This window comes from Quercus robur, chromosome 9 (assembly GCF_932294415.1).
Source record: "Quercus robur chromosome 9, dhQueRobu3.1, whole genome shotgun sequence".
NCBI classification, from domain to species: Eukaryota; Viridiplantae; Streptophyta; class Magnoliopsida; order Fagales; family Fagaceae; genus Quercus; species Quercus robur.
The window spans coordinates 45,283,816-45,355,904 of NC_065542.1; the positions used below are offsets into that span (position 1 = coordinate 45,283,816).

Below are 72,089 nucleotides of genomic sequence, written 5' to 3' on the forward strand. Positions count from 1 at the left end.
AAATGGCTTTGATCGATTGAATCCTAAAGAATCAAAAATTTTCTACAAAACCATTTGGAAAATAAATTTTTATGATATGGGATGCATGTTAATGACTCCAAAGGTTTTTGAAAATTCCTTCCCTTCAAAAAAATTTCTTTGTTACGCCAAAACAATTTCCATCACACACTTCTTACCTCACACCCCCAAAAAGTATTAAACAAATCAAGAAGTTAAATTTTGCATGGTCACAAAAATTAACATACAATCACATGTACAGAGTTTAACAAAGATTTTCTTGTGGTGTGTGCAACTAGTAAGTGTATAAATTATCCAAAAGGTGATATGTAGATGGAAAATAAACACAGTTTCTACATTATTAATCACATATGTTTGAAAGTGACTATCACTTAAAGAGTTACATCATATAACTCTCACATCTCCTAAAAAACACGCTTGCAACCATGCAATTTTTTTTTTTCCTTTTGCTTTTCTTTTTCTTTTGAAGCATATTTTTCTTGGATTTTCTTTTAGTTTTTTGCTTCTTTTGTTTATTTTGAAAGCAACATTTTAATTATCTTGTTGTATAAGTGCTACACCATATCGAGTAGGGCTTTTATAATTTGCACATAGGTTTTCATGATTGGCGAATAATAGTGATGAGATGGTTATTTATGTTTTTTTTCCTAGGACTTTTTAGTCCTTATAATCAAAAGAATGAGACTTCAAAATCAAGAGCATGTGTTTGAAAACCATAAACAACTCACACAATTTAAGCACTACATAGCACAAACTAGCAAAGTGCAGAAAAATAAAGCTCATCTAAGCTAAACAAGGTACATAGTCATGGAATGCAAATTTCATAGGCCAATTTTAATTACACAACTTGAAGATGTGTGATACAATTTTGTTTTTTTTTTTTGTTTTTTGTTTTTTGTTTTAAATTTTTTTATTAAAATAAAAACTTAAAAATATCAAAGGCAAACCTAGAATGAAATGCATGAATATAATGCAAATGCAAACCTTAATGAAAAAAATTTTTGGTCATGAGAGATTGAAAAAATTAGCACAAGGACCATGGATCTCATAGGTGACTAGAGACATGTGATTACACCAATGTGAGTACACCAATCACTCGACGGAAAGACTCAAACTTGCTTCTATCAAGTGGTTTGGTAAAGATGTCAGCATTCTGATGCTCAGTAGGAATGTAATAAAGAGCAATAACTTTCCTTTTCAACAAGATCCCTAATGAAGTGATATTTAATCTCTATATGTTTGGCCCTAGAGTGGTGTACCGAATTCTTAGAGATATCAATAGCACTAGAATTATTACAATAGATAACCATAGTTTCCTGTGATAAACCATAATCACCTAAAAGTTTCTTCATCCAAAGAAGTTGGGAACAACAACTCCCAGCAGCTATATATTTTGCTTTTGCAGATGATAGAGAGACATAATTTTGCTTTTTACTCATCCAAGCAACCAAGTTGGTTCCCATATAAAAATACCCACCAGTGGTGCTTTTCCTATCATCAGTATTTCCAGCCCAATCAGCATCTGAATAACTAGGAAAAGAGACATTAAACTCTTTGCTATAAAACAACCCAAAATCACAAGTACCACTAACACATTTGATTATTCTTTTTACAACATTTAAATGTGATACTTTTGGATTAGCTTGAAATCTCTCACAAACACCAACACTAAAAGCTATATCAGGATGACTAGCAGTCAAATACAATAGACACCCAATCATACTTCTATATAAAGTGATATCAACATGCTGACCTGATGGATCATTCCCACGTTTTGCATTGGTGGCCATTGGTATTTTATCATATGTAGCATTTTCAAGTCCAAATCTTTTGACAAGGTTTCTAGCATATTTAGCTTGGTTGATATATATTCCTGTGTTTGTGTACTTTATCTGCAATCCTAGAAAGTAGATAAGTTCACCTACCATGCTCATCTCGAACATTTTTTTTCATTTCATCTGCAAGAGATTTAGCAAGAATATCATTAGTAGAGCCAAAAACTATATCATCAACATAAAATTGAGCTACAACAAAATGATTCTTTTCATTTCGAATGAAAAGAGTAGTGTCAGCATTTCCTCTCTTGAATCCATTCTCTATGAGATAAGAAGTTAGTCTATCATACCTGATTATTCTTTTTACAACATTTAAATGTGATACTTTTGGATTAGCTTGAAATCTCTCACACACACCAACACTAAAAGCTATATCAGGACGACTAGCAGTCAGATACAATAGACACCCAATCATACTTCTATATAAAGTGATATCAACATGCTGACTTGATGGATCATTCCCAAGTTTTGCATTGGTGGCCATTGGTATTTTATCATATGTAGCCTTTTCAAGTCCAAATCTCTTGACAAGGTTTTTAGCATATTTAGCTTGGTTGATATATATTCCTATGTTTGTGTACTTTATCTGCAATCCTAGAAAGTAGATAAGTTCACCTACCATGCTCATCTCGAACATTTTTTTTATTTTATCTGCAAGAGATTTAGTAAGAATATCATTAGTAGAGCCAAAAACTATATCATCAACATAAAATTGAGCTACAACAAAATGATTCTTTTCATTTCGAATGAAAAGAGTAGTGTCAGCATTTCCTCTCTTGAATCCATTCTCTGTGAGATAAGAAGTCAGTCTATCATACCAAGCTCGAGGAGCTTGTTTAAGAACATACAGTGCTCTTTTCAATTTGTAGACATCATTAGGTCTATGAGGATCCACAAATCCTTGGGCTGCATTACATGAAATTCTTGTAGCATCCCATTCAAGAATGCGCTCTTTACTTCCATTTGATATAATTTGAAGTCCAAGTGACATGCAATGGCCAAAAGTATTCAGATAGACTTAAGCCTAGCTACAAGTACAAAAAGTCCCATCAAAACCAACTCCTTTCACTTGAGTGTATCCTTGTGCAACAAGTCTTGATTTATTCCTTATGACTGTTCCATGCTCATCAGACTTGTTCTTGAAGATCCATTTAGTACCAATCACACGGACTCCCTCAAGTCTAGGAACCAGTTCCCACACATCATTTTGAACAAATTGGTAGAGACTTCATGCATGGAGTTAATCCAATCAGCATCTTGCAGAGCTTCATCTACTTTCTTGGGTTCCACTTGAGAAAGGTAGCATAAGTGAGTAATGACATTCAAAGCTTTAGATCTCAGTCTCATGTTATCATTTAAACTTCCCAAGATGTTGGTGGGAGGGTGATTAAACTTAACCCTAGTAGATGGACTTTTCACCAAAGAAGTTGTTGTACTCTTTTGCTTAGATGGAGTACTTGGCTCATCTTGTTCTTATGGGTTTTCTTGAACTAGGGTTGTTGGTTCTAAAATGGTATCATTCAGAATTAACAGTTCTTCATCATTTGACTTTTCAACATACTCCTTAGGAAGAGTATCTTCAACTTCTACGGATTTTCCTTGAATACTTTGAGCCTCTTTAGTATAAGTTTTAGCACATTGTTCATTATTTATCACCACATTAGTAGATTCTATCATAGTTTTGGTTCTAAGATTGTACACCTTGTACGCTTTGCTTGACGTAGAATATCCAAGAAAGAGCCTTTTCTCACTTTTTGCATCAAACTTTTCTAGATTTTCCTGATCTCTAAGGATGTAACAATCATTGCCAAAAACTCTTAAATATTTCACCATCGGTTTCTTTCCTCTCTAGAGTTCATATGAGGTCTTCTTGGTATTGGGACGAAAGTACTGTAGACACCGCATTTTGTATCCCATACGACTCGGGCCCTCGTTCCCAAATGATACCAAAATTCCAAGGCCTAAGATTAGTTTAGGGCCTAATCAGATGTTAAATTGATTTGAGATATGTTAAAATAGAAAATATAACTTTTAATACCCATGGTTTATGTACGTAGGCACAAACCTACGTACACAGGCCACACGCTTGTGTACACAGGCACAAGTCTGCGTATGTAGCTAGGGTTTCAGAGAGATAAAAAAGGTAAGTTTTTTGCATTAAAGAGTAAGTTTTGGAATGAATCCTACATCGTCTAGGAGTCAATCTAAACCCCTATTTTTCAACTATAAAAAGCCTTATATGGTACATTTTCAAAACACACAAAAAATCCTAAGGGAAAACCTAAGATTCACTAGAAATAATTAATCAAAGAGGGAGTTTTTCACAAAACATTCTCAAGTCAGTTTGATTTGATTAGGACCTTTTCTGGCCTTGATCCTTTGAGTTTAAAATTACTAATCACGTTTCTATTGAAAGCTTCTTTTTTTTAGGTATTCTTATAAATTTTCTTTTTCCATCTCTGAGTTAATCATTTCTTTAATCTGTTTCTTTATTTAGTTTATGTTTAAATATGTTTGTTTATGTTAGTTTTAGGCTTTCTTTATGTTTGTGAAGATGTTTTGTTGTTAGAATTAGGGTTTTAGTTCATGCTCTGTTTTTTGCTTAGGTTTTTTTATTTTTTATTTATTTATTTTAAATATTTTTTTTATAGGTTAGGGTTTTGAACAACCCTGCATAAGTGTGCCATGAGCATGTGTACGCAGATCAAATCCTACATGCGTGGGATTTGGCTTGCGTACGCAGGCCTCTGCCTGTGTTCGCAGGTTGTTGCCCATAAACCTTAATTGTTTTGTTTCATCCTTTACTTCATATAATATGTTTCTGTTTTGGGTTTCATTTCACATGTTTTATGCTTCATAAGTTTCTGTTTACTTTGTTCACATGCTTGTTTGTCTTTAACATGTTTAGATTAGGATTTTCTTGTTTAAGATGCTATGTACATGAATTCACATGCTCATACATGATGCCATAGGTGCTGTGTTTTTGCAAGGTAAGTAAGGGTATGTCATGCATTGATATGAACATGCATTTTTGTGATGAACATGTTTGTGTGATGTTTGATCTTGAATATGGATGTTTATATGATTTTGTGATTGCCATGATACCTTGCTACCATGATCAAGTTGTTGCCTTTGTTTGAGATAAATGGTATGATTGGGTTTCACATGCTAGAGTTTTCTTTTATGTGCATATGGGTTTGACTCTCTTTTTGTTTAAGGGTAGATATGTATGTGTTTAGGGATAATGATGCCATGTTATATGCTTAGATATATGCTAGTGTGTGTGTGAGAATAGATACAAGTGTTGAAAATGTTTTTAATAAGGTTAAGATGTAAGACACAATGATTGGAGACCAACCTTAGGGCTGGGCGGTCTTGGGTGCCTAACACCTTCCCGAAACCATACCTATACTCTAAACCCATACTCTAATAGTAAGATCAATGGTCCTTCCTTAAAAGGACCCTATATTCATGATCCCTAGACCATATAACTAGGTGGTGACTTTGACACTTTCCGTTGTGTCCACAAGTACACTTTGTTCAAAGTATGGCATGCAGTGTTTACAGCTTCTCCCTAGAAAGACTTAGGCATACTTCTGTTATTCAACATGACTCTGGCCATCTTTTGAATTACTCTATTCTTTCTTTCCATAACCCTATTCTGTTAAGGTGTCTTGGGTGTAGAAAATTCTTACTTTGTTCCCTGATCATTGCAAAAGGACTTGAGTTTAGAGTTCTCAAACTTTCTTCCACGATCACTTCTGATCCAAACAATCAAAGTATTCTTCTCTACTTGCAACTTCTTGCACAAATGAATCATCTTGTCAGAAGCTTTAGATTTATCTTTCACGAGAACCATCCAAGTGTACCGTGTGAAATCATCCACTAGAATAAGGATGTACTTCATTTCACCTAAGCTTTGAACTCTGGCAGGACCCATAAGATCAACATGCAGCAACTCTAAGGGTCTAGATGTCCGAACTTCACTAATTGATGGATGCTTAACTTTCACTTGTTTACCAATCTAACATAGTCCACAAATACTTTTCTCTTTCTTTTCAAACTTTGGTCAACTGAGAATTGCTTCACACTTGGAGATTTTCTCTATTTGCTTATGGCTAGCATGTCCTAACCATTGACGCCATAGGTCCACCTGATTAATTTTTACACTATAACACTTATGATTTATGCTTGGTGTTATACTGTAACAATTATCAGCAGTCCTTATTCCAACACAAATGCAGTCACCACCATCATTAAGTATCTCATATTCATACTTCGTGAACAACACATTTAGCCCATTATCACAGATTTGACGGATACTCAATAAGTTTGCCTTTAATCCATCCACGTACCACACATCTTCGAACATGGGCAACCTTAGAATGTCTATTGTTCCAATACCTCGGATGACTAACTTGCTTCCATCTCCAAATGTGACGGTTCCAATCATTCCTTCAAAAAGTGTCTTGAACAACGCTTTATTACCTGTCATGTGCTTGGAACAACCACTATCCAAATACTAAAGACAAATATCCCTTTAAAGTAGTTAAAGCAGTATAACAAACATAATTATTGCAACAAGTATTTATCCCTAGATACTCAAGGATAGGATTAACTCATTTAAAAAGCCACATAGTCCAAGAGGAAATAGATTCAATTCTCAACCTAATTGCATTCAAGTATAAAGACAAAAAATCCATGACAGCAAGGGTCAAAGATCAACTTTAGGTATAAAAATATAAAAACAAGAGCTAACCCACTTTGATTCCACTTGTTTGTTTGTTTAGACCCCTTAAAGTAGATTGTTTAACCTAACATATTAGCCAAGTGATTACTTAGGTTAATTATTTAGATCTTGGTCAAACAATAATAAATCATATCATGTAAAATAGTGGAAAGTAAATAACACCACAACATGATGATCCAGAAAAATCGATGAAACGAATCGTTTTATGGTATAAACATGGGGAAGATTTGACCTAGCAATACTCTAGGTAAAGCAAATTCACTATAAGAGAATCGAAGATACATTTTTTTTTAATTACTATATATATATAGGGCAAGACTTAGGTACAATACTTAGGTGTTAGGTGCTATTTTTTAGGTTCTCCTCTTAAGATTCTACCATGTAAATTTTTTCTCATGGGATTGAAGTGTATTTTTTAGTTAATTAGCTACATTGCTTAATCTTAAATGGGGAATCTAAGGAACAACACCTAAGTTTTGTCCATATATATAGATATAAATAAAACTGAAAGCTTTGACTTTTGGTTGACCTCTCCACAATTTTAAACATCAACATTATTTAAATAAATAAAAACAAAAATTCTGATAGGATTGAAAAAGAAAACAGAAAAAAAAGAGACTCACATTGAAAATAGGACTCAAATAAAAAAAAAGACCCATGTGAGAGAGAGAGAGAGAGAGAGAGAGAGAGAGAGAGAGAGAGAGTCCTATTAGGACTCTCTCCCCTCCTTTAAGTCCTAACAATTATCACCTCAAAACCTTAAACTTAACTTCACTTTAGGATTCAAAAAAAAGGAAAAAGAAGAGAGACTCACGTAACCAAAAAAAAAAAAAAAAGACTTAGGATTTAGAAAAAAAAAAAAAGAGAGAAGGACTCTTGTTAGGAGTCTCTTTTCCCTCCTCAAAACCTTAGCTGTTACCACCTCAAAACCCTAAGCTTAACTTTACTTTAGGATTAAAAAAAAAAAAAGAAAAAAAAAAGCGACTAACGTATAAAAAAAAAAAAAACTAAGAAATTTGATTCAACTTTCTTCTTTTATTAATGAATTTTATGTCGAATTTTTTTATATTGTTATTATTAATAAAATTTCAATTCAACATACGTGGATATTTGTTTATATTGTTATTAATGAATTTTTTCTTTTATGTTGAATTTTTTATTTGCTTTCATATGTGCCTGACATTTTCTTTCTATCTTATTCTTTTGTAATGTTTGGAATTGATTTTCTTTTGAGTGTTTGGGTTAATCTCCATATTTATATTGACATTGTTTTCGTGGGTTTGGTTTTTGGATTAAAATTTCTACTAATTTTTTTTAATTTTTTTAATTTTTTATATATTGTACATTGTAAATAAAGCATCTCTATTTTTTTTGGAGAAAAATCAAAACTGCAACCTATGTCTTCCAGCCTAGGGAACAATAAATTTTTAGTTGGTATGTTATATATAAATTTGTTGATTTTGGTTTGGTTTTGAAGTAGAATTTAGAGATTCTATAAATTTTGAAGTTTCAAGTCTTGAGGTTTTTGGTACTTGTATTTCAGTAGGTTGATCTTAATTCTTCACCTTAAATGTTTTTTATTTAGGTTTATGTGATTTTTTGTTTTCCCATTAACAGCTATGATTTTTGGCTGATTAATTATTTTTTTGGATTAATTTCAATTAATTATTTGTTTGGATTCAATATAAAAGATAATGGAATTAGGTATTATAATTTTGATATTGTTCCATGTTTTAAATTGTCTATATTGTATATTACTATGAGAAAGTCATATTGCAACTCAAATTTAAAACTTGGTGTGGCTTCACACACACACACACACACACACACACACACACACACACACACACACACCAAGTTTTATGCTGAAATGCTCCTCGTATAACTAATTTGCTTTTTGCTGATGACTCTTTGATTTTTTGTCAGGCTAGTAAAAATGAAGTGCAGGTTGTTTCAGATACTCTACAGCATTATGCTGATGCTTCTGGCCAATGCATTAACCTAGAGATGTCTTTTGCTTATTTTAGCAGCAATGTATCTGTGGAGCAAAAAGCATGGATTATTGATAAACTGAAGGTGAAGGCCGTGGAAAGGTTTGATTCTTATTTGGGGCTGCCTACTTTGATTGGACGGAGGAAATATGATTCTTTTACTTTCCTTAAGGAACGAGTTTGGAAAAAGATGCAAGGTTGGAAAGGGAAGTTGCTTTCTAGGGCGGGGAAAGAGATTCTGATAAAAGCAGTGGCTCAATCTATTCCCACCTATACGATGGGGGTGTTTCAATTGCCTGGAAAATTATGTGATGAGTTGGATGCTATGTGTGCTAGATTTTGGTGGGGCCAAGTTGGTGAAGAGAGGAAAATTCAATGGAAAAGCTGGAGCTTTTTAACACAGTCAAAGAAAGAGGGTGGGATGGGCTTTCGAGATATTAGATCCTTTAATTTAGCTATGCTAGCAAAGCAAGGATGGAGGTTGTTGCAAGATAAAAACTCTCTTTTGTATAATTGTTTTAAGGCAAAATATTTTCCGTGGTGTGAGTTCCTTGAGGCGAAGGATTGTCAAAATAGCTCTTACGTTTGGAAGAGCTTGCTGGCTGCCCAACCGGTTTTGAGGAGAGGGTGTTATTGGAGAGTGGGTAATGGTGCTTCTATCCATGTTCTAAAGGATTGTTGGTTACCTAATCAGCCAGCTAGAAAAATTTTGTTCCAACCCGAGGAGGATATTTTGGAGTGGAGGGTTTCAGACTTAATAGATTGGCAGACCCACCAGTGGGATAGAGAACGAATTCAGGCTTTATTCCATCAGTTTGATGCTGAAGCTATTCTTCAGGTTCCTTTGAGCAGGCGGGTTGTGCAAGATTCCTTGGTATGGTTGTTTACAAAGAAGGGTAGCTATAGTGTGAAGTTCGGGTACCATGTTGCTAAGCTATTGAAGATGGCAGAGAGTTCCTCAGGAGAGACTTCAATGCAAAGAGCAAGCACTTCCTTATGGTTACGGGTTTGGAAAGCAATGGTCCCCAATAAGGTAAAACTCTTTTCTTGGAGAGCATGTCAAAATATATTGCCTACACGGGATAACTTGGTTCGGAGAAGGGTGGTGGAGGATGCGAGTTGTTGCTTCTGTCATAGAGCTATAGAAACGGTATTGCATGTGCTTTGGGAGTGTGGGGCTGCACAGGATGTGTGGGCGAGTAGTGTTATCAGATTTCAAAAATTTGGGACTGAGCAAGTGGATTTTAGACAGCTAGTAGCTGGTCTCATGTCGAAGTTGTCATTGAAGGAATGGGATTTATTTTGGGTGATTTGTTGGCAAATTTGGCTACAGAGGAACACGGTGTTGCATGGGGGTGTTTTCCAACACCCATCACGGTCTCACCAACGTGCATCAGATTATTTGAAAGAGTTTGTTGAGGCTCAAGGCCAACTGAGTGTACCTGTATCAGTCCACATCCTTGCAAGTCAAGCATGGCAGCCACCAAAAGGAGAGTTCTTCAAGCTGAATTTTGATGGAGCCAGTTTTGATAATGGTGTGACTTCGGGATATGGTGCTATTATTCGCAATAGGAATGGTGAAGTTATGGCTGTTGTATCTGCCAAGGGAGGTGCTGTGAGGGATAGTGAAGAATTGGAGGTGATGGCTTGTCGCAAAGCTTTGGAATTTGCTATAGACGCTGGTTTTATGGAGGTGATACTAGAAGGTGATAATGCCCTGGTTATGAAGACAGTTTCACAGGCTCAACCAAACTTCTCTCGGCTTGGATTGATCTATGAAGATATTTGGTGCTTGGCTGCAGGTTTTAGATCCATTTCAACTAGCTGTGTTAGGCGTAGTGCCAATGGTGTTGCTCATGCTTTGGCAAAATTTGCTAGGTTATCTGATGATGATATCGTATGGATGGAGGAGGATCCTCCCCCTGCTGTGGATGCTCTGTATTTGGATTCTAGTCTTTTGATTTAATGAAAGTCATTTGGTTCCGGTTTCAAAAAAAAAACTTGGTGTGTCTTCCTCATATCATGGTCTTTGTTTATATATTTGCAGTTTATATTAGTTTTGAGTGTGAGTATATATAATCATTGTGAGTTTTGCTTTATTAATTTAAGAATTGTAAATTACTTTGTAGGTTTCGGTAACTATGCACTTGCAACTCAATAACGTTCAATGTTAGACAACACTTCTAAACTATGGAAAAGTTAGAAGTTAAATATTTCTTCATTTAAAAAGAAAAAAAAAAATACTAACTAGCAAAATGTCTATTTACTCATTTGTTGGATTTTTTTTTTCAAAGTTAGTAGTTTTTCCGTGCATCACACGAGTTAGCGACTAGTTATTATTATTAAATTGAGCATTAAAACACCATCACAAATAAGAGAAAATTTTTAACCAAATAATCATGAGCATAACATCAAACAAACACAAACTATATGCTAAGAACTTAAGGTTTGGGTTTTATTTAGGAAGAGGCCAAAAAAAAAAAAAAATTATATAATATGTTCTTTAAAATTTAACAATATATTAAATATAGGGGAGTTGGGTCGAGTTAGGCGGATTGGTAAATCTCATTATTCGAACCCAACCCGACCCACTGTAAAAAAAAATTCATGATCCACCAGTTGAGTCGGGTTGGTTTTAGTGAGTTGGTGGGTTCTCTCCACACCCTACCAGCAAGGCAGCTCATGAATTAACTAAATGGTTTGAAAGCTATGGATATTTTGATAGTTTTTGGTGTGGGTCACTGCCCTCCTATTGTTGTTAGTGTAGTTGAGAAGGAGGCTACCCTTATCAAGCTTTGTAATCTTTCTTTGCTTTCCTCTAATAAAAGTTTTCAGTTTATCAAAAAAAAAAGTACTATACATTTTTTTTTTTTGATGAAACACAAATTAACCATTAGAAACCCCAAAATCAAAATCAAATTCAAATTACACAATAGCAATCTTAGCTCCAGCTTCCTCAAGCTGCTTCTTGGCCTCTTTAGCCTCATCTTTAGAAACCCCTTCCTTAAACTTCTTAGGCAACCCTTCAATCAACTCCTTAGCCTCCTTCAAAGCCAAGCTCGTCAACGCCCTCACCGCCTTAATCCCTAAAATCCTCAAATTGTTGGGGACATCCTCGATAACCACGTCGAACTTGGTCTTCTCTTTGACAATGGCGAGTCCCGTGTCAGCTCCAACGAGGGCTAGAGAAACAAGCCACCACTGCCACCACGGCGTGGCAAGGTCACCACCACCGTGACCTTGCCACGTCAAGATCCACCCTAAGTAGGCCACCATTGCACATCGAGAGAAACAGGGAGTGGAGATAGAGAGATAGAGTGGGAGTGAGGGAGAAAGGATTGAAGGAGAGAGAGAATCACGGAAGGAGGAGAGAGGATTGAAAAACACAGAAAATAAAGAGAGAAAAAGTCAGATTGAATAAAAAACTATTATTTAATTTACAATTATGCTACCGTGCGATTCTACATTTTGAATTGTAGAATCGCATTGTAGCATAATTGCAATTTTTTTTACAATAATTAGGTTTTGCAAGACCATCTGTTGGGGAGTTTAGAGTTTAAATGTTAAATACTACCAATATATAGCATATGCTGTTCCCATTGTGAATGCTGATTTGGACAATAAAAAAGATACAGACTTTACCCCAAAAATATAAAAAAAACCGCGTAAGCCTTGAAGGCCGCAATAGACAAAATCTCATGGTTAGACCTTTTTATTCTAGTGTATTTCGTTAGGTTTAAATCGGGCAGCAAACAAGGCTGCCTATGAATTAGCAAAAGTCTTTCAGTAATTCTGTTTTTGGGTATTTTGGTCTAGCTCTTGGTCCTCCGAGTTCTGTTGATGTAATTTCAATGGAGGCTGAGGCTTAATTGTATTATGGATTCTGGTGTGCTGTTAAAGTTCATTGCTTTCATTTAAAAAAAAAAACCCAGATAAGCAATAATTTGGAGGAAAATATGTTGCAAATCCAACACATTCTGTAGAGAAGTCTCAATTTTTGACCCTCTCCACCTGGTGGCCACTCCAATCCATCTCCCCCCAAAATTCCCAAACCCACAAACCGCAAGAGAGGAGACCCATCTCTTCTAAATGGCGATAACACCCAATACAAGAAGAAATACAATCAGTACTTCTCTTAGTGCTTGCTTGTTCGAAAGTCCCTGTATCCTAATTCCCCTTCACCGCATTCATTTTCAATACACCAGGTACTGTACTTTTATCACTCTTTCTGTATGTTTATAAATGTTTAAGTGTTTAATGTCTATGTTTTGTCAGATGAGAATTGTAATAAACATACATATGAGAATATGTAATAAACCGAATTCAACTAGGAAAAGGATTTTAATTGAAATTGTAAAAGCAAATAAATCCTAATTCCTCTAGGAAAGAGAAAACAACATAAAATATTAAAATATTCTATTCTCCCTTAACCAATCTGCATTAATCCGACTGCCACTAGGAATCCAAAATCCTTATCAATATATATATAACCCTCTCACTATGTAATAGACATTGTAATAAGAGTTTGAAAGAGAGTTGCAGTAGTTATTAAGGGGTTGGGTTATTCTTTGCTAGAGAGAACAATGGTGAGGGAAAGAAAGTGCTCCCAATGTGGCCTCACTGGCCACAACTTTAAGAATTGCACCAGCTCTGTTATTAGCAATTCTGCCAATAATAACACTAACGCAGCTGCGTGCATCAAAATTTTTGGTGTTTATTTACAGAATAATGTTAATGGCAACGTCGAGAACAACAAGAGTAAAGTTGTTAGAGAGCCAAGCATTGCTGTTGATCAGAAACCGAAAGGTATATATTATGTCAAAAAACTGCTTTTAGTTTTAGTTTATAGAAAGTAAATCTTGTGTTTTCTTTCTTATGGAAGTAAAACCATTGTGTCAGTATTTTGTTTGCTGGAAAGAAGTTAGCATTGGACATACGAATTATTAATTAGCAGTTTTTAATGTAGTTAATTTGCTGTTTGTTTCAGGGAAGCGATGGACTGAGGAAGAGCACAAATTATTTCTAATTGGTCTAAACCAGCTTGGGAAACATGATTGGAAAGAAATTTCACAGAAGTTTGTGATCACCAAAACCCCAGCCCAGGTTGCTAGTCATGCACAGAAATATTTCTTGAGACAGGCTGAAACTAATAAGATGAAACGTAGACCGAGTGTGTTTGACTTGACTCTGCAGAATGAAGCGGAAATCTCTCCGTCTGCTCCTAAGGATTGCCAAGTTTCACAAACTAAGAAAAGTGATGCTGAAAGCAGCTCTGAATCTTTGGCATTGGACATTCCACCACTTGCTCAAATTCCAGCCTCTGTATGTGGTGTTCCAAGTTATTGTCAGATTCCTTCCATGGTAATTAATAATTTGATTTTTGCCACCTTTTTTAATTGTTGAATTCTATTTCATATGGTAGTAAAATAAAAATTATTTAAACTGATTTTAGGTCACAACATAGTGTGTATTTTATCTTTACTATTAGATTACTGGATAAGAACTATATCAACTATTACACTAAAAACCATTCATTGTTAGTGATCTTTAAAGCAACTTGTCAATGCAATGAACCTTTGAGGAATTAGACCATCATTTGCACACTGTTTACAAATTTAATATCTTGCAGTGCTTTTAAATAAAATAAAAATTCTTTATTCAATTTTTGGTGAGGGAAAGGGTTCTCCCGGAAATATGCTTGCTTAAATTGTGGTGAGTGGTAGCTGGCAAGATTATGGCGAAACTTTTTACTTAATAGTGCTTTAAAATGGTGCTATAATCGTATGATCTTCTATGCTGTGCTTCATTAGGACTAATGTCAGTTGATTGGAAATTTGCTACCTTACTTTATGCTCCATAGGCTGGTGGTGTCTGCGTTTTTAATAAATCACTGCAGAATTGATTAAAATTGGATTACAATTCTCTGAAGTTCCACAAATAGCATGTTGAATTATATGGTGAACTGGACTTATATATATATTATATATCCTTGATTCGAATCAAGATTGCAGCCTGAGATGTTTCTAATAGCTAGCCACATATGGCTTGTTACAAAGTAGATTTCTTTAAGCATGGAATTTTAATTTATTTCTTTTCAATCACCACTAAATGTAAATACTTCATCTCCTAGGATATACCTAGTATCAATTTCCTTCTGTTTCTTTGATCTCTTAAATTCTCTTTTTTATATGAATCTTTCGCCTAGCCAAAGCATCTAACCAGTTTCTTTTTATAATGATTTTGCTTGTCTTAACAGGTGGGAATGCCTGGCAGTGCACTGTTCATCCCAAACCCAATGGTGAATTTTGCCAGCCAAAGTTATTTGTGCTGGTTGCCTGGAACCCAGCAGAATTTTTGTACTTGTGCTTCTGATATTATCGATCCATCCAATATTCCTTCACCACCATCTTTCTGTCGCAATCTATCTGATTTAGGCAATAGGCTTTCATCAATTGCTAGAGATGTTGAAGAGCTTACAATAGGACAGCCACAGACCTCCCGAGGAATAAATGTATCAACTCAAACATCTGGAGCTATTGGAGTGACTTGAAAATTTTTGATGAGTTGAAGCTTGATTTTTGCATTTTGATTTATCAGTTAAAAGGCTATAAATTTTTCCCCCTTGCATATAAAATAGGGGGCTGAAGGCTTGAGTCAGAAAAAAGTTAGAAGGCAATTTATTCTTTACTATTTAGTGTACTTTGAGATATTTTACCCTATCTGGATTCTTATCTTTTTCCTTATAAGTAATTAATAAATCTGCGACAAATTCACCAAATTCTATCTATTTTTGGTTGTCAGTTTGCAATTGTAAGGACATTACAAATATGTTCCAACCTCTTTTTTTTTTTCGTCAATCTTAGTTATTGCATTATTCTCTCCCTAGTCCACCTCTCTAGTTCAACTTTGAGGCAACCACACGTTGATCACTAGGTTCCTAACAAATGAAATTAGAAAGATGACCTATGATTTTCAAGAATTGCGGCTAATGTTCAACAAAGTTTTTGAGAATTTCAAGGCTTTATGCAAATGAAGAAGGATGTTAAGAAAATGATTAAAAAAGAGTTACAATCTCTTGATTCAATAGAAATTAAAGAGAAAATTAAGTTTTAAAATATTTTTTCCAAATTTGATCAAGTTTGATTGTGGTAAAACTGTGCTTGATCTAAAATTGACTAAGATCTAACCACACGATTAGGAATAATTTGGGTCCATATCAAAGAAAATAAAATTCCTTTTAAAATAAATGACTACTCGTGAATTCAAATTGGAGTTAAACTAAGTGAGATATCTCGAAATTGTCAAAACACTCAATATACACTTATTAATTTTTATTAAATATTGGATGTAAATTTTACATTGGTTGTCTTTCAGTGCACACAATACATATTTGAAATCCAAAGCTTTATAAAGGGACATTTAAGGCTTTGCTCCATACAGAATCTCCACCTTAGTCTATTGAACCTAACTCTCTACCTAACAGCCCAACTCAGAACATGTCCACTATCAGGTCCATTTTTATTGCAAAAAGTCCCTTAAGGCACTTTAGTCTTTATCAAATGGATCATTCGTGAATAACAATAAAATTGTCCAAGGCCCAGCGTCCGAATACAAATCCTGGTTTAAGAGCGAATAAATATCATCAAGAATCTGTCAAAAGAACCGACTGTACTATATAACCTATCCTGTTAGAAAGGCTAATAGGAAGAAATTCAGAAATCAATTTCTGGATTATTGAGTTTAGGTATGAATATTGAGAAAGATTTTAAATTCTATTTAGATCGACCGGTTATGAGAATTGTTAAGACAAATATAACAATTAGAATACCTAGAACATTCCATTCCAAGAGGATTAGAAGAAGTGGACCTGAATGAAAATGTAGGCGTGAAATAAGATTTTCTAATTTCCTCTTGAGAAGAGAAAGAGATCAGAAGTCATTTGAAATTCCAACACGTGAGAGACTTTAAAGATAAAAGACAGACAAAAAACTTTGACTAACAGTATTCCAACACGTGAGAGACTATAGAGATCCAGCCCTTCTATCAGGGTATGGAAAATTGGTTACGGTGCTTAGTGTTAAATATTATTATTGATACACCATGTTGAATATGTTAGTATGGATGTAGAAGCGAAAGCATAAAGTATAAAATATAATAACACACGAGGGTTACGTGGTTCAGTCTAACGACTTACATCCACGGAGGAAACCCTAAAGGGCTACATCAATAATATATTAGAGTGTAGTACAAATCATGTATTACAATGAATCATAACACGTGTATATATAGTAGACTAAATCCTAGACTAATAGACTTCTAGTACAAGTAGGAGACTTGGCTTGTACACAAAGTAGAATTAGGCTTGAACCTAGGTTCCCAAGCTCCTGTTCCGTCCTCGGATCCTATACAATACACCCAGAATAATCAAATATAATGCGATAACCTAACTCAACTAATTGTCCCACAGAAAATAAATTGTAAGAAAGGTCAAAAACATTAAAGACTCCAAGAATTGAGAGGGTAGAGGTCGCACTTTCACCATATTCACAGATGACCTTAAAAATATCATCGCCAATGTCATTCATATGGTTAGTAATGCATTTTATTCCTCTTCTCTCTCAGCTTTATTTGGTATGTCTCCTTTCTCTTGGCTTATGGATTCCGTTTATTACAATCACATGACTCCTCACTCGTCCTTGTGTTGATGCAACTTTTAATGGTGACTTGACTATACCAGAGAGTTTTGACGGTAGTAGTAGGAAGCCAAAGTAGATGAACGCAGCAAAGAAAAACACTAAGGAAGACAAAGATTGCTCTTAAATATACCGTAAGAACGGAAAACCATGGCCACAAGAAGGTAGCTCTGATACCATGTCAAATATTAGCATTGATACACCATGTTGAATATGTTAGTATGGATGCGGAATCGAAAGTATATCCATGGAAGAAACCCTAAAGAGCTACATTAATAATATATTAGAGTGTATTACAAACCCTGTATTGCAATGAATTATAATGTGTGTATATATAGGGTCTGTTTGGATTGAGCTTATTGTTGCTGAAACTGAAAACTGAAAACTGAAAACTGAAAACACTGTAGCAAAATAATTTTTAAATGTGTAAATAGTACCGTGGGACCCATTTTTAATATTTTTTAATGCGTGAACAGTGTCAGCACAGTATGTGAACAGTGTATTTACTGTTCATAACAATAAAATTTGTCCCCCCAAAGTCAACAAATGCGGGCCAAAAAAAAAAAGAAAAAAAAAGGAGAAAACTTGACACTAGAAATGTGAACGCAGGATTCATCTGAATCCAAACGCCCTCATAGTAGACTAAATCCTAGACAAATAGACTTAGTACAAGTAGGAGACTTGACTTGCACACAAAGTAGAATTAGGCTTGGATCTATGCTAATGGACTAATATATCTCTAACACTTAGAAATATCGTAATTTCTCATCCTATATTCCTAAGGCTAAATGCGAGATACAATACTGAAAGAGAGATAAAAATTTCTACTAAAAAATGAAGGGTGTGTATACATGCTGCTTCAAATGCCATAATTGATGGGGAGTGACAACTTGAGCTATAGTGAGGCCAACACAGAGACTTCCTAAGTACAGCTACTGGTGCTGGTGGAATTCACCCAATCTTGTATGCATGCCATTTCATATTTCATTCCATTTGTCTATAAATGATCTACGCATTCATTTCCTTGCTAATCCAGGAGTTGTAAACACATAAAAGATACTACTAGATAACTTATACAAACACTATGAGGCTAGCATTAATATCTCACTGGTGGAACTCAAAAGTCCCACTCTAGAAAGCCTAGTACAAAACTTAATCAACCTAGAGAAACTTGATCTCTCTTTGGTAGACATATCTTCTCCAGTTCCAAATCAGTTGGCAAATATATCCTCCCTGACTGCTCTTGCCCTCCGTGATTGTAGGTTGGTTGGACAATTTCCAATAAGGATTTTGCAGCTACCAAACCTACAGTTTCTTGGGCTAGGGAACAACTTTGATCTCAAAGGTTATTTACCTCACTTGCATTTGAGCAGTCACCTTAAGCATTTGTCAGTGTGGCATATCGGATTTTCTGGTGAGATACCTGCCTCAATCGAAAACCTTGATTCCTTGGAGCATTTGGATCTTGGAGATTGTAAGTTCTCAGGGTTGATTCCCCCTTCACTAGGTAACCTTTCTAAGCTCACTATTCTATACCTTTCAGGAGATCAATTTAGAGAACAGATGCCTTATTTCTTCTCAAATCTCTACCAACTATTTGTGCTATCAATTTCCTCTTATAACATGAGTAGTGGGAGCTTGTCATGGCTTAATCAGCTCAACAAAATTATTCATTTGCGCCTTTCCAAAAACAATTTAAGAGAGATCCCACCATCTCTTGCCAATTTCACCCAACTCACTGATTTGGATTTAAGCTCTAATGATTTCACTAGTCGCATACCATTTTGGGTTTTCAATCTAACCAAATTAGTTTATCTGGATTTTTCATTAAATGAGTTGAGTGGTGCCATTTCAAGCTCAATCTCTCAACTTGAGAATCTGGAATCTTGATCTTTTTTCAAATAATTTAAGTGGCACGGTGGAGCTAGACATGCTACTTGGGCTTAAAAACTTAACAGCATTGTGTGTGTCATTGAACAAATTATCATTGCCCCCCCCCCAAAAAAATTCCAATTCTACTCTTCAAAAGTTCATGATGTTGGGGTTGGCTTCATGCAATCTGAGTGAGTTCCCGAACTTCTTACAAAATCAAGATAGATTGGGTTCCTTAGATTTAGCCTTCAACAATATTCATGGCCAGATACCCCAATGGTTTTGGAAAACAAGCACACAAAATCTGGTCTTTTTGGATCTCTCTCACAACTTTCTAACCGGCTCTCAAACTCTTGTTGTTCTTCCCCGGTCTGGTTTAGAATTTCTAGACATAAGCTCAAACAAGCTCCAAGGATCATTGCCAGTTCCACAATCCCCCATCTTCTTCTATTCAATCTCAAAAAATGAACTTACAGGAGAGATCTCACCATTGTTTTGCAATTTAATATTTCTTGAAGTTCTTGATTTGTCGGAGAACAACTTGAGTGGAAAAATTCCAAAATGTTTGGGAAACTTTAGCAATTCTCTCACCATATTGAATTTAAGAAGAAACAACTTGCATGGCATTATTCCTCACATGTGGAAAAGTGGGAACAAATTAAGGATGATTCACGTTGGTGACAACAAGTTGAGAGGGCAAGTCCCAAAATCAATAGTCAATTGTATGTTGCTCGAGATTCTTGATCTTGGAAACAACCAGATCAACGATAGTTTTCCCTTTTGGTTGGCAACCCTTCCTGAGTTGAAGATTCTCATATTGCGCTCTAATTATTTTCATGGTCCAATAGCAGCTCCTGAATTTAGTCTTGTGTTCCCTAAATTGCGCATCTTTGACATTTCTTGCAATAGTATCACTGGTAGTCTACCTTCAAAATTCTTCCAAAGTTGGAATGCCATGAAAATTGTTGATGACGGCCAGTTAGGTTACATGCAAGTAAAGACATTTGTTTTTCAGATGGGATCACTTGGTCATTTTTCTGATCATTATGACTATTCGATGATAATGACAAACAAGCACTTGAAAACAAAATATTATAAAATAATAGAAGGCTTGGAAATCATTGATTTCTCACACAACAGATTTGAAGGATTGATTCCAAAATCTATTGGAACTCTTAAGAGGCTTCGTGCATTAAACTTATCCAATAATATATTTATTGGTCATATACCATCATACTTGGGACACTTGGCACTACTTGAATCACTAGACCTTTCTCACAACAAACTCTCAAGAGAGATTTCTTAACAACTAGTACAACTCACTATCCTAGCATCTTTTGACATATCTTATAATAATTTCACAGGATCCATACCACGAGGAAACCAATTTGATACATTTCTAAATAGTTCATTTGAAGAGAATTTAGGATTGTGTGGGAACATGTTGTCAAGAAAATATGAAAGATCGCCTTTAACGTTCAAAGAGAATCTAGAGTACTCTAGATCTTCAATTGAAATTGATTGGACATTTGTTGTGATTGGATATGGAAGCGGTTTTATAATTGGACTAGTTATGGGCCACAAAATGAGCGCTAGGAAACTTGACTGGCTTGTGAACTCGTTTGGAATAAGGAAGCAGAAATGGCAAAGATAGAAGAGATGGGGACGTTGGAAATAAAATTTCGTGTCCACGTGCGTTCAAATATGTATCTGCTTCTCGCATTACTATATTTTTCTCTTTTTTATATTATCTTTTTTTAGAGGGGTGGGGACATGGGGCATATGAAAGCACTCCAAAATAGATACTCCCTCTGTCCCACTTTGTTTGTCCTCTATTCCATTTTGGGATGTCCCAAAATATTGTCCTGTTTCTAAAAATAAAAGTCATTAATTTACTAATGTTCCTATTATATCCCTATTAATTTACTAATTCAATTTTTTGATAAATTTATTTAAGGTTAGTTTTGGAAATTTATACATTTTTAAAAGGTAAACAAGATACTAAATGATGTTCCCTTAAAAAGTTTGACTTTTCAAATAGGACAAACAAAGTGGGACGGAGGGAGTATAAAACTTAGAGTAATTAAGTATTATCATATATGAATAAGATTCCTTCTTTTCTCTCCTTCTTTCTTTCTTTTTATTTTATTTTATTTTATTTTATTTTTTATTATATTTAAAATAGACACCATTGGATTTAATATTTATGGTGTTCGTTTCATGATATATATATTTTTTAATTATCAAATTAAGATATTAATTAATTTCATTTTTTTCTTTTGTACGTGGGATTTGAATCTAAGTCCCTTATTCAGCAATAAAAAAATTTACCAATGTAATCAACTTGAACTCACCCCTATAAGTGTTGCTTAACATGCTACGTGGTGGTTATCTCTTTATTGTTGATTGGACTGTTATGTCTTAGCACTGGCTTGAACTTACTATATTGCAAGTTGCATAAACTATTAACAAAAAATACAGCAATGAATAGATCCAAGAAGCTGTTTACTTAAAGAGATTTTTCCAAAGCCTAAGGGTGACATCTCTTGCAGATGAAGCCGTAAAAATGTATTGTGACAGTATGGTAGCCTTGGTTCATGCTAAAGATCCTAAGTATCATAGCAAAAGCAAACACATACAGACTCGTTATAATTACGTTTGTCTTGCTATTACACAAGGAGAGGTGATCCTCCAACATATCTCCAAGGGGTGTGCAGAAAACCCACCGACCCGCCAAACCTGACCCAACCCAACCCGACCCGCCGGGTTGGGTTGGTTTTTAAGGCTTGGTGGGTTGAGTTGGGTTACAAAAAAAAATTTTATAGCGGGTCGGGTTAGGTTTGGGTTATAAAATTACAAACCCGCCAAACCCGACCCGAGCCACCCATATTTAATATATATTTAAAATATATTTTATATTTAATAATTTTTTTTAAATTAATTGTAAGGCACTTATATATATATTTAAATATATATTATATATTTAATAATAATAAAAAACCAGCTGTAGAGCAGCATTTCCTCAGTTCCTTCTACTAATACTAATTTAATATATATATAATATATTATATAATTAATAAATTTTTTTAAATAACCAGTTCTTCTTATCCTATATAAAAGCCAATTAGTTCACACAAATCCTAATAAATTACTATTGTTATTTAGTGAATAGTATTGTTTGCCTTTAAGGAGTTACATTTATATTAATTTTTAGGTTTTTTTTAATATATTAATATTTATATTATTTTTCTACTCAATTTAATAATATTAATAATAAAAATTTGTCAAACCCATGGGTTCAACCCGACCCAACCCGACCCATGTGAGTTGGGTTGGGTTGGGTTGAATTTTTTTTGACTCACCATGGTGGGTGGGGACAAAAAATCCTCTCAACTCGACCCATGCACACCTCTAATATCTCCACTATCTGGATGGTGGTTCATCCACTTACTAAAGCCATTGCTGGAGATGCTTTTCAGGCTCATGTTAGGTGTTTGAGACTTTGTAGGATTTGATATGTTTTTGGATACCTTATGGACATTTATGTTTATTCATACTTTATGCAATAATGATGTTATTCATTTTGATTCATCTTGTGATGTGATTGATATTGCATATTGATCACACATTTTTTGAGATTATGTCACCAGGCTTAGATCGGTCTACTCACATAGACGATCACCCTAGCGCTTGAGTAGCGAGTAGGATGAGACATAGTGATCACTTTGTTTTTCTATAAATCAAGTAAGTGATCATCTTGACGCTTAGGGAGGCATGCAAGATAATATAATGAATGTCACCTTAGCTAGGCTAAGATGAGATTTATGGGAGTCGCACTTGAGGTGTATCCACAACTTCATGAAACCTGAATAAAGCCAAATGTGAGATCTTGGACAGGAACTTGATGTGTAACTGTGCTGGGAAACTCAAGTTGGTTGCCTTTGTGGCAATTGGACTAAGATTTGTACGGTATTTGAGTGTGGCAAGCCCAGATGAGTGGGAGCTCCACCATAGCATATAAATTATACTGTATATGCTATAACAGACCACTTAAGGGAGGGATTGGATAGATCCCTACTCTGTCACTATGTGAGCCCTAGTTGACCATTATATGGTCCATTCTGTGCCCTTTTCAACCTAGAACTATGTCATGAAGTGAATGGTTGATGTCACTACTTTAGCATGTCATCTCAGGGCCATGATATATACGGTCTCACGGATTATGTCTAGGAAAGCGGTCAAGTATGAATGAATTGACATAAGTGTTTGGAGAAGGCTATTTAGAACACACCATTTATTTTATGGCTCATAGCCTAGGCGATTATGAGGAATTTGTTTTTCAACATAATCATGAGCATATTATATGGTATAGGATCAAGTGTTGTTTTGAGTTTTGAACTCATGGGGGATTAAAGAAACTTGATCGGGTGTGATAAAATAATCTGGGGCATAGACAAGATATTATGAGTGATGTACTATGTTAGTTTAGATGGTGACTTAATATAGTACTCCTACCTTACACCTTCTTGTCAAGTCACACACTCCATTTTTCTGTATAAAGAGAGGATTGGACAAGAGATTGAGAGGAGCCAGTTCTGACTGTAGTACTTAGTGTGGACAAGTGGGAAATGTTAGAATTTGGCTGGTTTTGACCTAACCCATAAACCATGACCCATGGATCATCCATATAGGTTATCTGATAAGTAAGTTTAAATTTAAACTTAACAGATATTGATATGAGTTATCAATATTAGTAGTGGAGTAATTTAAATTTAACAGATGAGATCTTTTAGGGATCACATATATCTGATAGTAAGTGAATCTTTACTAGTATTTAAAATACTCCTACATCAGTTAGATGACAATGAGTGAACATATGTATAGTTTTTGAGTTTTCTCTCAAAATAAGCCATCTTTTTGAGACACCATCTACTGTTCCCTAGAATTTGGAGTGAGGAAATTAGGAGAGACTCTAGTAGCCTCTCCTACAACTTGGAGGTGTTCCACAAAGGAGATCGTGAGGAGTTCGTAAAGCAAACAAAGAACAAGATCCGGTAATTTAGTGATCTATTCCACCAAAGGTATGTGTCTATATGATCTCTAGTAAAGTATATAGTTTTTTTAACACTCTGCTTATTAGGACTAATGTCAGTTGATTGGAAATGTGCAACCTTACTTTACACTCCATAGGCCGGTGGTATCTGCGTTTTTTATAAATCACTGCAAAATTGATTAAAATTGGATTACAATTCTTTGAAGTTCCACAAATAGCATGTTGAATTACATGGTGAACTGGAATTATATATATCCTTGATTTGAATCATGATTGCAGCCTCAGATATTTCTAATAGCTAGCCACATATGGCTTGTTACAGAGTAGATTTCTTTAAGCATGGAATTTTAATTTATTTCTTTTCATTCACCACTAAATGTAAGTACTTCATCTCCTAGGATGTACATAGTATCAATTTCCTTCTGTTTCTTGATCTCTTAAATTTCCTTTTTTATATGAATCTTTCGTCTAGCCAAAGCGTCAAACCAGTTTCTTTTTATAATGATTTTGCTTGTCTTAACAGGTGGGAATGCCTGGCAGTGCATTGTTCATCCCAATCGCAATGGTGAATTTTGCCAGCCAAAGTTATTCGTGCTGGTTGCCTGGAACCCAGCAGACTTTTTGTACTCGTGCTTCTGATATTATTGATCCATCCGATATTCCTTCACTACCGTCTTTCCGTCGCAGTCTCTATCTGATTTAGGCAATAGGCTTTCATCAATTGCTAGAGATGTTGAAGAGCTTACAATAGGACAGCCTCAGACCTCCCGAGGAATAAATGTAACAACTCGAACATCTGGAGCTATTAGAGTGAAATGAAAAGTTTTGATGACTTGAAGCTTGATTTTTGCATTTTGATTTAGAGAATCTGTTGGAGTGTGAAAAGTGGGGGGTTTTTCTCTAAAAAATAGATATTACCAATCTATTGGAGATGCTCTTAGAAGACTATAATTTTTTCCCCCTTGCGTATAAAATAGGTGGGCTGAAGGGTTGAGTCAGAAAAAAGTTAAAAAGGCAATTTATTCTTTACTATTTACACTATCTGGGTTCTTATCTTTGTCCCTTAAAGTAATTAACAAACCTGTGGCAAAATCACCAATTTCTATCTATTTTTTATTATGTCACAGTTTGCAATTGTAAGATCATTGCTAATATGTTCCAACTTTTTTTTCTTTGGCGTCAATCTTAGTTATTGCATTATTCTCTCCTAGTCCACCTCTCTATTTCAACTTAGAGGCAACGACACGTTGATCGCTAGTTTCCAAACAAATGAAATTGGAGCTGTCATCTTGATAAGTGTAAAGATGAACTATGATAAGATTTGCAAGAATTGCGGCTAATGTTCAACAAAGTTTTTGAGAATTTCAAGGCTTTATGTAGATCTCACAAGGCTATGGAGGAAGGACCCTAAAACTTGAAGAAGGATGTTAAGAACATGATCGAAGAAGAGTTACAATCTCTTGATTCGATGGAAATTAGAAAGAAAATTAAGTTTTAAAATATTTTTTTCCAAATTTGATCAAGTTTGATCATGGTAAAACTGAGCTTGATCTAAAATTGACTAAGATCTAACCACACGATTGGAAATAATTTGAGTTCATATCAAAGATAATAAAATTCCCTTTAAAATGACTGTTCGTGGATCTAAATTGGAGTTAAATTAAGTGAGATATCTCGAAATCGCCAAAACGTCTAACATATAGTTAGTAATTTTTACTAGATGTTGGAGGTAAATTTTATATTGGTTATCTTTCAATGCACACAATACTTATATGAAATCCAAACCTTTATAAAGGGGCACTTAAAGCTTTGCTTCATACAAAATTTCTACCTTAGTCTACACAACCCAACTCTCAACCTAACAGCCTAGTCTTGCTACCAGCCCACCGTATATTAGGCTTGGACACCGTCTGAGAGCCCATGAGAGTAGCCCAACACTATCCTCACAAAATTTGCAACATTTGTCAGACCGCAATCCAATGCCACCCCAACACTTATATAGCATGATCCAACAACGCAACACAAGCCCAATATCACATCGCCCTCACTTGTATAGCATCATACAAATACGCTCTTAATTGATGGACAGACCAGGTTTGCTTTTCACAACGTTTCTTGCCCACTGCACAACAACCAGCCCACGGCCCAGCATGTTAGACCACCATATAGCCCAACTCAGAACATGTCCACTATCAGGTCCATTTTTATTGAGAAAATTCCCTTAAGGCCCTTTAGTCTTTATGAAATGGATCATTCGTGAACAACAATAAAATTATCCAAGGCCCAGCGTCCAAATACAAATCCTGATTTAAGGGTGAATAATAATAATATCATCAAGAATCTGTCAAAAGAACCAACTGTACTATATAACCTATCATGTTAGAAAGGCTAATGGGAAAAAAATTCAGAAATCAATTTCAGGATTATTGGGTTTAGGTATGAATATTGAGAACCATTTTTAATTCTATTTAGATTGACCAGTTATGAGAATTGTTAGGACAAATATAATAATTAGAATACCCAGAACATTCCATTCCAACAGGATTAGAAGAAGTGGGCCTGAATGAAAATGTAGGCGTGAAATAAGATTTTCTAATTTTCTCTTGAGAAGGGAAAGAGATCAGAAGTCCTTTTAAATTCCAACATGTGAAAGACTTTAAAGATAAAAAACAAAGACAAAAAACTTTGACTACAGAAACCCCAGAAACACGACGTGACCTACAATAAATGGAAGATGCACATGAATGGATTCAATTTCAATGACCCTTTTCTTGGATTAAGTGAATGAGCTCAAAATGGACGCTAAAGAACAACTTACACTCCTTTCTTTCTAGGAAGGTTGCAATTACAAACTAACAGTTGCTATCCCACTTGACTGTTGTTTTCTTTCTAGAATCTTGGTCTTTTCTGAGTTGTATTTGTTTCTTGTTGTTGCTAGTTGGCCATAATATTTGCTGTAAACAAACTAACTTAATTAAGATTTCCAACTTGGGTGTAGTGATTTTAAGTGAAGTCACAATTTCTTTTTCTTTTATTTTTTAGATTGCATAAAACAATTTATGTGTAATAAACATAGCCCATGATCCAAAATAAATATACTCTTTGTTAGGTTAAAGAAAAATAGTGTTTTCACAAATGCACGAGCTTTATACTGTTTGGTGTTATTGAATTTTTCATAGGCGAAGAAATTTGCCTTTCAGCAAATAGTTTATTTTCTGGCACAAAAATGAAGCTAGAGGCTAGCAAGGAACAAAGCCAGGGTTGTAGTATATTACTTGTATTTTTTTTTTTAATAGATATAATAATAATATTTCAAATTTATACCAACATATTTTTTTTAAATTTTTTATTTTTTTTATTGTCGAATAAAAATTCTATCTCCAACCTATTATTTAATTGATTTTCATTTTGTTACTATAAAGTCTTGGTCTTGGTCTTATATTTTCTTTAAGTCGTAGATCCAGCCCTTCAATCAGGGTTTGGAAAACTAGTTACGGTGCTTAAAAATATCATAATTTCTCATCCTGTATTCCTAAGGCTAAATGCGAGATACAATACTAAAAGAGAGATAAAAATTTCTACTAAAAAATGAGGGGTGCGTATACATGCTGCTTCAAATGCCATAATTGACGGGGAGTGACAACTTGACCTACAGTGAGGCCAACACAGAGACTTCCTAAGTACAGCTATTGGTGCTGGTGGAGTCCACCCAATCTTGCATGCATGCCATTTCATATTTCATTCCATTTGTCTATAAATGATCTACGCATTCATTTCCTTGCTAATCCAGGAGTTGTAAACCCATAAAAGATACTACTAGATAATTTATACAAACACTATGAGGCTAGCATTAATATCTTGCTTCATGTTCTTGAGCTCACTCTTTCATCCCGCTTACTCTTCATCTTCTATTCGTCCATTGTGTCGCATTGATGAGAGTTCTACCTTGTTGCAATTCAAGGAAAGCTTTATTGCCAACTCCACTTGTCGAGGTCCTGATGATTATCCTAAAGTTGCGTCATGGATGCTTGAAGGAGAAAACAGCAGTTGTTGCTTATGTGATGGGGTTGATTGTGATGATGACACTGGTCATGTGATTGGCCTTAACCTTAGCAGCAGTTGCCTCTATGGTTCCATCAACTCTAGTAGTAGCCTTTTCCGCCTTATCCACCTTCGGCAACTTGACCTTAGCTACAATTTCTTCAACTACTCTCAGATACCATCTACTATAGGCAATCTTTCCATGCTGACATATCTAAACCTTTCTAATTCCTTCTTTCTCGGTCAAATTCCATCAGAAATTTCACTACTCAACAAATTGTCTATCCTCGATTTGTCTTATAATTTTCATTCATTTTTACAACGTTTGGAACTCAAAAGAGCCACTCTAGAAAGCCTAGTACAAAACTTAACCAACCTAGAGAAACTTGATCTCTCTGTGGTAGACATATCTTCTCCAGTTCCAAATCAGTTGGCAAATATATCCTCCCTGACTGCTCTTGCCCTCCATGATTGTAGGTTGGTTGGGCAATTTCCAATAAGGATTTTGCAGCTACCAGGCCTACAGATTCTTGTGCTAGGGAACAACTTTGATCTCAAAGGTTACTTACCTCACTTGCATTTGAGCAGCCACCTTAAGTATTTGTTAGTGGGGCATACCGGATTTTCTGGTGAGATACCTGCCTCAATCGGAAACCTTGATTCCTTGGAGCGTTTGGATCTCGGAGATTGTAAATCTCAGGGTTGATTCCCCCTTCACTAGGTAATCTTTCTAAGCTCACTATTCTAAGCCTTTCAGGGGATCATTTTAGAGAACAGAATCCTTCTTTCTTCTCAAATCTCTCCCAACTAATTGAGCTATCAATTTCCTCTTATAACATGAGTAGTGGGAGCTTGTCATGGCTTAATCAACTCAACAAAATTAATCATTTGCCCCTTCCCAAAAACAATTTAAGAGAGATTCCACCATCTCTTGCCAATTTCACCCAACTCACTGCTTTGGATTTAAGCTCTAATGATTTCACAAGTCGCATACCATTTTGGGTTTTCAATCTAACCAAATTAATTTATCTGGATTTTTCATTAAGTAAGTTGAGCGGTGCCATTTCAAGCTCTATCTCTCAACTCGAGAATCTTGAATATCTTGATCTTTTTTCAAATAATTTAAGTGGCACGGTGGAGCTAGACATGCTACTTAGGCTTAAAAATTTAACAGCATTGTGTGTGTCATTGAACAAATTATCATTGCTCCCCCCAAAAAATTCCAATGCTACTCTTCGAAAGTTCGTGATTTTGGGGTTGGCTTCATGCAATCTGAGTGAGTTCCCGAACTTCTTACAAAATCAAGATAGATTGGGTTCCTTAGATTTATCCTTCAACAATATTCATGGCCAGATACCCCAATGGTTTTGGAAAACAAGTACACAAACTCTGATCTTTTTGGATCTCTCTCACAACTTTCTAACCGGCTTTAGCCAAACTCTTGTTGTTCTTCCTTGGTCTCGTTTGTTCTTTCTAGACATAAGCTCTGAAAGAAACTATGTTTGTGGAAAATGGCAGCTTAAGTATATCAGCTGTCCATGCTTGTATTTATAGAAGTATCAATATACAAGTGATAAATATCACTAAAGAATGTGATAATTACAAGTAAAAGGAAAAGATAAAGATAAACTTTACAATCATGATTACACCTATCTAGCATAATACTAATCTACTGGTACGGACTGCAATCTGGTGTTGGATACAATCTTAGCCTGATTATCATCTCTAACAAACTTGATTTTATCTTTACTGGTTATGCTAACATCCCCCCTCAAGCTGAAGGGAAGTGTGGAGACCCTAAGCTTGGATCGAAGAAATTCAAATCTATCAGATGTTAAGCCTTTTGTAAAGATGTCTGCAAGCTGTGCATGTGTTGAAATGAATCGAAGTTGAATATCCTTATTAAGCACCTTCTCTCTAATGAAGTGATAATCAACTTCAATATGCTTAGTTCTAGCATGGAACACCGGATTTGCTGCTAAGGACAAGGCACCTAAATTGTCACACCATAAAGTAGGCGCAGCAGAAAGTAATATATGAAGCTCACGAAGAAGCATGCGAATCCAATAAAGTTCTGAAGTTGCAAAGGCCATAGCTCGATACTCAGATTCAGTGCTTGACTTGGACACAACAGGTTGCTTTTTGGCACACCAAGAAACAAGACAAGGTCCAACAAAAACAGCATATCCTGTTGTTGATCGACGATCATCGACACTCCCAGCCCAATCTGAATTGCTAAAAGCATGTAGTTGAAGTGAGCCCTTCCCATAGTATAAACCATGATGGAGAGTACCCTTAAGATACCTAAGAACCCTTTTGACTGCTGACCAGTGAGCTGTAGTTGGGGAGTGTAGAAATTGACATAATTGATTTACTGTAAACGCGATCTCTAGTCTGGTGAGCACACAATATTGCAAAGATCCCACAATTTGTAGATAGGCTGTAATATCGTCAAGAGGGTCTCCATGAAATTGAGACAATTTTGTGCTTGAAGAGAGAGGTGTGGAGCATGGCTTAGCCCCAGCCATTTTTGCCTTGTGAAGTATATTTGCAATGTACTTGGCTTGGGACAGGTGGACTCCTTGATCATCTCGACTTACTTTGATACCCAAAAAATAATGCAGTGGCCCCAAGTCTTTCATAGCAAAGTCTCTCTTCAAATAGGAGATAAGCCTAAGAATTAATGAAGGATGTGTCCCTGTAACAATAATGTCATCCACATATATTAAAACAAATATATGAGCATGAGGGGTATGAAAGGTAAATAGAGAGTAGTCAACCCGAGACTCTGTGAAACCAAGTGCAACTAAAGATTGTGACAATCTATGAAACCAAGCCCTAGGTGCTTGCTTTAGACCATATATGGCTTTCTTGAGCTTGCAAACATGAGTAGGATGATGCGAGTCAATGAAGCCAGGTGGTTGTTCCATAAAGACTTCTTCCTCCAAAGTTCCATGTAGAAATGCATTTGAAACGTCCAATTGCCTAAGTGGCCAACCAAAGTGAACAGCAAGTGCTATAATAACCCTTATAGTTGCTGGTTTGATTACTGGACTAAAAGTCTCAGAGTAATCTAAACCATCTTGTTGTTGAAACCCCTTTGCAACCAATCTTGCCTTAAATCTATCAACAGACCCATCAGCTTTCTGCTTTACTTTGTAAACCCACTTATTTTTTATCACATTTCGATTATGTGGTCTTGGACATAGATGCCAAGTATCATTAGACTTGAGTGCAGTGAACTCATCTTGCATCGCCTGCTGCCACTCAGTGAACTTTACAGCTTGGGAAAATGATGATGGTTCAATAGGTATAGCTTGGCTGTATAAGGCACACAATGGATGCTTGGTTGAGTAATAGATTTTGTAATCTGGAAATGTCTTTGGCTTGAGAGAGTTGGTTTTGGATCTGGTAACCATTGAATGAGAGGGCTGCAGAATAGGTTGAGGAGGAGGAATTGGAGGTTCAGGTTGATCACTAATTGAAGTGGAACGGAATACTGGTAATTGATTTTCTGGTAGAATGTTGGAAGATGGAGATTCTGAGATTTCTGGTTGATTATGATGCAGTGGGATTGAAGGAGATTCATGTGTTGATAAAGTGCTGTGTGAGTGTGAAAGTAAATGATCTATAGATGCAACATTATCAACAGGAGCATGAGATAAAGAGAGAGTAGAGGAAATAAACCTTGGTGCAGCCACAGTTGCCATGGTGAGAGAAGGATCATTGCTCTTTGGTGTAGACTTCTTTGCAAATGGTTCAAATAGAGAGTAGGCAGTATCCTGTGCTGGAAATTTGACCTCATCAAATACAACATTTCGACTTATGTAAACACGATTAGCAACTGGATCTAAGCATCTATACCCTCGATGATTAGAACTATATCCTAAGAATATGCATCTTTTTGACCTAAACATTAACTTATGATCATTATAAGGTCTGAGTAAGGGGTAGCAAGCACATCCAAAGACTTTGAGAGAAGAGAAATCTGGTTCTTTGTTTAAGAGGACTTGATAAGGAGATTTGTTATCCAAGACACTTGTACGTAGTCGGTTTATAAGATAAATTGCAGTGCTAAAGGCTTCAACCCAATAAGTATTTGGAAGATGGGATTTTGCAAGTAAAGAGAGCCCTGTTTCAACAACATGTCTATGTTTCCTCTCAGCTACTCCATTTTGCTGAGAGGTATATGGACATGTTAGTCTATGTTGAATACTATTAGTGGCAAGGAGGTGTTTGAACTGATTGGATAAGAATTCTCCACCATTGTCAGATTGCAAGCATTTGATTTTACAATTAAACTTATTTTCAGCTAGGCATTTGAATTGCACAAAGTAATTGTAAACTTCAGATTTGAATTGCAATGGATATATCCAAGAAAATCGAGAATAATCATCTATTAAGATCAAATAAAATTTGCAACCTCCAACTGAAGGTACAGGTGAACACCATAAGTCAGAGTGGATTATTTCAAGAGGACTAGTTGAGACTCTAGATGACAATGAAAATGGAAGACTTTTGCATTTGCCTAACTGACAGGACTCACAAACTGACCTATGATCAACATTTCCTCTAATAGGAAGTTGATATTTAGATTTTAAAAGCTGAAGAACTTGAGAGGATGGATGGCCCAAGCGATGATGCCACATTGAGGAGTTTGCAAAAACACCGATGAAAGCAGTGAGCTTTCGAGCCTTATTTTTGGAGAGTGAAAGAAGTTGAATTGGATACAACCCGTCTCTACTTGGCCCTTGCAAAAGCGTCTGCCTCGTGAGATTGTCCTTCACCACAAAATTATCAGCTGTTAGCTTAAACCAGCAGTTATTATCCTTACAAAATCTTTGGATGGATAAAAGATTAGTGGCAGCCTTTGGGCGATGAAGAATATTGGATAATTTAAAATTTGAGTTTGAAGTTGTTTGAAATGTAGAGAAACCAGTGTGTGAGATATACAGACCTGTGCCATTGCCTACTGTTACATCATTGTCACCTTGATAAGGTTCACTGACTTCGAGGTTGCTGAGATCACTAGTTATGTGGTTGTTAGCTCCACTGTCAACATACCAGGTTTGATCACCATTGGCATGACTCCTTGCAGCCATTGCTGCTAACTGGGCTGGTGGATGATGGCCTTGATAGGAGAAGTTCATCCTATGGAAGCAATCCAAGGCTTGATGTCCATGCTTGCCACAAATTTGACATGAAGGTCTATTGTTAGATGAGAACCCACCAGGTAAAGACCCTTGTTGATTGGATTGAAAGGAATTTTTCTGCTGATTAGACTGCGAGTTGTTGTACTGTTGTGAGAACTGATGATTGTTCTTGTTTGAGCCATTGTACTTGTTTTTCTTGTTGGAGTTGTTCTTAGGTTTCTGAGAATACAGAGCAAAGCCTCCAGCATTTGTATAAGTTGAAGTTTGGTTAGAGTTTATCAACATCTCATAGTTTAATAACTCAGTCTGAAATTCATCAAATGTTAGTGGCTTATCCCTAATTGCAAAGGAATATGAAGTAACAAATGGATGAAAAACAGGATTTAAACCACTGTTTATATAAGATATTAAGTCATCGTCATCAACTGGTTTACCAGCCACGGCAAGTTGATCAGACCAAGATTTGGCAGATTGCACGAACTCTGCACAGGTTTTGGTCCCTTGATGTAAGGACTGAAGCTGTTTCTTCAGATGTGCTACTCATGATCTCGAATGAGATGCAAACTGAGAAGCAAGCAAATTCCACACTTTTTGAGAGGTATTGAGTCCATATACAGAAGACAATACATTCTCAGTCAAGGTGGCATTTAACCAGCTCAACAAATACTGGTCTTTCTTCTGCCAGATAGCAAAATCTGGGTTGATGGTTGTAGTCTCTTTTCCTTCTTCATCTAGGTGAAACTTTGGTGGACATGGGTCTGTGCCATCTACAATTCCCATGAGATCATGACTTCGAAGGATTGGAAGGAACTGAGATACCCATAACAGATAGTTTGAGCTGTCAAGTTTGATTGAAACAAGTGGAGTAAGGTTTGGTGCATTGAATGATGGAAATGAAATAGAGGATGATGATGAGGCCATTGAAGGATCGATAGTGCTGCTGAGCCGTAGCTCTGATACCATGAAAGAAACTATGTTTGTGGAAAATGGCAGCTTAAGTATATCAGCTGTCCATGCTTGTATTTATAGAAGTATCAATATACAAGTGATAAATATCACTAAAGAATGTGATAATTACAAGTAAAAGGAAAAGATAAAGATAAACTTTACAATCATGATTACATCTATCTAGCATAATACTAATCTACTGGTACGGACTGCAATCTGGTGTTGGATACAATCTTAGCCTGATTATCATCTCTAACAAACTTGATTTTATCTTTACTGGTTATGCTAACAAGCTCGAACAGATATATACAACGGAATGTGATCATGACTTAAGTATATCTTTGTGGGAGTTTCAATTTCTAAGTGGATGTATTAGACATCTTTTATGCAAATTTATATATATGATTTCAATATACAACGGAAGCTCTTTTTCCAATTATGGGAGTTTCAATTTCGAAGTGGATGTATTAGACCTCTTTTTTCTTTTTCTTTTTTTTCTTTTTTGGTAGTATATGTTGTTGCAATTTAAGATGCATTAGACCTCTTTTTTGTAGTATAAGTTGTTGCAATTTAAGATGCATTAGACTTCTTTTTTTTAGTGTAGTTTTATCTCTCTTTTTTATTTAAATTCTATCCTTAGATAATTCTATTCTATTGATTTTAGGCTTTGTTGATAACATTTTAGATAGACACAACTGTTATAGTTGTAAATTAAATACTACTTTCTTTCATTTCTTGATTTGTCATATTTATCCAAAAAAATATGTATATATCTATTCTTAAAATTTAGAAATTTACTAAAATTTCTGTAATTTGGTGAAGCCACGTGGCGTAACCACGGCGTCTAAGCCCAACTTTTATTATATATAATATGATTTCGACTTGTAAGAAATTGACACGTCAATAATTGTGAAAATATTGTAAAATTTGTTGTGTTAGTACAACAATATATATACCAGCTTACATAAATATTTGAAAGAAAAAAAAAAAAAAAAAAAAAAAAAAACTTCAAGCACTGTAGCTACAATGCCGCTTGGTACTGTAGCTACAATGTCACTGCTCAGCAAATGTACCGTCTGTCAATAATTGTGAAAATATTGTGAAATTTGTTATGTCAGTATAACAATATATATAAAAAGAAAAAAAAGTATAAACGGAAGACCGAAAGAAAAAGGAAAAAAAAAATCTGTAGCAACTGTAGCTACAAAATGGCAATGTAGATGTACAGTATAAAAACAATGAATGTAGAGTGTAAGCTTTACATCTCAATAATTGTAAAAATATTGTAAAATTTGTTATGTCAGTATAACAATAAAAAAAAAAAAAAAAAAAAAAAAAAAAAGTACAAACGGAAGGAAAAAAAGGAAGGGGCTCACTAACCCAAAGCACCGCTACAGTGCATAAAAAAAAAGAGAAGACAGGATATTACCCTGAAAAAAAAATGCAGAAAAAAAAGGAAAAGAAAAGAAAATAGTGAAAAAAGAAAAAGAAAAAAAGAAGAAGAAAGGTCACGAAACTAAAGCAATGTAGCTACGGTGCTTGGTGAGCAGTATAAATACACTGAATGAACAGTACCGAAATACTGTATATAAAGATATCTTGTTGATGAACTCAAATCTTAGATCGTACTCTCATTATCAACCCTCCTGCTATAGGCCTGACTGGTTACCTTACCTTACTTTCCCCTTATTATTCTTCAATTTTATTAGTCAAGGCAAAATATTAAAACAGAAAAAGGAATGAAAATAACTCTCACCACAAAACTCGTCCCAAAGTAGGACCAGACAAATAAGTGTCGGAGATGGAGATTAGACATGGCAAAACGGGCGGGTCGGGTCGGGTTCGGGTCGGGTCAATCGGGTCACGGGTCAAACGGGTCACGGGTCAAAAACGGGTCATTTTAAGCGGGTTGAAATCGGGTTCGGGTCAATCGGGTTGCGGGTCGGGTCGGGTTGGGTTGGGTTGACCCGTATTTTTCACATGAAATTTTTTATTTTTTATTTTTTATTTTTTTTATTTTTTTTATAAAGAAAACAATATGTATTTGCCATTTGGATAGTTATGCAACATATTACTTGATGTAAAATGCATTATTTTGCATTCACTACTTATATCAAGAATAAACTTATTAACATTTATTCAATAATTTTAAAATTATACAAATCCTAACATTGCTATCTAAAACAAAACAACACAAAAATAAGTAAAACAAATATACAAGTTTTATTTTTACACAATATCAACATTCCAAAAAAAAAAAAATTACAAATGACTTATTGGATAACTCATTTGATAAAGAATAAAAACATATAAGAAAGTTACAATTTTAAAAATTAATTTTATAATCTATTATCAATTATGGTTGACACTCTATTTCAATTTGAGATATACATTAAAGTTTGATTGCTTACTTATTTATACCTAGTCTCTTTTATGAAGATCATATCATTGTTAAGCAGCACACACTTTAGGAAATATCATAATTTATTTTGAAAAGCCGTTTATTTTGAACATAAATTGTTAAAAAATAGATCTAAGCATTCATAATTTATGCTAATTTGATACTTTGGCTTTACTATTTTCACACTCGTGAATGTGTCTCACACATATCTACAATTTTAAATATGTTTTTAACTTTACTGTAACTAGATTATCTTGGCATGTACTTTGCTATTTGATATCTAAAAATCTTTACTCATTACAGAATGCTCAACCATTTATTTTTCAATTAATTTGCATGCAGTTATGTAAATGTATCAATTTTTTCCTTAAAACTCACAATAAACAATTAAACCAATATTGTCTTAATTTCACTATTTTTTTTACCAAAAAAAAAAAGTTTTAAAAAAATGGTTCGGGTTCGGGTTGGGTCGCGGGTCGGGTCGGGTTGACCCGCACAAAACACGGGTCGGGTCACGGGTCAACCCGTTTTTGCTTCGGGTCAAAAAAATCGGGTTCGGGTCGGATCGGGTCGGGTCAGAAAATTCTGACCCGTTTTGCCATGTCTAATGGAGATTGAGTAATGTTATTGGAGTGTTTTTAATATATACGTATAAATAGTAAGCAGAAAAATATGTAAATAGAAAAATGTGTAAAAAAATATGAAATATTATTTAAAATACTCAAGAGTGCGTCCAAAACACACGGCCAAGGTGCCAGAAAAAGTTGTGAACATGTGACTTTCATTCAGTCAATGCATTTATGAAACAAAAAAGTAAGTCTCTGCGTGATAATATGACATAACTATCCAAATGATGGAGGCGAAGACCAAAAACACCCACCTCTTCTACCACCACCACAATCATCACCATCATTATCGTCATTATTCTGCTTGAAACCAACTCCAATTTTTTTCCTACCCTTTTTGCTCTGCATGCATGGGTTGCTTCTCATTCTCATTCTTCTTCTTTATATGCTGCGTTTTCCTTCCAAGTCTTACTTTCTCAGCCTCCATTTCCACGCACTCAATCAGCCCCGACTTCACAGCCTCACACTTCCAATTCACCGACACCAAAGGCGCTTTCTTACGCTCTCAAAATGGTACTTTCGAAGCCACAATTGATGCCAGACCACCCTCCTCAAAATATTTCTTCTCTATCGTCCACAGAGCCAACAAAATCATAATCTGGTCAGCCAACCGCAACACACCCATGTCAAGCTCTGACAAGTTGTCACTGACTGTCAACGGCCTCATAGTCACAAACCAAATAACTGGTCAACCACTCTGGTCAACCCCGCAATTCAAATCTGATATTTCTGCTATGCAGCTTTCAGAGACAGGAAATCTCGTTTTAGTTGATGGAGGAAACAATACGTTGTGGGAGAGTTTTGCTCATCCGACGGACACTATTGTCATGGGACAGAGAATTCCTGTTGGAAAATCCTTGCAAAGCGTTGTGACAGTCGACGAGGACATGTCGGTGGGTGATTATCGACTTGAAGTTACTGACAGGGATGTGGTGCTGCAATGGAAGAAGATGAATTATTGGGAATTGTCCATGGATCCAAAGGTTGTTAGGAACTCTAACAAGTCCGTATCGTTGATGGTGATGAATGGTACAGGTTTGTATTTGCTAGCAAGTGATAATTCCGCGGTTGTTCAAGTAGCTTGGAATGGATCATCAAGTTTTAGGAGTGGTAAGTTGGGTCCCGAAGGCAGATTTAACATCGTAAGTTGGAGCCGGAGGGATAAATGGGGGTTGGAATTTGCAGGACCATTTGAGGATTGTGATCTTCCTCTCCGTTGCAAAGAAATTGGATTGTGCAAAAGAAAGCCTCTGGGTGGAATTTGTTCTTGTTTACCAGAATTCAGTTCTCAAAACAATGGTGATTGCATGCCGGTGAATCGTTCGCTTTCTCTGCCTTCAGCTTGTACTGCAGCTAGAAATGGCAGTCAATTGAATTCCTCGATTTCCTATCTAAAATTCGGCCCCGGTATGGAGTATTTTGCTATTAATTTCAAAAAACCCGTGAAAAATAATGTAACGTTGTCGGTTTGCCAAGATTTATGCTCTCAAAATTGTTCTTGTTTGGGCTTTTTCCATGAAATTTCTTCTGGTTCTTGTTGTCTTCTTGAAAACTATTTAGGTTCTTTCATTTCGACAGACGACAATAATAAGGACCGCTTGGGTTATATTAAAGTTCTGGTTGGTTCTTCTAACAGAAATCAGAAACAAAAGTTACCAGTCGCTGCTTTGGTACTATTACCTTTAACAGGATTCTTAATACTAGTAGTGTTTGTAATCATTGCAATCCTTTGGTTAAGGAAAAAGCGGCTTTCTAAAACCAAAACTGTAAAACTAGACCGGGGTAACTCGTCATCGTCTGCAGAGCTAGAGATGATCTCTATCCCAGGCTTACCGAGAAGGTTTGCTTATGAAGAGCTTGCAGCTGCTACTGAGAACTTCAGGACTCAGATTGGTAGTGGTGGATTTGGTACTGTATACAGAGGTACTCTGTCAGACAAAACTGTTGTGGCGGTCAAGAAGATTACTAATTTGGGAATCCGAGGGAAAAAAGAATTTTGTACTGAGATTTCAATAATTGGGAACATCCACCATCTCAATTTGGTTAGATTGAAAGGTTTTTGCGCACAAGGGAGGCAGCGCTTCCTTGTTCTCGAGTACATGAACAGAGGTTCGTTGGGCAGTACACTCTTTGGTAATGGTCCTGTTCTGGAATGGCGAGAGAGATTGGAAATAGCCATTGGAACAGCCAGGGGGCTTGCTTACTTGCATAGTGAATGTGAGCACAGAATCATCCACTGCGATGTGAAGCCAGAAAACATTCTCTTGAACGACAATTTACAAGTGAAAATCTCAGATTTTGGGTTGTCGAAGCTGCTTAATCCTGAACAATCTTTTCAATTTACAACAATGAGAGGAACTCGAGGCTATCTTGCACCTGAGTGGATAATGAGTTCCACAATTTCCGACAAGGCTGATGTATATAGTTATGGGTTGGTTTTACTAGAGATTGTGAGGGGAAGAAAAAATTGCTCAATGCAAACATGGAGCCATAGCACAAAAACTAGTAGCAGTGAAGGAAATGCCTCATCCTCATCCCCTTCTGTTTCGGAACACAGACTAATATATTTCCCTCTATTTGCGCTAGAAATGCATCAGCAGAGAAGGTACTCGGAACTGGCAGACCCAAGGTTAGAGGGACGAGTGACAAGTGAAGAGGTTGAGAAGCTAGTGCGGATTGCCTTGTGTTGTGTGCATGAAGATCCAGCGCTGCGGCCTTCTATGGCTCACGTTGTTGGCATGTTGGAAGGTGGTTTGTCTTTGGGTGAGCCGAGGTCTGAGTCACTAAATTTCTTGCGGTTCTATGGCCAGAGATTCATCGAGGAGTCAAGAATGGAAGGGTTCAATGAGCTGAAGGACTTGGGGTTGTATCCAGATATAAATGCTACTTCTAATAGTGCTGCAGGTGTTTCATATAACCCAATGTCTTACATCTCTTCACAACAGCTTTCTGGCCCCAGGTAGTGCTCAAAGTTTCTGTACTAGTTATTGGGAAATATTGGCTGAATAAGTATGTGTATGTGTTGAGAGTTTTGGCTGCAGGTTTCTGAACCTGCAGACTCTCTATGCTTGAATTGTATCTACCAATATTGCCTGCAATTTCCGTTGCCCAGTTGTAGATATGCAGGTTTTGGTTCTCTTGGCTTAGATAGTAAAATTATTGTTAAATAGCGTGGTAGAAGATTCCACCTTTGTGACTCTTCATGGTTAATCTTATTTGATTTTGATATGAAAAATTGGTATTATCATTAATACCTTGGAGTCCTGGTATAATTTGAACAGTTCCAATTGTATCAACTAGTCCTCCATTTTTAACCAAAGTAGTTAAATAATAAAGATAACAATTAATGCTCTTGCAAACTTTCTTTCTCAAATCAATGCATCAGTTCTTGCTCTCCATTGGAACTTGTTACAAAAATTTGGTGCCTCAGTGTAATTGTGTAATATATATCAATACAGCACAAAGATGGTATAACTCTTCATGTTCTGCTCAATGTGAATTTCAACCGCAATTTGGCCAATGTGCTTGATATCCTAGAGCATTCTGTTCTGTTATTTGAAATGATCAAACTTGGCCAAATTTGCTTTGGCTATAGGTGGTGACTTGCAATTCTTAGCATGTTAAACCAACATCTACCGAACCAAGGTTTTATCTTTACAGACCAAATTAAAAATGAACCAAAATTATTTGGTCAATCAAAAATAAGAAATATACTAAAATTTAGGATTAACAAAGTTAGTATCTTTTACTAAAAAAAAATGTATCTATTTAGAATTAATAAAAGGAAAGGATTTAGCTCCAATCACCAATAGGAATATGACATTTGTCATTGTTATGTACAATGCACATGATCACTTAAATTATTTAGGTTAAGTGAGTGATAAAGACAAATATTATCTTCCTATTGGTGTTTGGAGCCAAATTTTGTCCTTAAAATGGCATAATTTTTCTCACAACTAGTTTGGAGGCAAGTTCCTCCAGCCCACTACATAGCAACTCAACAAATCATCCACGTGTACTTCTAGTTACATGACCTATTTAATATAGTCAAGTGACAAATTTAATTATTTAATTAAAATGTGATTTAATCTACATTGATGGTTTTTTAAACCACCACATGTTAAGTTAAAAGAGATTTCTCCAATCCGGTTTGGAGGATAACATTCTCCATAACAAAATATAAACAAAATAAAAGAAATAAAATTTTCTCGATACATTTTAACTCAATCATTTATGATATATCCAAATGAAAATCAACCTTCTTTTAAATCCTGAAAATAATTTATGATTGATTTTGTACTAAATTTCACAACAATTTCACTTTCTATATACAAAATCAAATATTCCGTTAGAATAGCATCTTCCATTTTGTTGCAACATTTTTGTTAGGATTTGAATATGTAGATTTATATTGGCGAACACATAAATAAAAAACTTGTCTTGTTATAGTCTTTAGGGGTATTTTGGTCATTTTTTGGATTTTGGGGGTATTTTGGTAATTTTTAGGTTTCGGGGGGTATTTTGGTCATTTGCTAGGTTTTGGGGTATTTTGGTCATTTTTTGGGTTTTAGGGGTATTTTGGTCATTTTTTTTGTTTTAGGGGTATTTTGGTCATTTTTTAGGTTTCGGGGGGTATTTTGGTCATTTTTTGGGTTTTGGTAGTATTTTGGTCATTTTTTAAAGTTTCAAAGGTATTTTAGTCATTTTCTAGAAATTTAGATTTTATGTTGTTTATTTAAATTTCAGATGGGTTTAGTGGGTATTAGTGGGTTTATCCATTTAGACCCATCTAATTAAATAACCAAATGGGTCTTTACCCATTTAACCCAAATATTCAAATGGGTTGAGTTAAGATTTATCCAAATAAGGTGAGTAATGGGTGGGTTCATAGATATGGATAAAAATTGCCACCCCTAACTGATGCTGTCCAGCACCATTTTTTCACTTTTTTGGATTATTGGTTGACTAGGCATAGTGTAGACTATATGATTTGTGCCTACTCTGTCTTTAGCCTTTCCCGTGAATTTGTATCTCTTTTTTTGTGCTGACTGCCTTGAGTAGAGTGTAGTTGGATTTCCAATGCCAAACAGTTTGCATCTCTTTTTTTGTGTTGATTGCCTTGAGTAAAGTGTAGTTGGATTTCCAATGCCAAACAGTTAAAATATGTTTTACATGGTACTCGAGTTTTTAAAACTCAAGTTTCTTGTGACATTTTTTAATTGAAATAATCCATAAACTTGAGTTTTAAAAAAGTGATATATTGCTCAATATTTCTCAAACAGTGGTAAAACACTAATAATTTTGGCCAATAGTAATATTTGGCCATTTTCACCATTTGTTTTAACATGCATCGGATGCATGGTAGAGTTTTTCCTTATATGCGAGTACAACATATAAGACAAAACTTTGCTACTCCTTTTAGTTAAAGTAGAATTTTAATTTATGACATTTGTTTTATGATGATTATTTTTTATCATTAGATCTAAGACATCAATTAATTTTCAGGATAAACAGGATTTAATTTCAAGACTCTAATTGGATAACCAAAAAAAAAAAAAAAAAAAAAACTTTAAAACCTGCACTAAAGAAAAACTTTTACTTCACATGTTAAACATGATATAAATTATAATAGTCGATAGATATACAGATGAGAGTCTCCCAAGCCAAGCAATATATAAAGGTATATATGTAACGTAATGTTTCTAAGCAATAACTACCAAGAAACCATAATAAGCCATACCAAAGGCCTTTGTCAATGGCTCTCAACCCCCTAGCTTCACTCCCTATTTGCAATTTCCCAATTGAAGCTTTCCCATCTAAAGGTCCCATCCATCTCAAATCACTTGTAACAAGCAGAAGTGGCATTGTTCCTGTTGGTCCTGTCCAATGCATGGCCAACAGCAAAATTTCAAAGAGCACAGATATTGTTCGGAGATCTGCAAATTACCAAGCTCCTATTTGGGACTATGATTACATCCAGTCACTGAGAAGTGAATACGTGGTACATAATTAATATATAATATTATTTTCATTGTCAGATTTACTAGTACTTTTGAATTATTGCCCGAAACTGATCACTGGGGTTATGTTAATGATAAAATTGTGATGCAGGGAGAAGTGTACACAGGGAAAATTAACAAGTTGAAGGGACAAGTGAGGATGATGCTTCAAAAAGTGGTGGATCCTTTAGAGCAACTGGAGCTGATAGATATCTTGCAAAAACTAGGATTGTCTTATCACTTTGAGTGTGAAATGAAGAGAATGTTGGAAGTTCTAGACAACAATGATCATGGTGATGAGTGGAAGATGGAGAATTTATATGCAATAGCTCTTAAATTTCGACTGCTTAGACAACATGGATATAGGGTGTCTGAAGGTAATTAAGAAAATATTTGATTTCACAGATGGATATTTATTATTGACCAATGTTTTTGAACTACAGGGCACTTTTGCCTCCTTATTTTTTAGATTGTTTTCATTTTTACATTTTATGTCTCAAAATTTTCATTTTTTTTAATATTTTATTTCGTTTTCATATTGGCCATATCTATTTCTATTAGTAATATGATTGTTATTCTGTTAAGTTGTGATACCCCAAATTGTGCAAATATAATTGGATTGGATTATTTGAGTGTGTCATGCGGGCATGTGCTGATTCTCACATCGAGAGTTTATTATGTGGATCTTGTATATATAACTAATTATGAAGAGTTTCAATTACAACTTGACTAGTCATTTTAGAGTGTAATTAAGCATAGATGTGGTTAGCATTCTAATCAGGTTGCGATATAATTGTCAATGTAAAAATAAAAGCAGACACGAAAGGTGAAAATCAAAAGTGTATTTTAGTCATGTTTTTATTAGATACCCCAAAAGCGCACAAATTAAGGCAAATTTAATAATTATTTGTTAGGAACTAAGCAAAAAGCCAAAAACAATAACCTAGTCCTAAAGTTTTTGGGATCAACTATAGATCCTCAACAAATCAGTCAAGGTCAACCAAATATATTCTTTTTTGTCTATTTATTCTATATGAAGCTATAGTTTCTGTCACTTCTTTAATTGATAAATATATATGTTATTATTTCTACTAATGACAGAAGTGCACAAAAAACAATAAAAATAGATACAACTTACATTAATTTGGTTTTGTGCATCAATGAATTTTAGATAACTAGAATTTTTTATGTAAAAAATAGAGTCCATTACCGATCATAATTATATATTCAATATTTGATTTGATAACATGCTTCTTGAGCCCCTAGAACACCCATTATAACTGTTGGGTTGCTGAGCGCAGAAGTTTTTGATAGTTTCATGGAGGAAGGGAGTTTCAAGGGATATCTTTGTGATGATACCAAGGGAATTCTATCCTTGTATGAAGCCTCATTCCTTTCGTTAGAAGGTGAAAATATCTTAGAGGAAGCAAGAGAATTCTCAGAAAAACATCTCCAAGAATTTATCAACCAGAATAAAGATCAAAATCTTTCTATCATCGTGAGCCATGCCTTGGAGCTTCCACTACACTGGAGGATATCAAGGGTGGAAGCGAGGTGGTTCATTGATGTATATAGGAGCAGAGAAGACATGAACCCTGTCTTGCTTGAGCTTGCAAAACTGGATTTCAACATGGTGCAAGCAACCCACCAAGAAGATATCAAACAACTGTCAAGGTCAAAAGCTTGTTAATTCTCATTCTATAAATTGAGCTACATTTGATATATAATTCCTGGTTGGTAACATATTTATTGACGACCCTTGGAACTTCCAAGTTAGAAGGACGACAATATAGAATTTAAAGCAAACACTAATAAATACTAAAATTAAAATCAAATCTCATGGCAACATGAACAAATAATTAAATCAATTATAGCTTAAATTTTAAACTTAAAGCTAGTGTTCAACTTAACTATTTTGAAAGGTAAGAAAATGCATTGATATAAAAATAAAATTGACATTCTCTTGTTTGGTTCAAATAAAGGTGGTGGAGGAGCATTGGCCTTGCAGAAAAGTTGAGCTTTGTGAGGAATAGGCTAACAGAGAGTTTCTTCAGGACAGTGGGGTGTACATTTCATCCTCGATTTAGTTATTCTCGAAGAATCTCAACAAAGCTCAATCTACTCATTACGGTAATAGATGATATCTATGATGTGTATGGCACTTTGGATGAACTTGAGCTCTTCACGAATGCTGTTGAGAGGTTAGTTTTACCGGTAATATGCCTTAAATGCTTCAAAGCTATATTTGACATAATGACTTAAGTGCACTCTTTGTGATTTCAGTTGGAATATCAATGCAATGGATGGGCTCCCAGATTACATGAAGCTATGTTTCCTTGCTCTACACAATTCAGTTAATGAAATGGCTTTTGATACACTTAAGGAACAAGGATTCCACATCATTCAATATTTTAAAAAAGCAGTATGACATTGACTTATAAATTCATCTATATTAATCCTTTAGTATTTTCTTCTTGAACGCATGATTGACTACCTCTAATTCATTGTTCCATCATAAATTTTTCAGTGGGTAGATATATGTAGAGCTTATTTGTTGGAAGCAAAGTGGTACTATAATGGATATACACCGAGCCTTCAAGAGTACCTTGAGAATGCATGTTTTTCAGTAGCAGCACCAATTATACTATTGAATGCTTATTTTTCAGTCGCAGATCCAATAACAAAGGAAGCCTTAGATTTCTTGGAAGAATGCCCCAACATAGTCCGTTACTCATCAATAATTGTACGACTTGCAGATGATCTTGGAACATCTACAGTATGTAGAACATACTATCCTAAGATTTTCATCAACCAGAATTTCATATAGTCATTAAACCCTTATGATCATTTTTTTTTTTTTTTTTTTGGTGAATCAGGATGAGTTAGAAAGAGGTGATGTCCCTAAATCAATCCAGTGTTACATGAATGAAACTGGTGCTAGTGAAGAAGATGCCCGTGAATACATTAGATATTTGATTAGTGAAACATGGAAGAAGATGAATGAAGAACGAGATGCAACTTCTACCTTGGCTGAAACATTTATTGAAATTGTATTCAACCTTGGAAGGATGGCTCAGTGCATGTACCAGTATGGAGATGGGCATGGAGCTGGAAACCATGAAACTAAGGATTGTTTATCATCATTATTTGTTCAGCCCATTCCAATATATAAAGATCAATATGATGAATTATTGACATATAAGGATGCAGATTTGAAGTTTTAACTCATCAATTGTATTACATTTTATTATGGAGATTTGTGAGTTAGTTTGTTTCTGTGGGAGTTTTGTTATGTTTGTGAGTTTTGGGAATGTTGTTTGTGTGAGATTTGAGAGTTTGTGAGTACGTTTAGTTTGTCAAGTTTGATTGAGTGTGGTTGTAATCCATGTGGACCATGTCATTGATTGTGAACTTTGGTTGGCATTATACATGGATGTAGGCTTGGATTTGACCAAACCACGTTAAATATTTTTCTTTTGTTTGATCACTTTATTTTCTTATTTGTGTGAAGGCACTTCCACTAGTCCTAAATCACAACGAATTAGTATCAGATCTCAAAGTCTGGTCTTGGTCAAGTTAAAGATAAGATTATGTTAGTGCATTTTCAGTAGCTTATTTGTATAGTATTTATCAAAATATACACTTGTTGGTAATTTTTATGTTAAATATGTGACAAAAAGCTAAAAACTAGTTTATTTTCAAATAAACAAAAAGTTAGAGAATTTGTAAAAAAGTTAAGATAAAAGGCAAAAGGCAATTTTGTTTTTGTTTTTTTTTTTTTTTTGCTTTTTTCCAAACACTCTCTTAATTACACGCTCATTCCCTCCTCTGCTTAATGCATTTTATGATGCCCATTACCTAGGATGTCTTGACAATCAATGCTCTACTAGTGCCTTTTGTGTTTATCTAAGTACGAATTTAATCTCACAAAGCTCCCAAAATCAAACCTACAATTGCTTGTAATTCAGTCACTGAAGTGAAGTATAATGCTATTGTCAACACAGCTACTAAATTATTATCGATTCAATCTATTTTATGTGATCTTGGCATCTCCCAAGTCCCAACCTCATCCTCCTTGGTTATAGTCTGACAATATTGGTGTTATGTATCTCACTGCTAATCCTATTTTTCATGCCCTCATTAAGCATGTTTAAATTGATTTTCATTTTGTTCTGGACAAAATTGCAACTAAGGCCTTGGATGTCTGATTTATTTCTGAGAAAGATCAATTGGCAGATGAGGTCACAAAACCTCTTGTTTCATCCCATTTTCATTGGTTGATTTTTAAACTCAACGGTTAGGAATTTAACATAATTCTTATAACTTTGAGAGATTCAAAAATAGAGAAAATTACAAATGGAAACAATCACATGACACACGGAAATTTATGTGGTTTAGCAATGTGCTTACATCCACAGAGTTGCAGGAATTTCGCTATTTCATGGAGAAAATACAAAGACAAAAGTACAATACATCAATACAGCAAACCCTCCGCTCCATGGATTAAGCCTCATAAAAATCTCATTTCAAACCCTAATGCATCTAGGTCAAGTCAGGTCACAAACCATATCAAACATAAACCAAGCTCCACATAACACAACATCAACTTATGTCCACCCTTGTTGAGCTTATGTTGGAAGGGACAGGGTAATTGAAGCACAACTATCAAATAAGCACAAGCTGACTGAATCAAATACAACACCAAAGAAGATTTAGTTCAGTTCAAAGCTATCAAAATAATGGAAACTTCTCCCACCTCATCTATAATTCATATTTTGAGTTTATTGTAGTCTTTCTAAATACCTTATCAAGTGCAACTGTATTGTCTATTTAATTAATGAAATCATATTCCCACTATTCAAGTGTAGAAACCAAAAAACATTCAAACAATATTATGGTTTTATAATTATTGATAGATGTAACACTTGGGAGTGAAAGTTTTGGTTGTGGCCTCTGCATTAATTGTTGTGTTGTTTGTCTATGACTCGGTGGTACTCCCTTATTCTGTTTCCTAAGTATGGGTATGAGTTTTTACATTTTGGTAGTGACATGTACAATGTTTGACATGTAAGATACATATCTATGAAAGAAATACTGTAGTAGTAAACAGATTAAAAAAATAAGGCATTCCATGGAATGGTTCTTTCTCATCAATTTTGAAGTCAATAGTAATGCAAACTAAAAAATTTGAATTTCATTTAAAATATTTGATATGGATATTGTTCAATATATTCATAAGAATCTGACTTGAGTAATTATTGCCGAAGGTTTGTATGTCACTCAAACCAGGGCTTCAATTGGGTTAAGAAAGAGAGTCAAAGAGACAGAGGAGTTTTATGTTAGGACGTATGTGTTCACATGTTAGGAACATATGTCACTATTTTATGTAATTGGCTAATCTTTTGACAAAACGCACTTTACTTGTATTTGGGTAGATCTAGGATATGTTTAATACTTCAAAAAACAATGTTTCAAGTTTAAGTGTTAAAGCTATGCAAGTCTGTCCAAGATTCAAATGTGAAAAGTGTTGTTCATTAAAACTCGATAGCTAGCATCTATTAAGCCTTGAAGAGCTGTTCCAGCCCGTGGCTCGACAACAACTCGACAGATAGGGTATCTGTTGAGGTTTATGAAACTCAGAATTTTTGGTATGTTTTTCATCCAATCCATGATTGTATGTTTGGGCTTTCTTTTCTCACAACCCTAAACATATATAAGGATTATTTTAAGGGTCGTAAAAAGTTACACACAATTGCACAAAAGCATAGTTCCATAAGTGTGAAGAAAAGTGTAACCGAAAATCTAGTTTACCCTAGTTTATCTTTCTTGTGAAGAAGCTGTTGTGTTTGTACACCGTAGAGTTTTGTAACCAAGGAGCTTCTTGATCTTCATCGTGTGATGAACTGATGAACTTTGTAGCCAACAACCTTCTCTAGTTGGTGATTGAAGTCACGTATTGGGATCCGCGCAATTGGTTAGTTACATACTGAGAGTCATGTATTAAAAAGGAGAGATTGTCACTATAGAACAAGTCCAATTGGATATTGGGGTAAGGGTTCAACTGTAGGTTGGTAGAAGGTACTGAGATTCCTTTACTTATTACCGCTTGTTGTGATAATAGTGAATTCTCGAAAGTAGTGACCTTAAAATCACTCGGTGGGGTTTTTGCCGTGTAGATTTTCCCCATTCATAAACAAATCATCGTGTTAATTTAATTTCCACTGCATACTTAGTTTAATTGGTGATTTATTTGTGCTACCACACATCTTGCATGTTAATTTGATTAATTAATAAACTTGGCTAATTAATTCATCACAAGGGGTTAATTCGTTTTTGACCTATCAAGTGGTATTAGAGCAGGCACACTCTGATTAGGTTTTAATTTTTGCTGTACGATCCATTGACCCCTGTTTGTCATGGATAGAGGATAGTCTCTTATTATACCTCCTTTATTTGATGGCACTAACTATGCATACTGGAAAATACGCATGAGAGCTCTCTTGCAATCTTTAGATGAGAAAGTGTGGCAAGCTGTGGAGATAGGTTGGACCAAGCCTATAGAAGCACCGGCCGATTGGGATGATGCTAAGATCAAGGCGGCAAACTTCAACAGCAAGGCATTGAATGCTTTGTGCAGTGCAATCATTAATGAGGAATTTAAGAAGATATCCTCCATTGAAACTACGAAGGAAGCATGGATCATCCTCTAGAAAACCTATGCAGGAACAAAGGCTGTCAAGGATTCAAAACTTCAGAGGCTTACTACAAGTTTTGAAGAGATCAAGATGGAGAAGGATGAGTTGTTCGATGAGTTCTATGCCAAGCTTAAGGACATAGTGAACTCAGTGTTCAATCTTGGGGAAACCATTCCTGAACCCAAGATTGTGAGAAAGGTACTCAAATCTCTACCTGAGAGATTCCAAGCCAAGATCACCGCGGTTAAGGAATTAAAGGATATTGACAAAATTTATTTGACAGAGCTAGTTGGAAATCTGCAGACCTATGAGTTGGGTTTGACAAGGATCGGGAAATTGAGCAAGAGCAAGAGCATGGCATTGAAAGCCAAGAACGATGATACTAATGAGTCTTCAGACGATGAAGATTCTAAGATGAAGTCCTACATTACTAGGCAATTCAAGAAGTTCATAAAGAATGCCAATGGGAAGGGCTTCGATAAGGACCGTAGGTAATCTAGCTTCTCCAGTTCAAGAGCCAAGACAAAGGGAAGAAGGATGCTAGGGATAGCGGTCAGTACACTGTTCCCTTAGGACCAAAGTGCTTTGGGTGTCAAGGTTTCGGTCACATGAAACAAGTGTGCCCCACATATCTCAAGACCATTGGGAAGAGCAAGGCACTTGCGGCTACATTAAGTGACATCGAGCCTGAGGATGATTCTGACAATGAGAATGACGGAATCCTAAATGCCTTCACTGCCATTGTCAATCCTACTGAAAGGATTGTTGAAGATGTGGATGAAGAAGAGGAATTGGTGGAGTCTAAGTTTGAGAAGATGGATGAACAAGATGACATCTACACAGCCTATGCAAAACTATACAAAATCTTCGAAAAACATGATAAGCTGTATAGGTTAACCACTAAGAAGCTTGGTGATGTGGAGCTTAAGCAAGAGGAAATCTCTAAAAAGTTTGATGAAGCCAATCAAACTATTAGAGCACTGAGATTTGAGAACAATTTCTTGACTGAGAAAACTAAGAAGCTTGAGGCAGAACTGTTCCAAGTCAGAGCTCAGCTGGAAAGGACTTCAAGCGCTAAGCTCGATGAGATGCTAAGTCTTTAGAAATCTACTTTCGATCGAACTGGTTTGGGGTATGATTTCTCTTCTCCAAATATTGCTTCTACTAGTGCTACTATTTTTGTTCCTCCTAGTAATAATGTTGAAACTAAGAACAATAATGTCAAAACTGATTTAGCTAGTGAGAACATAGACAAAGTTAAATCTATCTTAGGAGCACCCCCTAAGCAGGATAGGAAAGAAGTTAAAAACCCTAGGGCTAAGAACGCTAACTCTCAAAAGCCTAAACATAAGAAGCAGCATCTCTGTCATCACTGTGGAGCAGCAAGTCATACTCGACCAAATTGCTATAAGTGGTTAGCCACTCAACAGAGCAATGGCATGATCGCATTGGGAAACCAAAATCAGTTTACATCCTCTTTTGCTCCCCTTAGAGATTTTCTCAAAGCCCTCATGTTCCTTTTGTACTTGAACGGTTTCAATTCTTCCCCATTACCTCCGATTCAATGATTTACTCAAAGAAAAGGTTCTTCCAAGGTGTGGAAGGAAAAGGGCTCCAAGTGATTCTATCACATTTTCTCTTTCTCTTCTTTTTTTTTTCCTTATGTTCGCATTACTTGTGTGTTTTGCTTTCAAGTTTTGAGTCAGTCTAGTTTTATGCTTTCCTTTTTTTAACATGTTTTTTTTTTTTTTTTTTTTTTTTTTTTTCAGTTTTATTTATTTTGTTTTTCATATAAAAATAAAAAATTTGAAAAATCAGAAAAATACAAAAATAGTGTGTGTTTTGTGTACATTGGTACTTGTGTACCTTGGATGGCCATTGAAACAAAGTTTACTAAACTTTGTATCTTCTGTAACTTAGATGAGCATCTCTATGCACAACTAAGCAAGTGAGCTTTGTGGCTCATGTTTGTGATGAGTAAGGTTAAGTGATCTCTTGTACTTAACACTCGTATCACTCTTTTTGACGGAAAGAACTAGAAAATCCTAAGAGAAAGGCATAAATAACCATCTCATCACTGTTGTCCGCCAATCATGAAATAACATTTGTATGCTTCGGCATAGCAAAAGTGGAATGTCAAATGCTTAACATAATTGGGTATTTCTTTTCTTTCTCTTATATGCCTATACATGATATGCTCAAAAAGAAAAATATGTAAAGAAAATAAAAAGCAAAAAGAATAAAATGTTTTATATATGATTGCAAGCGTGTATTCTAGGAGATGTGGGAGTTATAGGATGTACCTCAAAGGTGATAGTCTCTATCAAACAGTTATGATTGTGTGTGAGTTAAAGTGATTTTCTCATATCTCAAATCGTCATAACATGTAGACACTTATGCAATCTTGGATGTTTTTCACACACAACACGCAATATTCTTTACTACTTTTGATACATGTGCAAGTACAATGTGATTTGGCCATCACCAGGTTTACATGTGTTAATGTATGCTTACTAAACTATCGTGACTTGTTTTTGAAATATAAAATTGGTTAGACTTGTTTAGTGTGTATTTGTGTTTTGGAATCTATGTGCTTATCATGTTTCTTCTTGAGAGATGTTTTTAATAGGTCAAAATGTTGTTTGGATCCTTGGTTGAGTTGCATGTTTGATTGCATTCATGTCTGTTTTTTTCTCTTCTTGAAAAAACTTTATTTTAAGCAATCTCGACAGCTTCTCAACACCTCTTGATACCTAGCTTATCTGTCGAGTTCTTCAATTGCTTTTTATCACAATCTCGACACCTCTCGATAGTTAAGTGGATCGATCGAGAAACCTTCTGTCCCCTCGATAGCTCTTCGACAACTACCTTGATCCATCGAGCTTGTTTTTGCTGTGGACACCTCTGGACACCTTCTCGATAATTGCATTTGTCGAAGCATTTAAAGTTCGACACCTTTAGACACTTGCTATCTGACGAGAATTACTGAACCTCCATATATAGGGTTAGCGCAATCCGGTCTTCATTTTCCTCGATCTATCTGTGTCCTTTGACCTCTCAAACCTCTCTCTCTCTCTTACTCCAAACCTCTTCCTCTAGGATTTTTCAGCCTCAATCAAGTTTTCTTCACTTGGTAAGTGTCTTAATCCTTCCTTTTCATGCTTTTTCATATCTTTTGACCTAAAAATTGGGGGTTTTTGGAAAATGTTTGGGATTTTTTTTAATTGAAGAGGTTTTCGCATAATTTTTGGGGTGGGTTTTGTGTTTTTTATCTTAACTCTTCTTGCATTGCATCTCATGTGTATTATAACTATATTTTCATGCATTTAGATGTGTGTTATATATGTTATCTAATTGTGTGCTGGTAGGATTGGATTGGGCTGAGCCCATGATGCAATTTCCTTTGCATGTCACATGTTCATGCATTCCCATGCATACATACTCTCTATTCAATATATTTTGATATATGTTGTTGTTTTGGGACTTTTCTGATTGTCTTTTTCTCCCCCCCTCACTCTTTAGTTTATGTTAGTGCGTCATGGCACCTAAACGTAAGTCTGCTCCGTCCTAGAATTGGTGTGCTGTCGCAGGCAACCAAAAATAAAACCTATACTCCTAAAAATATATGTAGTAGTGCGAGTAAGGATCGTTCCCACGGAGAGTATCTACCTAGTTTTATGCTACGTGAACAAGGAAGGGGGGGGGGAGTATAATGAAAACAATTTTATGAAAAAAAAAAAAAAAAAAAAACAACAACAACAACAACAACTAAGGAACAATTCAAATTAAAGTATTAAAATCAATCAAAAGAACAAACCTTGTGTTGAGGTCTAAAAAAGAGTCCTAGTGAAGTAAGCCCAAAAAGAATAAGTCAAGCCCAAAAGGAAAATTCAAGCTAAGCCCAAAGTAATAGATACAGGAGACCCATGAGGGAATAAAAAAAAGGCCTAGAGGATCCTGAAGCCCAGAAAAAGAAGCATAAAAAAAAAAAAAAAAAAAAAAAAAGAGGACCACGGCAAAGGATAAGAAGCAAGGATCCTCAGGAACCATCAATAGGCGCGGATCCCTTCAGGCACAAAGAAAAAAGGAAGATTGGGACAGCTCGATAGAAAAAGACAGAAGAAGAAAACAAGAAACAAAAAGCAAAAAGAATGCGAGCGACCTCTCATGGCACAGACAGAAAAGGCCTCGGGGAACTAGGACAGGGAAGAAGAATGATAACAAACGACTTTCAAAATGGCAGAACAGGATTCCGCCCAAATAGGAAAGAAAAGGGAAAAGTGGAATAAGCCAGAAATGGGGATGCCGAGAAGGGCATACCTCAGCACGTCCCAAAGAAGATGGCCAACCAGGAACTTTCAAAAGAATCAAAGCTAAAAGAAGGTAAGAATGAGAAAAAAACGGAAAAGGGACTTACCGAGACGATGGGAACAAGACATGCTCTGTTTGCAAAAGAGCAAAACAGGGGAACCAACGATTCCCCGGGAAGACCAAAAAACTCCATTATAAAAAGAGGGGATGGGTTGTGAAGAAAAGGCAACGAAAAAAAAAAGGAGAAACACCAGAAAGAAGAAATTCTCTAGAAAAAAAACTATCAGAAAATCTATGCAGAAGAGAAAATACTAAGGGAAAAACAAATTTTGCTTCTCGGTATCCTGTAAAAGCCACTATTGCACATGCTCGGATTCAACGAGAATCAAATTTTGCAAGTTTTGAAGGCTGAAATAGCCATTCAAGACTGTAATTTTTGAGCTTGATTGAACCTTGTATCACGTCCTAGTGAGCTTTCTGTAATCCAACAGATAATATATTAATGAAACATGCTTCATATTTCCCAAGATCCCCACAGCATTAATTTCTTATCGCTTTGCTAATCCTGTTTCTTTCCTTTTGAATTTACCTTGTTAATCTTTGGCACTCTTCGATATCCTCTCTTGTCATTTTTTTTTTATATTGTCAGGAGCATCCTCTGCATCCCACTTGATTCTTAAACAGCTCGTTAGCTGCGGTGAGTCAAGGCCCGGTTCACCAAATCCTCCTTTTCACTTAGGCCCGGGATCCTTGGGCTTGAGTGTCACAAAAAAGGCACTCTCACATTTTGGCGACTCCACTGGGGACTAGGCAAAGAAGAAGGAAGAAGCAATCCCTTCACAGAGTATGCCTCCAAGACAAAGAAACAGCAAAGGAACTAATGTGCCACCTACGGCCTCTGAGCCCGTAGGAGAAAACGAGGTAGCTTCCAGGCAAAGAGGCGGGATACCCCTGGCAGAACAGGAGGTTGTGTCAGAGCAAAGACACGCAAGACAGGAACCAAACCTCATGGCCAGGATGACAGCAATGTTGAAAGATCTAGAGCAAGAAGTTCGTCTTCTCAAAGAGGGCAGGACACAGGAAATCAGAGACAATGTTCCCTCTACTGGTCACCAAGATGGGACGCAACCAGAAGGAGGGTCAGCAGTGGGAGGAAGAGCCAACCCTCAGTACTTAACATTGGCAGATGTCAATGCCCTCCTGGAGCAAGAAAGGGAAAAACTCTCAGGGATCCCCAAGCAATTCTCTCGGGATCCCCCATTCCCTCCAGAACTGCTCGGCAAACCATACCCTAAGGGGTACGAACCCCCAAAGTTTCATCCTTTCGATGGAAGAAATGAAAGTGCCGTGGAACATGTGAGTAGGTTTGTCCACACTATGGGCCCCTATGCAGGAGACAGAGAATTATGTCTAAGGGAGTTCGCCAAGTCCTTAGTGGATAGGGCATACACTTGGTACACCACGCTGAGACCCAGGTCCATCAAAACCTGGGATGAGATGATGGAAAAATTCTGCGCCAAATATTACCCTGGTGAAGACAAGATCACTTTCCAGAATTTGCAAATGGTGAGGCAGAGACCTGGAGAGGATCCCGTCCAATTCATTAAAAGATTTGAAGATGTGTCCCTAGACTGCTATGGGGACTATGAAGAATAGGAGCTCGTGGAAACCTGTATAACCGACATGCATTTTGATTACAGACTCAACCTTGAAAATCTATGTATCACGCAGTTTGCTGACTTGCTACAGAGAACCAGAAGGACGGTGCAAACCATGAGGACGAAAAGGCTGCCTGCGTCCCAAGCTATGACAGCATCAATAGGAGAAAAAAGGAAGAGACCAGATGGGAAGGTGTTCGAGGAACCACCAGTGATCCCATGTACAGCTGAAGAGTTAAGCCATGTCTTAGACAAATGGATCGAAGATAGGGTTGTTAGGCCATTCACTGTGTCCAGGCCACCAACTGAAGAAGAAAGGAAGAATCCTTTATTTTGCAGAATCCATAATTATGTCAAGCACTCCACCAAGGATTGTTGGACCCTTCGCAGACTCTTCCACAAAAAGTTGAGAGAAGGAACCCTGGAGCTCACTCAGAAGGAACCAAAAGTGCAGAGGAACCCCTTGCCGAACCACAAAGGAAAAGGGGTGGTAGCAGTAGTAATACATGGGAACCCGACAGAAGCAGGAGAATCTGAAGGATCCTTCCACCCAAGCATAGTCAAGACCCTCCAGAAGAATCCTAAGTTCAGGTCACTATTCAATCAATTAGGATTCGGACCAGAAGTAAGAAGAGTGGCCACAGAGTCTCTCATGAGCATAGCAGCAGATTCAGGGATGGAATGCTTTACAGTAGAGTCACATGCTAGTCGAGCTTTCCTGGAGATAACCAATGCAATAACCTTCACTGATGAAGACATGGAGATTAAGCACCCAGTCCACCGTAGACCCCTTTATCTAATGGCCACCATAAACGGCGTTCAAGTCAGAAGAGCACTGGTGGATATGGGGGCATCACTCAATCTCATAGCCTTGAGTACCCTGGAAGTTGTTGACTTAGTTGACAGAAGGATCCTGGGGGCTCCCATGGAAATAACAGGATTTGGAGGATCGGTGGAATCAATAGAAGGATACGTGCAGCTAGCCTTAAGGGTAGGGCCAATAGTAGCCCTGACAAGGTTTCATGTGATTAATGTAGAAGTTTCTTATCATGTGTTGCTGGGACGCTCGTGGCTTCATAAACATCGCCTAATTCCATCCACGTTCCATCAATGCATTAAAGGGAGACTGAATGGGAGGCCCATAAGGATCCCTGCCAACCATAATCTTTTCAGTCAGGGAGAAGTGAACTTTGCAGAAATGATGTTTTATGATGAATTAGAGCCAGATGTTGAGGACCCCGCCCCGAGGACCCCAGGGGCACCTATCCTAGAAGAAGAAGAAGGAGGGAGAGGCACCCGTGACCTGAGGAACCTTCTAGAAAGAAAAAGACAAAAAAGGAAGCCCAGCTCTTCAGGATCCCGAGAATGTGTGGTGGTGCAGGAACCCGAGGGAAGGCTAATCTATCGTTTGTGAAGGTGCGCGGGACCCGAATGCATTGTGCAGGAAGGTCCCAGACTACCAAGCTGCATGATGGCCCAAGAAGAAATTCCAGAAGAACCAGTTAAGAAGGCCCAAATTCAGCCTGAGGAAGAATTAAAGGAAATAGATTTGGGGATAGAACCGGGATCCCGAAAGCCTGTCTTCATTAGCAGTCAATTGGTGGCGCAAGAAAGAGAACAACTGGTAACCTTGCTTCAAAAATACAGAGATGTGTTTGCATGGACCTATGATGAGATGCCTGGTCTAGACCCAGGGTTGGTAGTCCATTCTCTTAATGTGGACCCAGGGATAAGGCCAGTAGTCTAACCGACTAGGGTCTTCCACACTGAGGTAGAAGCTCAAATAGTTCAAAAGGTCAAAAAATTGCTAACAGCTGGTTTTATCAAACCCATCCAACACCCAAAATGGCTTTCCAACATTGTACTTGTGAAGAAGAAAAACGGTCAGATCCGTTGCTGTGTAGACTTTCGCAACTTGAACAAGGCATGTCCTAAAGATGAATTCCCCTTGCCCAATATCGACCTCCTTGTAGATTCAGCTGCAGGAAGCTCAATGTTCTCATTTATGGATGGGTATAGTGGGTACAACCAAATCCGCATGGCAGCCAAAGATGTAGAGAAGACGGCATTCAGAACTCCGATTGGGAACTTTTACTACACTGTAATGCCCTTTGGCCTCAAAAATGCGGGGGCTACGTATCAGCGGACCATGACAGCCATTTTCCATGACATGATGCATGAGGAGATGGAAGATTATGTAGATGATATTGTGGTCAAGTCAAAAACCAGAACAGGACATTTCTAAGTACTTGAGCAAGTCTTTGAAAGATGCAGGAAGTATAAGTTACGTATGAACCCCATGAAGTGCGCCTTTGGAGTGTCTGCTGGAAAGTTCCTTGGGTTCCTGGTACATCACAAAGGCATAAGTGTGGATCCAGCCAAGGCTACAGCTATCGTCACAATGAGAAGACCAACTACTGTTAGGGAACTCAAAAGCTTCCTGGGAAGGGTCTCCTATATTAGGAGATTTATGCCTGGTTTAGCCTCAGCTACAGCAGGCCTATCCAAACTGTTGAAAAAGGGGAATGAATTTACCTGGGGGACCGAGCAGCAGGAAGCTTTTCAAAGAATTCAGGGCATCATAAATCATCTGCCCACACTCCAGGCACCAGTACGTGGGCGACCTCTGTTGCTATACTTAGCATCAAACTCCCAGGCAATAGGAGCTTTGCTGGCACAAGAAGATGACCAAGAAAATGAGTAGCCTGTATATTATGTAAGCAGAACACTCAAGGATACCGAGACCAGGTATCCCAGAATAGAGAAAGCCTGCCTAGTGATCATTTATGCATCCCAAAGGCTGAAGAGGTACTTCTCAGCTCACCAAATCCTCTTGGTAACCAAGTCCCACCCCATAAAAGCACTCCTGCACCAGCCCGTTCTTACGGGAGGGGTAGCACAATAGCTAGTGTTGCTCTCTCAATATGATACAGGCATAAGAACTCCCAAGGCTGTCAAGAGCCAGGCCATAGCAGATTTGCTAGCTCAATTCCCAGGAAAGAAGGAAAGCCCGCTGAGCGAAGAAATCCCTGGTGAGGTAGCAGTGATGGAGATCCCAGGGAAGAAATGGACCATGAGGTTCGACGGGTCGGCTACAACAACTTCAAATGGGGTAGGAATTGTACTAAGCTGTGAAAATGGGGATATCATGCCCCTGTCTTTCAAGCTTGGTTTCTCATGCTCTAATAATGCAGCTGAATATGAGGCATACTTAACTGGGTTGACTATAGCACTCAGCATAGGAGTGAAACATATGAGAGTGTTGGGAGATTCCGATCTTGTAGTCTCCCAAGTGAAAGGTGACTTTGCATTACGGGAACAAAGCTTAGCAGCCTACAGGACTTGGGCACAAAGGCTGGAGAGAGAATTTCAGACCTTCAGCATAGAGTATGCTCAAAGAAGTGAAAACAGGTTTGCTGATGTGCTCGCCACCCTGGGATTCCAAATACCATTTAATGGGAGAGATACGCTGATAAAAATAGGAAGGCAGGAACATTCTATTGTAAGGATCCTCCAAGGGATGTACCCCGGAGAGTCCAAACAATGGGACTGGAGGGGCGAAATCAAAGAAAAGATGAAAGAAGCAGGGCCTAGGGGGAACATCAAAGAACTAATGGATTACACTCAGATAGAAGGAGAATTGTATAGAAGGCTGCCAGGAGGAATACTGTCCAGATGTATCACCGAGAAGGAAGGAAAGTCGAAACTAGAAGAATTACACGCCCAAGCATGTGGAGTTGCAGAAAAGGTCAGCCTATATAGAAGGATGCAACGCATAGGGTATTACTGGCCAGATATGGACAAGGAAGCAGCAATTATATAGGAGAAATGCCAGCAATGTCGTTTGGCAATTGATAAAGAAGAAAGCTACGCGGTGTTTATTGCGGAAGATTGGCGGGTTCCTTTCATAGGATACCTGGCTCAGGGGATCCTGCCAACCGATAGGAAACTGGCCCACAAGCTCAAAAAGCTAGCAGGCAGGTATTTCCTGCAGAACGACATTTTATTCAAAAAGGGATACCATGGGGATCCCTTCAGGTGCCTGAGACCAAAGGAAGCCAGAGAAGTAGTCAGAGAAGTACATTCTGGAGATTGTGGAAGTCACCCGGGGAAGAGAAGGCTGTACAAGCAGTTACTGTTGTTGGGATATTACTAGCCAACGATGAAAGGAGACTCTGAGGAGCTGGTCAAAACATGTCATGCTTGCCAAGTCCTGGGAGATGCAATTCACACTCACCCAAATGTCCTACAGGATATGACGACGTCATGGCCTTTTCATACTTGGGGGCTTGATCTCATAGGGCCTATAAACCCTCCATCCAACGGTTATATATGGATCCTGGCAGCCACCGAGTACTTTATAAAATGGGTAGAGGCCATCCCTTTAAAGAAAGCCACTGGAGCAGCTGTAGCAAATTTCATTTGAAACCACATCATTACAAGGTTCGGGATCCCCAGAAGATTGATCAGTGACAACGGAACCCCATTCATAAACAAAGATATGAAGGGGTTAACTGAAGCATACCACATCAAGCATGGAAGATCTACCCCATACTACCCACAAAGAAACAGCCAAGCTGAAGCTACTAATAGGGTAATGTTGAAGATCCTTAAGAAAATGAAGCATGAGTATGGAGGGAAATGGAGTGACCATTTGGCAGATGTGCTTTGGGCATGTAGAAGCTCTGTAAAGATAGCCACAGGATTCTCCCCATTCTCCCTGGTCTATGGAACAGAAGCCATCAGCCCTTGTAGTTAGTCATTCCTACACCAAGGGTAGTTCTGGAGGAAAATCAAGGAGAAAGTAAGGACACAAACAATGAAAAGAGGCTAGCAGATCTGGAAGGGGTAGAAGAAGAAAGGGAGCTGGCCAAGAAAAGGAGCCAGAGATACCAGCAAAGAATGACCAGAGCATATGCACAAGCAGTACGCCCAAGAGTGTTCACTGAAGGGCAATTAGTACTAAGGATGGCGGAGCACGTGAGGAGGAATCTGCTAGGGCCTTCCAAGTTCACCCCAAAATGGGAAGGACCCTACATCATCAATGCAGCTCATGAGAGTGGGTATTATTACCTTGCCAAAGAAGATGGGACAGTCCTGACAGAACCCATAAACGGGAAATGGCTGAAGCAATACTATGCATAAGGACAAGGGGATCCCGGTACCTCAGGGTCCTTTTACCAGCTTCACTATCTGCTAAGTTCTTTTTTATTTTTATCTTTTTTTTTTCAGCCTTTATCATGAATTCTGGTCTAAGATGATTTTGTTCAGGAACATGTGATAGATTGACACTTTGTGGTCAATACTGCACTAAATGATTTTTTCTTTGTTCCTTAAAAATGACCATGTTTTAATGAAGTTCCTGTTCCTTCAACATTTAAGTCTTTTTTTAAATACTGCAAAGACCAAGTTTGGATAGATTTAAGGAAGGATACCTGAGTAAAAAAAAAGGTATGTAATACCCTTTTACATATGGCCCAGGATCCACCTCACAGATAACTTCAAATATCCCACAGACAGTTCTAAGTGCATAGGTCTAGGACCACAGATAAAAGTAAGGTATCCAGGATACCTAGCCTAGCACTTGGCAAAAGGGGAACCTGTCAAAGTTCATGAATTGAGACCGTATCTCAAAAAAAATATATAGGAAAAGATACTAGTGTACCCAGTTCAGTACTTGCATAATAGATTACTGGGTACCTGGACCGGAACTTACAGTGAAGCCTGTGAAAACCATGGTCCAAGACTCAGGGAAAAAAAAAAGTCATAGAAAAGAAAAAGCAATATATATCAAAGAGAAAGGCAGATTCACATACTAAGAAATGAGAAGCAGTTTTGAAACACAGAAAAAAAAAAAAAAAAAAAAAAAAAAAAAAAAAAAAAAAAGAAGTAGAGCAATGTTCAAAAAAAAAACTTATACAACCCTAAATAGTTTATGTAAATCTAAAATAAGCTAAGGAATGAGGCCGGCCAACATGGAGGCATCCGGAGAAATAACAGGCACATTCAAAGTAGAAAGGATCCTCTGCCGCTTGACCTTCAAGTCTTGTAGAACCTTGTGAGCATGAGCCAAAGCTTCCTCAGCAGCAGCTATCTCGATGTCTATACCCTTGGACGATTGCCTCTGAAACAACATATGGGCCAACAAACGCAAGTGATCCAACAGAAAAGACAAATTGAACTTGGCCTCCAGAAGGTCTTGGACCACCACTCTCCACTCCAAAAGTTTTTCTTCAGACAAAGAATCTACAGAAGAATTCCTCAGGGAAACCAGCACAGCACATAGCAACTCCATCAAAATATTGCCCAGAAAAACGCCTCCCTTGAAGCCACTGGTGAAATCCTCGTGACTCTTGAGCAGACTCTCTAACAGCGGCAGGCCTTCAACAAGAACAGAGAAGCGCAAGAAGTTGCCATAAGAAGACCCAAAAACATGGAAATGGCTGGCAGGAAGACTGTTAAATTCCAAGAGATCAAAACGAGCCAGGAAGGAGGAAAGCCTTGAATCAAGATCTGAGTCAGCCACTTTCGAGGCGTCCCCCATCACTGTGTCACCACTTGTAGAGACAGGAGGACTTGCAGCCTTTGGCTCTGGATGAAGGTCAGCAACTTGAACGGGTCTCACAATTCCTTCAGGGATAACAGGCTCAGAATCTGCAAAGCCTGTATCAATATTCAAAAAAAAAAAAAGAGAAGGAAAAACAGATTTATTCTTAAAAAAAAGAAAAGGGGAAAAAGAAGGACAAACCAGTTCCGTCTTCTTGGGGCAGAGCCTCTTCTTCCTAATCCCCTGACTTCCCCGAGGATTCTGGGAAAGAACATAAGGCAAATTGAAGAAAAGGTGAAGGACCAATGGCAAAGTGGCTAAAGGAAGGAATAGATGCAGGGGGCTTCGCCATAAAAAAAAAAAAAAAAAAAAAAAAAAAAAAAAAAAAAAATGGGAGCAGCTCGTACTCACCTTCTGAACTTTCTGATTCTAAAGAAGAGGCAACACTAGGAGCGGATTTCTCACTGGTTTGACCTAAAAGGAGAAAGAAAAGGAGGAACTCAAAAAAACTGGAAAAGAAAGTAAAGATATAACACTATTTCAAGGAAACAAGGCTCACCCGTCTGTTTGGATAAAGGAGTGTCTCCCAAAGCGCCTTTATCTGACAATGTTTGAGGAAACACAGTCCTGATGGGACTAGAAGTGCGCTCAAGATGGGGACTTTGAGATGAAGGGATCCTAGAGGCTTTGGGGTCCTGAGAATCCTGGGAACCCTGCATCGGTTGCCCGGTTTCCTCAGCTGGGCCACCAGTAGGGGGCTCCTCCCCCGCAGTAGGAAAAGCAACAGAAAGAGCTGTGACGGTTTCCTCTCCCAGAGCCTTGCCAGTCATAGGAGGAGATACCTCCACCTAAAGGAAGAAGAAGAAGAAGAGGCAATGCCAAGTAAAAACAATAGGGTAATGCTAACAACACAATGTCAGAACAGAAAAAGGGGGGGGCACATACCACGTCGTCACCAGAAGATTGGCTTTTGCCCTTCTTGTAATCAAACTTGCGTTTGGACTGCAAAGGAAACCACCACTCGTCAGCAAAAAATAGAAACGAGTGCAACAAGGTGAACAAATGAAAAAAAGAGAAGAAGGAAAGAGGTCTTGCCCTTCTCTCTCTCTCTACAGATTCTCTGGAAGTCTTTTGCTTACTACGAGTACGCCCAGAGGGTCCTAAAGGAGGCTGGGAAACAAGACCAGAGGATCCTAAAGAACCATGGACTGAAACAGTCACAGGAACCTGGGAAAAAGAAGACTCTACCTTGGTCTTCTTCCGGGTCCTTGAAGCCAAAGGTTCCCTGGCATCCTTGCCTTCCTGAGATGCCAAGTGTGTTTAAGATTTCCCAGTTTTTCTTCTTTTTGTCTCAGAACCTATCTCCACACTTTCATCGACATTAACAGCTTTCATTTTCTTCGGCCTGACATCCTTACCTTTACTCGGAGCAGTGGCAGCACTTATTGTCTCCATTGCACCTTTCTTGATGGGCACTCCAGAGGAAGCGCCAATGATGAGACTATAACCCAACCAAGTCTCAGGAAAATCCTGTCCATAAGTCACCCAACCTCCCCTGGAGGCATGCCACTCTGCAAACCCAATCTTGCTGCTTGCAGCAGCTGAAACAATCCCAGCAGTAGGAAGGGATAAACGCCTATTGGATGTCGGAGCAGAAACAATACTAGGATCTGGGGTTTCCCGAACTGTACCAGAGCCAACATAGTCAACAAAAGACTTTTGTACTCTTCTCCAATAACTGGTATAGCCACTAGAAGCAAAGACTCCTCTCTGGGAGCTAGGCACTGCAAATTGGGGGCTCCTCCGTGACCAATAAGAAAAGGCCTGCAACCTCAGGAAAGGATCCAAAGAAGGAAGAGACGGCACCACGTCCTTAAAAACTGGAGGAATGTCTTGATCAAAACCAAACTGTCGAAGCACCCGGTGTGCTGAATAATAAGTATATTTTGGGCCACTTGAAGAAGGCACAGGAAGCCAAGAGGGGCTAATGCAGGCAAGATAAGCCAGACTGCCCTCATCACCACGGCGCAAGTCAAAGGTATTACCTGTAGAAGATAAAAAAGAAGACAATACAGAATCACACGCAAAGCCAGGGCCAAACTCACGAGGGGATCTCCAATGTAAGCTCCCTGCTTGGTCAAATAACTCCACAAGATTGAGACCACCACCTTTCAAGCTAATCCAACGAAAGATGATGGGAAAGGCATTGGTAGAATTGCCACAAAGACCCTTCACTATGTCGGGGGATCCTTGGAACTTGTCCTTCACAAATTTCAAATTCCTGCACTTGGCCAAAGTAGCTGCAGAACGGTCCCACATGAAAATCTGAAGGATGGCACAGTGAAGAGATGAAGTGATCACATAACAAGAATCACCCTCAGTCTCATCTCCATGAAGCTGGTCCAATTGAGAGTAAACATGACCCAAAAACAGAGGGGCCAAAGGATACTGGGTACCTCGAGCCAACTTGATTGCCAACGGAAAAAATGAAGACTTAACTCCGTACCCAGGGAACTCACTAAACAAGAACTTACTAAGCCAAAAAGCCAGAAAACCGGCCCACCTCACTTCCTTATCCTTCTCACGAGAGAGGGTCATCACCCATCTCCCCATCCTAGCCGGCTTACCACCAGAAGAGGCAGCGCGACCACCAAAATGACCAAACAATTTATCTTCTATCACGAGATCCTCACCAGAAAGGTTAATATCAAAGGGGCTCTCTTCACCAAACATCGGGAGGAGGAAGTTATTAACCACATCTTCCAAGGTGATCGTCAATTCACCAGCAGAAAAGAAAAAAGTATGAAGGGAAGGGCACCAATGACGTACCAAATGCCTGAGCCCTTTGGTGTCTCTGAAGCCCTCAAGGTTTCTGGAAATAGCCACTGCCTTTAGGATACCGGCGCGCTCCAAGCGACCCACAAACTCAGCATCAGACAGTTCCTTGTCTACCCATATAGGCCAACCTTGAATCTTTCCCGGAACAAAATCAAAGAAAATAGGAACCGCCTTTCGAATTCCTTGTCTAATCTGAAGATCAAAAATCTCTCTAGGGTCAGGAACCTGGGCGGAACCAGCGAAACCCGCTTGGCCAGAAAACATCCAAACATGAGGGGATGGAGGAGCCTCACCATGAGATACATGAGGGAAAAATAAACTGGGAGAATACCAAGGATCCCGTAAAGGGAAGGCCAAACGTTCTGTAACCTCGTGAGAATCACTCGGAGCAGAACCAGAAGAACCTTCACCCTCAGAAGGACTGGGAGTACGCTCTCTCCTCTTTCGGAAAGAAGAAGAAGCCATCAGAACAACACGTACTATGAGAAGAAAGGAGATTGAAAGTGCAAAAAGGGGGAAGACCGGAGTAACAGAGAAGAAGGGAAAAAGAAAGAGAAACTCAAAGAGTGAAAGACTCAGAGAAGCAAAGTGATAAGATGAAACGGCTACAATAAAGGCGCAAATAGCAGTTGGGGAAAACAGTTTATGGAAAGACGCGCTAGTTGCCAAAAATTTAATTTGAAGAAGGGGTTAATCAACGGTTATTAATGAGAAGTAACGGGAAACGAGAAAAGTGGGTAGAGGAGTTTTACCTCAAATACTCAACTGCCACGTCCCGTGTAAAAAGAAAGCTGCAAAAAGTAATAATTATAAGGGAACGCGACATGCAAAAAGGAGGTGACCAAAAGCAGCAAAAAAGGGCAGGGATCCCAAGTAAAAAGGAAGGGAACCCAGTAGAAATTGAGAAAAAGGGGATCCCACGAAAATCTTAGGACCTAAATCACTCACGCGTGGGTTTCAGGCAACCCACGAGCTCGGGGGACTAAATGTTGAGGTCTAAAAAAGAGTCATAGTGAAGTAAGCCCAAAAAGAATAAGTCAAGCCTAAAAGGAAAATTCAAGCTAAGCCCAAAGTAATAGATACAGGAGACCCATGAAGGAATAAAAGAAAGGCCCAAAGGATCCTGAAGCCTAGAAAAAGAAGCATCAAAAAAAAAAAAAGGACCACGGCAAAGGATAAGAAGCAAGGATCCTCAGGAACCATCAATAGGCGCGGATCCCTTCAGGCACAAAGAAAAAAGGAAGACTGGGACAGCTCGATAGAAAAAGACAGAAGAAGAAAACAAGAAACAAAAAGCAAAAAGAACGCGAGCGACCTCTCATGGCACAGACAGAAAAGGCCTCGGGGAACCAGGACAGGGAAGAAGAATGATAACAAACGACTTTCAAAATGGTAGAACAGGATTCCGCCCAAATAGGAAAGAAAAGGGAAAAGTGGAATACGCCAGAAATGGGGATGCCGAGAAGGGCATACCTCAGCACGTCCCAAAGAAGATGGCCAACCAGGAACTTTCAAAAGAATCAGAGCTGAAAGAAGGAAAGAATGAGAAAAAAATGGAAAAGGGACTTACCGAGACGATGGGAACAGGACATGCTCTGTTTGCAAAAGAGCAAAACAAGGGAACCAACGGTTCCCCAGGAAGACCAAAAAACTCCATTATAAAAGGAGGGGATGGGTTGTGAAGAAAAGGCAGCGAAAAAAAAAAAAGGAGAAACACCAGAAAGAAGAAATTCTCTAGAAAAAAAACTATTAGAAAATCTGTGCAGAAGAGAAAATACTAAGGGAAAAACAAATTTTGCTTCCCGGTATCCTGTAAAAGCCACTATTGCACATGCTCAGATTCAACGAAAATCAAACTTTGCAAGTTTTGAAGGCTGAAATAGCCATTCAAGACTGTAATTTTTAAGCTTGATTGAACCTTGTATCACGTCCTAGTGAGCTTTCTGTAATCCAACAGATAATATGTTAATGAAACATGCTTCATATTTCCTAGGATCCCCTCAGCATTAATTTCTTATCGCTTTGCTAATCCTGTTTCTTTCCTTTTGAATTTACCTTGTTAATCTTTGGCACTCTTCGATATCCTCGCTTGTCATTTTTTTTTATATTGTCAGGAGCATCCTCTGCATCCCACTTGATTCTTAAACAGCTCGTTAGCTGCGGTGAGTCAAGGCGCGGTTCACCAAATCCTCCTTTTCACTTAGGCCCGGGATCCTTAGGCCTTAGTGTCACAAAAAAGGCACTCTCACACCTTGATCTAAGTCAACATCCACCATTGGAATTTTACAACTGATCATCGATGCAAGTATATATCAATTCACACTTTGAATATTCATCATCGGAACAATTTTCCTATCTCTCCTTAGTCGTAGTTAATTAGAAAACAAGCGATCTAATAAACCCTAAGTACTAAACAACCCAAGACAAGCGCTAAAGGTTTAATCTAGTAGTAGCCTTAAGAATTAGAGAGATCAACGAAACTAAACAACACAAACACAAGCGGTTGCATTTAATTTAGTCAAGCATTCTTCCTGAGATCTAATAATTTCTGACGCAGTAAATCATTAAATCTTGGTTGCTTCACAAGTTAGAGAGGTCAAATAATTACGGATTTTATATCTAACCTAGCAGTAGATTGCAACGAACAATAAACTAGGAGGCCTCCTAGTAATTAAACGAGACAATCATGAAAATAGGCACAGAAGAACATCCAATATTCAAAGCATAAATTGAACAATAAAAACAAATTAGATCTCACAGTTTTATTGATTCCGAGGCTTCAATTTCCTTCGACCAAGTATAAAAGTTTAGCCAAGTAAAGCCATGATGAAAACTCAAAGAAAAAAATCAGAGAAGAGGGGAGAGAGAGGCACGTGTGTCTAATTCTGATTTCTCCTCCCCCTTTTACACATTAATTCCCCCTTTCCTAAGCCTACAAAATCTCCGAAAAATATTCTCAATAATAATATCCAAATCTAACTAATTAAGGAAAAATATTAAAAATAAAACAAAGTCCTAATATAACTAGGAAAGTGGTGTTTTTCAGCTGGAAATTTCATGCACCAGATCTGGAAGCTTCTGAAAATAAACCCTATCAGATCTGCGTATTAGAATTGCAGGCAAAGGAACATTCCAGAACGTCAGCAATGCAGATGCAGCAACTTCAAGCCCGATTTCGACCTTGATGCAGCCTGTATCTCTCAAAACGCAAAACATGAAAGTTGTAGAGATTTGTCTTGGAGTTCCATATCATCTTGAATCATCTCAATTGGAGCTTGGATGAGAGAGTTATGCCCAGATTACGAAGCAATGTCAAAGTTGTCCAGAATCGCCCAATTAGCTACGTTTTGCACTTAACGCCTCCATTTGCATCCTAAATCAAAATATAAGAATAATGAGTACATTTAGGCACCAAATAAATACAAAATACTAAACATTAAGGGAGAAAAATATGACAATTTGCATTCTCATCAAGAACCCTCTTCGTTCTAGGGCATCTTCTTCTTCTGATCCCACTCCCTCTTCTATTTGGTTCCGTGATAAGGATGCCCGAAAGGACTTCTCAAAGAAATTTTCTAGACAAGGCGTTCATTCAGAACGCTGAGTCATTTTGTCGGACTTCTCCACCCAATTAGCTACGTTTTGCACTTAACGCCTCCATTTGCATCCTATATGAAAATATAAGAATAATTAGTACATTTAGGCACCAAATAAATATAAAATACTAAACATTAAGGGAGAAAAATATGACAATTTTCATTCTCATCAAGAACCCTCTTCGTTTTGGGGCATCTTCTTCTTCTGATCCCACCCCCTCTTCTATTCGGTTCCGTGATAAGGATGCTCGAAAGGACTTCTCGAAGAAATTTTCTAGACAAGGTGTTCATTCAGAACGCTGAGTCATTTTGTCGAACTTCTCCGACACTAATCTACCCACTGTCATTCACAGTCAAGGTTGGCAGTCACTGTGTGACGTCCCGATCACCTGTCCATCTATGCTAATCCAGGAGTTTTACTCCAACATGTATGGACTTGATCATTCAGTACCTCTTTTTATTACTTATGTTCAAGGTACAGGCATTGTGGTCACACCGGATCTTGTATCTGATGTGCTTCGTGTCCCGAGGTTAAAGCATCCTAACTACCTCGGTTGTGAGCGTTTAAGGACTATGTCCAAAGACGAGCTTATTTCTACCTTTTGTGAGCATCCCTTTGATTGGGGCGATCATCAGTTTACTCCAACACCTGTGTGACGTCCTGATCACCTATCCATCTGTGCTGATCCAGGAGTTTTACTCCAATATGTATGGACTTGATTATTCAGTACCTCTTTTTATTACTCGCATTCGAGGTACATACATTGTGGTCACACCGAATCTTGTATCTGATGTGCTTCGTGTCCTAAGGGTAAAGCATCCTAACTACCCTGGTTGTGAGCGTCTGAGGACTGTGTCCAAAGACAAGCTTATTTCTGCCTTTTGTGAGCATCCCTCTGATTGGGGCGATCATCAGTTTACTCCATGTTCGACCTTTGCTAAAGGTCCTAGATTCATGAACATGGTTATGATCCTCTTTCTCATTATAACTCTATTACCGAGCCCCTTGCTCGATTTTTGCTTTCTTTGTTAGAGCATCTTACTATAGATTTTCCCCCTCATTTCATTATTTTTTATCATAGATGTTTATAGGGATACGGCGACCCATGATAAGCTCATCTTCCCTTTGGCTATCACGAAGATCTTATGCCATTTTTCTGTTCCCTTTCCCATTTTCGACCACTTTCACATTATGTGTGCCATTGATGCCACTATCGTTAAACGGAGCAAGGCACAGTTTCGTTTGAGGCGGTCTGGTATGGCAGCTCCTCCCACTCCTTCAGCTCCATCCACCTCTGCTCCCTCTACTTCTATGAGAGGTGTGACCCTTGATGCGATCATGGCGCAGCTTCAACGCATGGATGCTCACCCATGATACACTCTCTACTAAGTTGTATCAAGTGACACCCGTGTCAACCGTATTGCTAGATGGCAGGCTCGCCTTGGTGGCTTTGTGGAGTCTCCCTCTCTTCCTCCCAAGGCATCCGAGGACGATGATGACTCCGACGACAATGATGATGATAAGGATGGAGATGCTAGCTCTTCCAACACTAACGAGATGTCTACTTAACACTCTTACCCTCTGTCACTCGTGACAAAAAGGGGAAGTAGTTTTGGTTATGAGCAGGGACGGACCCAGGATTTCAAGCTGGGGGGCGGGGGCGGAGATAAGCGAATTTTTTTTTTCAAATATGCATCCATATAGTATTAATAAACTATCAACCAAGACAAATACCCAAATTTCATCGCGTTGATTAACACAATATTCTCATATTTGTTTGCATGTTCCGGGATCATAATCCAAAGAATCAAGATCAACTCTTTGAAATTGTGTTTGAGAGATTGGAACGTCGACATTTTTCGGAATTGGGGAATGCATATTTTCTAGAATTGGAACATCCACATTTTCTAGAATTAGAATATCAACATTAGTTGTTGGCAATCCCACATTGACTTTGAAAGAATTTGAATATTTTCTTTTGAAAAAATCAAGCATTGTTTTGTAGTTGATTTTTTCATAATCTACAAATAAAATAAGAATCATATATATATATATATATATTAAATTTGTGTGACAATTTTCTATATTATATTATTTGTTTTTTTCTTTTTGTCTTTGGTCTGCCTTTATTTATCTTTGTCTTTGTGTTATCTCCATCTTTCTAACATTGACCTTTATTTTATATATTTATTTATTTATTCTGTCACAGTGTCACTTGTCCCTATTATGCCGAACCACTAGTCAACAAAGATGAAAGAACAAACAAACAGTCAAAGTAATCTTTACAAACTCTACTCTCTCTCTCTCTCTCTCTCTTATCTATATAATACAAGAGAGAGAGTCACAAAGCCAAAAAGCCCAAAAAAAAAAAAAAAAAAAAACCACCACAGGACGCAACACAGATTCAATTCACAGGATCACAACCACCAACATTAGTAATCAGTTCATCAATCATCATCAGTCATCAATAAAAACACAAACACTCCACAAGCAAGCACAAACATCTTATTTATTTTTTAGGTTTTGAAGGAAACTAGGAAAGAATCATAGATTAAATACCTATGAAGGCTTGAGCAACCGGCGGCGGCAGCAAGATGGGGCTCGCGTGGGTGGCGGCGACAGCTGAGACTCTCGCCGTCTTGCGTGATGATGGCGGCGTTAGCGTGGGTACTGCCATATTAGGTCTGGGTAGACTCTCGTCGCCTCGCGTCGAAGTCGGCGTGGCGTGGGTACTGCTATAGTGGCGTCGACGTGGGTAGTCTCTATCTCTCTGTCTCACCTCACTATCTCTCTGTTTCCTTTCTTTTTATTTTTCCTTCATCTTTCACTTTCTCTGTTAGGTTTACTGTTGTATTTTTTTTTTTTAATTTCTTTATTTATTTACATAGGTCATGGGCTCTTGCCTCTTGGGCTGGTCGGCAGAGCTTGGAATTCAGGATTTTTGGGAGGGGGGCCCATGTATATATATATATATATATATTTGAAAATTTTAAGCTACTAATTTTTTTTTTTTTTTTTTTTTTTTTTGGGACTAGGGGGGGCTGGGCCCCCTTTGGCCCTTAC

At 37.3% G+C, this 72,089-nt stretch overlaps 6 protein-coding genes across 7 annotated transcripts; 4 read left to right on the forward strand and 2 right to left on the reverse strand.

Moving 5' to 3' along the window:
* Positions 1–1,087: 1,087 nt before the first annotated feature.
* Positions 1,088–1,808, reverse strand: LOC126701088 (secreted RxLR effector protein 161-like). The gene is made up of 2 exons (XM_050399227.1): positions 1,278–1,808; positions 1,088–1,171 (listed from the first exon to the last, which is right to left on the reverse strand). The coding sequence occupies exons 1-2, from the start codon at positions 1,806–1,808 to the stop codon at positions 1,088–1,090; spliced, it is 615 nt and encodes a 204-aa protein (XP_050255184.1).
* Positions 1,809–11,519: 9,711 nt separating this feature from the next.
* LOC126701089 (50S ribosomal protein L12, chloroplastic-like) lies at positions 11,520–11,870 on the reverse strand. Its single transcript, XM_050399228.1, has one exon. The coding sequence runs from the start codon at positions 11,868–11,870 to the stop codon at positions 11,520–11,522; it is 351 nt and encodes a 116-aa protein (XP_050255185.1).
* A 939-nt stretch (positions 11,871–12,809) lies between these two features.
* Positions 12,810–25,036, forward strand: LOC126698644 (probable transcription factor At5g61620). 2 transcript variants are annotated; one of them, XM_050396020.1, is made up of 3 exons: positions 12,810–13,400; positions 13,582–13,955; positions 24,736–25,036. In XM_050396020.1, exons 1-3 carry the CDS (start codon positions 13,178–13,180, stop codon positions 24,913–24,915), a joined length of 777 nt encoding a protein of 258 aa, XP_050251977.1. In that variant the 5' UTR covers positions 12,810–13,177; the 3' UTR covers positions 24,916–25,036. The 2 variants fall into 2 exon arrangements, with proteins under 2 accessions (XP_050251977.1, XP_050251976.1); XM_050396019.1 differs by lacking the exon at positions 24,736–25,036 and adding an exon at positions 14,851–15,381 and having other exon boundaries at positions 12,813–13,400.
* A 3,014-nt stretch (positions 25,037–28,050) lies between these two features.
* Positions 28,051–28,959, forward strand: LOC126701090 (receptor-like protein 7). The gene has a single exon (XM_050399229.1). It carries the CDS (start codon positions 28,051–28,053, stop codon positions 28,957–28,959), a length of 909 nt encoding a protein of 302 aa, XP_050255186.1.
* An 8,600-nt stretch (positions 28,960–37,559) lies between these two features.
* On the forward strand, positions 37,560–40,582 carry LOC126698645 (G-type lectin S-receptor-like serine/threonine-protein kinase At5g35370). The gene has a single exon (XM_050396021.1). The coding sequence runs from the start codon at positions 37,732–37,734 to the stop codon at positions 40,342–40,344; it is 2,613 nt and encodes an 870-aa protein (XP_050251978.1). The 5' UTR covers positions 37,560–37,731; the 3' UTR covers positions 40,345–40,582.
* Positions 40,583–43,136: 2,554 nt separating this feature from the next.
* Positions 43,137–46,604, forward strand: LOC126701091 (myrcene synthase, chloroplastic-like). Its single transcript, XM_050399230.1, has 7 exons — positions 43,137–43,382; positions 43,493–43,757; positions 44,682–45,054; positions 45,363–45,581; positions 45,664–45,802; positions 45,908–46,156; positions 46,257–46,604. Exons 1-7 carry the CDS (start codon positions 43,137–43,139, stop codon positions 46,602–46,604), a joined length of 1,839 nt encoding a protein of 612 aa, XP_050255187.1.
* Positions 46,605–72,089: the final 25,485 nt, after the last annotated feature.

Coding starts and splice junctions, on each gene's coding strand:
- LOC126701089 (XM_050399228.1), bottom strand. CDS start 11,870: ATGGTGGCCTACTTAGGGTGGATCTTGACGTGGCAAGGTCACGGTGGT.
- LOC126701090 (XM_050399229.1), top strand. CDS start 28,051: ATGAGGCTAGCATTAATATCTTGCTTCATGTTCTTGAGCTCACTCTTT.
- LOC126698645 (XM_050396021.1), top strand. CDS start 37,732: ATGGGTTGCTTCTCATTCTCATTCTTCTTCTTTATATGCTGCGTTTTC.
- LOC126701088 (XM_050399227.1), bottom strand. CDS start 1,808: ATGGCCACCAATGCAAAACGTGGGAATGATCCATCAGGTCAGCATGTT. Junction 1,172..1,277: donor TTGATATCTCTAAGAATTCG/GTACACCACTCT, acceptor ACTGAGCATCAG/AATGCTGACATCTTTACCAA.
- LOC126701091 (XM_050399230.1), top strand. CDS start 43,137: ATGGCTCTCAACCCCCTAGCTTCACTCCCTATTTGCAATTTCCCAATT. Junction 45,582..45,663: donor TTCACGAATGCTGTTGAGAG/GTTAGTTTTACC, acceptor TTGTGATTTCAG/TTGGAATATCAATGCAATGG. Junction 45,803..45,907: donor TTCAATATTTTAAAAAAGCA/GTATGACATTGA, acceptor TAAATTTTTCAG/TGGGTAGATATATGTAGAGC.
- LOC126698644 (XM_050396019.1), top strand. CDS start 13,178: ATGGTGAGGGAAAGAAAGTGCTCCCAATGTGGCCTCACTGGCCACAAC. Junction 13,401..13,581: donor TGTTGATCAGAAACCGAAAG/GTATATATTATG, acceptor TGTTTGTTTCAG/GGAAGCGATGGACTGAGGAA. Junction 13,956..14,850: donor ATTGTCAGATTCCTTCCATG/GTAATTAATAAT, acceptor TTGTCTTAACAG/GTGGGAATGCCTGGCAGTGC.